This window comes from Peromyscus eremicus, chromosome 17 (genome assembly GCF_949786415.1).
Source record: "Peromyscus eremicus chromosome 17, PerEre_H2_v1, whole genome shotgun sequence".
Taxonomy (NCBI): Eukaryota; Metazoa; Chordata; class Mammalia; order Rodentia; family Cricetidae; genus Peromyscus; species Peromyscus eremicus.
This window is the reverse complement of record NC_081433.1, coordinates 7330124-7401759: the sequence shown is the minus strand read 5'-3', so window position 1 is coordinate 7401759 and position 71636 is coordinate 7330124. Positions and strand designations below refer to the sequence as shown.

The 71636-nt window shown below is 48.6% G+C and overlaps 1 long non-coding RNA gene and 1 pseudogene across 3 annotated transcripts; one reads left to right on the top strand and one right to left on the bottom strand.

Annotated features, from left to right (window-relative positions):
• Positions 1–38561: 38561 nt before the first annotated feature.
• Positions 38562–39601, bottom strand: LOC131894600 (ATP synthase subunit g, mitochondrial-like; annotated as a pseudogene).
• A 1246-nt stretch (positions 39602–40847) lies between these two features.
• On the top strand, positions 40848–58878 carry LOC131894148 (uncharacterized). Of its 3 annotated transcripts, none has more exons than XR_009374852.1 (4): positions 40848–41406; positions 44984–45116; positions 46616–46676; positions 56746–57899. It is a non-coding gene; the product is annotated as an uncharacterized LOC131894148 (long non-coding RNA). The 3 variants fall into 3 exon arrangements; XR_009374853.1 differs by lacking the exon at positions 56746–57899 and adding an exon at positions 50300–50438; XR_009374851.1 differs by lacking the exon at positions 56746–57899 and adding an exon at positions 58584–58878 and having other exon boundaries at positions 40849–41406.
• The last annotated feature ends 12758 nt before the right edge of the window (positions 58879–71636 follow it).

Here is a 71636-nt window from a genome sequence, read left to right as displayed (position 1 = left end):
AAAAAGACTGTGTAAACTGGTCATGATGGTGTAGACTTGTACTATGAGCTCTTGGGAAGCTGAGGCAAGAGGACTGCGGGAAGTTACATCGTGAGGCCGTCTCTAAACAAACAAACAAACAAACAAACAACCAGAAAAAAATCAACAACGAGATGGGTAGCTGCTCAGTCAGTGAAACGCCTACTGCACAAGCATTCTGACCTGAGTCTGGATCCCTGGCACCCGTGTAAGAAGCTGGGTGCTGTGCTGTCCCAGGTCTACAATCTCAGAACTGGGGAGTCAGAGACAGAACAGTTTCTGGAACTCACTGGCCAGGCAGACCAGCTGGATCGGGAGGTCTCGGTTGAGGCCTACACCAAAGCCTTCAGTAATCGCCCTTCTCAATAAATGTAGGGATAAGTGGGAATGAATGGTAGATGCCACCAACCTGGGCTCTGTTTGCTTAGTGTAGACTGATGGTTAAGGAAAGCGATGAAAAATGAAAAGATTATCAAGATTGTTTGTTTGTTTTTGAGACAAGGTCTCACTATGGAGCTCTTGCCTGGCCTGAAACTCACTGTGTCGACTAGACTGGCTCAAAGTCACAGAGATCCTCCTGCCTCTGTCTCCTGAGTGCTGGGATTAAAGGCTATGTCAACACTCCCAGCTAGAAAATTAGCAAAATGTACAACTATTTATATTTAATAATGGAGAATTAAGGTCATAGAGCAAAAGACAATGACATTTCTATTGATAAAAAAAGTGTCATTTTGGGGCTGGAAAGATGTGGCCCAGCAGTTAAGAGCACTGGCTGTTCTTCCAGAGGACCTGAGTTCAATTCCCAGCACCCACATGACAGCTCACAACTGTCTGTTACTCCAGTTCCAGGGGACCCAATACCCTCATACAGACATACATTCAGGCAAAACACCAGTGCATATAAAATAATAAAATTAAAACTCATGCAATTTTTAAGTGTTATTTTCAAGATACCTTTTAAAATAACATAGCAAAATAATGAATTTAGCCGGGCGGTGGTGGCGCACGCCTTTAATCCCAGCACTTGGGAGGCAGAGACAGGCGGATCTCTGTGAGTTCGAGGCCAGCCTGGGCTATGAAGTGAGTTCCAGGAAAAGGCGCAAAGCTACACAGAGAAACCCTGTCTCGAAAATAAAAAAAAAAAAAAAAAAAAAAAAAAATAATGAATTTGTGGGCTTCCAACATGGCTCAGTAGGTAAAGATACTTCCTGCTAGGAATTCGATCCTTTGACTCCCATGGTAGAAGGAGGAATTTGACTTCAGCAAGTCATTCTCTGACTTACACACACACACACACACACACACACACACACACACACACTCACAAAACAAACAAACAAACAAAAAACAAGGGCTGGAGAGATGGCTCAGAGGTTAAGAACACAGGCTGCTCTTCCAGAAGTTCAATTCCCAGGAACCACATGGAGACTCACAACCGTCTATAATGAGATCCGGTGCCCTCTTCTGCCCTGCAGGCAGAACACTGTGTACATAATAAATAAATAAATTAAATAAATAAATACTTAAGAGGTCTTGTTTTGTTTTGTTTTTTAAATGGTGAATTTGTGTAGCAACTATGATATTCACCAGCTGGTCACAGTTTGTTTCTCAGGTACACAGGAGGGTGGTGCATGTCCATCCCTGAACCCAGGTGCAGCCAGGCCATCAGAAGCTTCTAGTGTACAGGTGACATGCAGGTCCGGTTCTCAGCCACCACTGTGATGCTGACAGACCAGCTGCTCACTGGCCAGATCCCAGATGGCAGAGTCAGCAGCATCCACCTCTCTCCCTTAACCAGAAGGAATGAAGGGTAATCTTGTTTTTTTTTTTCAGAACTCTGATGTCTGGCAATTGTTTGTTACTGCAGCAAAATATATTCTTATTCTGACTAGCCTAGAAATTGGTACCAGAAGTGGGGTGCTACAGTTCAAGATGGACCCTAAGCTATTTGACATTATCTGAGCAGTCAGTCAGTGGGAAGAAAGGAAGGAGTTACTGGGGCTGAAGAAGCATGGATCTTCGTTATACTAGATAAAGCTTCAGAAATAGATCTTCTTCTATTGCTGGTGTCTTAATTAGGGTTATTGTTGCTGTGATAAAAGAACATGACCAAAGCAACTTGGGGAGGGAAAGGTGTATCTGGCTTACACTTTCACATTATTGTTCATTATGAAGGAAGTCAGGACAGGCACTCAAAGCAGGAACCTGAAGACTGGAGCTGATGCAGAGGCCATGGGAGGGTGCTGCTTACTGGCTTGCTCCTCATGGCTTGCTCAGCCTGCTTTTTCATAGACCGCAGGACCACCAGCCCAGGGATGGCAACATCCACAGTAGTCTGGGCCGTCCCTTTTCGATCACTAATTAAGGACATGCTCTACAGGCTTGCCGACAGCTCAATCGTTTGGAGGCATTTTCACAACTGAGGTTCCCTTCTCCGAGATGGATGACTACAGTGTGTGTCAAGCTGACATAGAACCCAACCGGCACAACTGGGAAATTAGGTTGTGACTGCCATGTGTCTACAGAGGAACAAGTGCCCAGCAAGACATTTGTACTGGGGGCAGCCATAACAAAATTACCGTAACTGTCACTTGAAGCAACAACAGTTTAATAGTTTGCCCGCTAAGGGTTTTGAAGGCCAGAGGACCAAAGCTCATGTGTGGGCAGCAAAGCTGCCTGGGGGACTTCCTTCTTTGCCCCTGCTAGCTCTCAGTAACCGTTGCCATCACTTGGTTGGTGGCCTCAGCCCTCCTGTGTCTGCCTCCTCTTCTCATGCTGTTTCCCTGTGACCATCTGTGTCTTCCTGTGACCTCTCCCCGCTCGGTGTCTCTGAGTCCCTGCTGACAAGGACTGCCATGGTAGGGTTTAGGACCACTCACCCACAATGAGTGCATTTTAACTAGAGTTCGTCTCAAGACAGTGTTCCTCAAATAGACCACACGGACAGACGTGGAGAATTACAGCGTCCACATTTCCTTTGGAGAAACTTGATCCAGCCTCCACAGTGGGCATTGTCTGTGTCTGCCAAAGCAGCACAAGGAAGAACAGAGTCCAGAAAAATCACTGGCTAATTTGCAAGTGCGAATCAAGGAATAGAAGCAAGCCACCAAATCCAGGCACTTGTCAGACTAGAAAAGACGGTTGCTTCCCCACTCCAGTGAGCAGGAAGCAAACTTGCAAATGCTTCGAACCGCGGCGACAGTTTGGCGCTCAGCCTTCCAGCCATGCCAGTGAAGGATGTAGTCCCGATATGTACTGTTGAAGCCTCTTACTAGACCAGTGTGGAGGGAAATGACGAGGAGACCTCAGTTAGTGGTGCCTTAGAGCAGACCGAGAATTTCCGAAACAGGTGGAGGGATTGATTCTCCAGGATCTCCAGCAGACATGCCAGTGTGGGGAGCACAGGCCAGAAGGTGAAGGAGCAGCAGCCCCTCCAGAAAGGTCAGAGGGTGACTGAGTAGGACTTGGTAGGTTTGGCTTAGAAGGCCAACTGAGTGACAGCTAGGTAAGCTTTTAAACATGTGGCCCGGGAACTGCCCACCTTGGCTTGGAGGAAGGGGGATGCTGGCCCTGATCTTCCTTTTTATTTAACTGGGGACCCTAACCTGTGGGATGGTGTTGTCTATATTCAGGGCAGGGCTCCTTTCAACTATTCTTCCCAGGAAATACCCTTACACACCCCCAAAGGTTTGCCTCACGAGTGCCCTGAAGTTCCTTAATCCTGTTGTGTTGACAACCATGGTAACCATCATGATGGAGTATATAGCGAAGGAAAGGGGACCTCTGAGTTTCATGTCACTGAGTGCTCCTGTGCAGAGGCTATGACAGCATGACCTAGCCTGACTAAACAGAACAGCCCCCAAGACCCAAGAAACACCAATGTAAATAAAATACAGCAGGAAAGGCTCCATGGGCCAGTGGACGCTTGTAGTTACGAAGACTCATGGTCAAAACGAAGGTGATTTTTCTTGAGTAGCTTTGCCAGATGTCAAGAAGAGTGAGTTAGTGGGGGTTCTACCAGGAGCCTTGTGAGATACACGTACCGAAGAATTTGTGAGTTGGTAATTTGGGGAAGAACTGAGAGAGGCTAAGTCCACAGGACAGTCACTGACCAGAGCGCCTGATTCACTCACCAAGTGGGTGATGTTTGAGGCAGCTGTGCCAATCCTGTGTGTTCTATAAGGAAGCCATCCTGTGCCTTTTCTTCTCTAAGTAACACAGTCTGGACCCTGCATGAGGGGTCCTCCCAATCCTGGTTGTAATCTTTCTTATTATGGAGCATCAATTACTCAAGTCCTTGTAACTTCAGGTTGCATAGGGAAGTCAATGCTGTCACGCACAAAACTATTTACTAGTAAACAGACTGGCTGCTTGTGTGCATGGTACCCAGATGCTCCCCCACTGGACGACGATGCCGTTGCTTGTTCATCAGGTGCAAGGGCAATGTGAAGCGCATGGTTAACAAGAAAGTAATGTAAGACAGCATGGCCTCTGAAGTCAAAGACGCTTCCAGAAATCATTGGCCAATGCTGATCTGAGTGAGATGAACTGAATGGGAGAGAATCGATAGGAAGCTGGCCCAAGGACACTTCCAAAGAGATGACTGTAACTCAAAAGCAGAAGGAACTCTGGGAAAACTGAAGAAGCCCTTGTTTTACATTTCTAATCATTTGGCCACCAAGCAAAAGCAAATCAGATATCCAGGTAGTGTACACAGCTGCTTCTTAACTTTGTTGGAAAAAAGTTCACATGCAAGATGTGCATATATACATAGATATACACACACATGCATGTATGTGTGTGTGTGTGTGTGTGTGTGTATATATATATATATATATATATATATATATATATATATATATATATTTAATTGATGTTTCAGCTAAGAACTCATTGATAGGTGCATTTTTATGTCTTATTAAAGTCGGTCTTCTTATAAAATTACATGTCCTTTTACCAAGCCGAGAGTCTTAAATAATGTGCTTTCACAGCTCACCATAAAATTCGAGCCTCTGTCTTTAAAGGGCTGATTGAGATTATCCTTAGCAATGATAATTCTCAGATAATGTGAGGAGCGCCACTTGGCCCTTTATCGGGGATGGAGCCATTCTCTGTACGAAACCCACACTTGAGAGGTATAATGGAGAAGACCCGAGGGTTTGGCTATCAGTGGACAACCCCTCCCTAGAAACAGTGGTGGAAACCCTCTACCATGTCCAGTCCTTCCTAGGTCATAGGCAGAGCTACACTGTGGCCTCAAGGCACAGACAGCACGGGGCTTTTGCAGGCCATGACAGTGCGAGCCTTTGCCTGTCTTTCTTGAAGACATTTACTTCCCATCAAAGGCCAAGTCACTTCCTCCTGCTTTCTGCATGGAAGCATTTCCTGGGCGACATCTTTAAGCTTCCCTTGCAACCATACTCAGGGTGTCTCAGCTTGATCGCTTCTGACGGAAGAGGCAACAGTGACATTATGGGTGATGTTGCTGTCACAAGAGGCTAGTTCAAGCACAAGGAACCCCACGGGGCAGAAAGCAAAGCTGGTTTCGGGACTCAGCTAGCATTGCTGCTGGTGCATGCTTCAGGTGTCTCTGGGCTGGTGCCTTTAGTGACTCTGGGCCAGAAAGGACAACACGTGGAAGGTGCCATTGGCTGGGCTTGTGCATAGCACATGGCTGGAAAGTGTTCACAAAAGAGCAATACAAGCATTTACATTAGTAATTCCGGACACTTCTCACTGAGGCCAAGTCGGGGTCTTTTCTCGTGGAGGTAGTTACTGTTTCAGCACAGCACTCAGGCTCTGTCACAGGAAGGGTGTGGCCAGGGCGTGACCGCAGCCTGGCTTAGGAACAGGGCTCCAGCTGGCCCTACCTGAGTGACAGGTACCGATGACTGATCTGTGATGTGACTGGCTCTAGCCCTTGTTAGCAATCCCTCCAGAATCCCCTCTTCATCTGTCATGGAGCATTTGGTTATTTTGCTGGGTAAGACATCTAGGAAGTTGTTAGCTTGTGATGAGGGTAGGGAGTGGTTCAGAATCAGAGACCCTGGAGCCGGAGGTCTGTCACCAACACATCACATCCCCACGCAGGCCACTCGTGGTGTGATCTACCCATAGGGGCAGGGAGATGTCCTGGCTGCGATATAACCCTGTGCTCTTCCTGTGACCCTGTCCTGACACATTTCATCCCATGGGTCCTGGAAGGACCTCACGCAACTAGACTAAGGTTGCTTCTCTTATGGAAAACAAAGTGGAGTTTTGTCCACTCTGTAGGGGCGCAACAATAAAAATTTTAGCTGGTCCTCCAAGGGCACCTCTGGTCATAACTGTTGAAGTTCTGTTTCAAGAGGTTATCACAGGGACCCAAGTTTCTTCCAAAAGCACTTCAGAGGAGCCAGGTGTGGTGGTACAGACCTATAATCCCAGCTCTTGAGAGTCTGAGGCAGGGGCACTGCTGTGAGTTCAAGGCCAGTCTGGGCTACATAGCAAAGCCCTGTTTTAAAAATAAAGAAAATAAATTAGAAGTCCAGTTGGTTTGGGCCTCCTGTGCAGTCTGATCTCACTAGCTGTGGGAAGCTGCGGGCTGGAGCTTACATGGCTGCTGGCTTTGGGGCTTCGGTCCTGGCATAGAGCTCAGGACCAGCCACGGTATTTATTCACTGGCTTTGTTTGTTTGGTTGGTTTGGTTTGGGTTTTTGGCTTTTGAAACAGGGTTTCTCTGTGTAGCCCTGGCTGTCCTGGAACTCATTTTGTAGACCAGGCTGGCCTCGAACTCACAGAGATCCACCTGCCTCTGCCTCCCGAGTGCTGGGATTAAAGGCGTGCGCCACCACCGCCCGGCTTGTTCACTGCCTTTTTAATTTAACATTTTCTTCCTGATACAGTGGATTAGCTGATGGGACTGTGTTCCCAAGGTTCACACTGCTGACGTGTGTACTACACCTGGCTCAGCTGGGTCACCTCTGCCAAACATCTCTGATGACAGGTTGGCTACACTGTCCCTATACCTCCCTTGGGAGCAAATCTTGTTTTTAAACTACTTTATTTATTTTTATCGTGTGCATGGTGGTGTGGAGGTGTGTGTGTGTGTGTGTGTGTGTGTGTGTGTGTGTGTGAGAGAGAGAGAGAGAGAGAGAGAGAGAGAGAGAGAGAGAGAGAGAGAGAGAGAGTGAAGACCATCTTTGTGGAATCAGTTCTCTCCTTCCACCTTCTTGTGGGATCTGGGGCTCCAACCCAGGTCATCAGGCCTGTGAGGTAAGTTCTTCACCCCCTGAGGCATCTCAACAACCAGGAACAAAACTGACCACTATTTACAAAGGAGGAAATTAGACCTAGAGTTCCTAATGGTGTCACTCAGTCACGAACATATTCAGGTCTAGATCTGAAGGTGAGGTGCCTCAATTGTCTCCTTCTTGACTGAGCTTCAGGGAGAACGTACCACCTCAGCGTCTTTACCCATCCCAGCTCTCAGCAAAAGGCTGGCATGTTCGCTCACCAAGAGTTAAAACCATTCCGAGAGGCGGATGTGTGTTCCCATTTCATGAGTGAATTATGGAGGGTCACATGGTGAGGCGGTCTGAGACCAGTCCTGTGGGATCTGTGTGTACTCCTAAACTCCACTGTGGTACGTCAGAACCACAGGCAGCAACCTCAAGTGTGAGGAGACTAAGTCACAGGCTTGGAAATGAGTGTGCACTTTGAGCATGAGGCAAACAAAATCACACAGACATACACATAAATGCAGGCACACACAGGTACACACATGCACACAGGAATGGACACAGGCACATGTCTATATACACAGATGTACATACGCACATGCAAACAGGCACACACATGCACATGTGAGTGTACATAGTCACAGACACATGCATATGCACACGCATGTACACTGGCATACACACATGTGCAGTGCAATGCATATAAGCGCGCACGCACATACACACACACACACACACACATCCATGCTCACACATGCTTCAGTGAAGGTAGCGAATGTATGCTAATTGCAGGGCCTGCTGACATGAGCATGAGAACATCTAGAACATTCCTCACACTGGCAGAACATGGCCAGCTGTCTTTCCTCAGAGGTCTTGCTGACTATCACAGGCTCATCTCGAGAATGAGGTTTGCCTGCGCCTGCCTCAGAGTCCTAGGATCCCAGGCAAGCAGCACCATGCTCAGCATGGTTGTTAATATTTTTTTCTTTAGAAGTGTGACCAGTGTTCCTGGGACCACCATAAAATAGAGTGACTCCACGTCAGCACAGACAGCGGAGCAAAGGCCGCCCCAGAGTGACCGGGTCTGGAATGAGGAAGAAGCCGCAGCAGCAGCAGCATCTTCACAGACAGCCGCCGCTGCTCCAGCCTCTTGCTGTCCAGGGTCCCCCACCCACCCCCCGCCCCCGCCCGGGGCCGCTCCCCTCAGCCCTCTCCCACTGACGTCCTTTTCTGCAGGGAGAATGGAAGTACAGCTCGCTTCTTGTTTTTCCAGTTGGTCTGAATTTATTTTTAATTACTATCTAGAAAACATTCTTTTCGTTTTACAAATTTTTCGGTATATGGCCTAAATTTGCTAAAGATTGTACAAAAGGAGACATTCTGTCAGGGTTCTCTGAGATAGAAGCTGTAAGATTTGGGGGTGAGACACATTTCCAGTCCTGTGAAAAACCCTGATTCTTCCTTGAATTGATGTCACTTTCTCCTAATCTGTTGTCAGTGCCTCGAGGGGGTTATGAGGCTCCCGTGGAAGCAACCTGCGACTCTAAAGGCTGTGGATCACCAATGTTCAAACCTCACCCAGCACAGGAGAGGTGACACAGGTCAGAGCTGGGGCAAGAAAAGGCAGAATCCTGTCCACACTCCCAAAAAGTCCTTGTGACTTGTACAGGCAACTGTGGACACAGGCTGTACTCTTCTCCAAGCCTTGGACGGAGCTCATAAGCTCAGCTCCATTACCTTCATGGTAGCTGTGGCCCTGAGCCACAGTGACATGGAACCCATGGCACTCTTCAGCAGGATGGCACTGTTTATCCCCGAGCCTGAGCAGGACTTCTGGCCAGTCCTGATTGTCATGGAGTCAGAATTTGACCTGCCTCACCCTGCGTCATGGGGAGAACATCAGAGCTGCAGAGGATGGGCACCCAAAGCGGAGAACACAGAACAGAAGGGGCACAGCAGAGTGGAGGTGAGGGCAACATGCCTTTGCACAGAAATTTCCATCCTGTGCAGCCATCCTCCTGCACAGGCTAGTACAGAGCTGTCTCGGTTCAGTGTGCTGCCTGCAGGGAGCGGTGACCTGTTGCTCTTTGGCAAAGCTGGCCCTAACAGTTAACCACCAAAGGGTGTGAATTCCACCCTAGAGAGGGCTAAGCCAATAGCAGCGGCACTGGGGCAGAGGAAGATGGAGGGGGAGAGGCGGCAAGCACCCTGAACACTCTCCGCATTGGTTGGGAGCACACTCCCTGCTCCCTGCTCCCTGCTCAAGGTTCACACAAACCCGTGCAAATGCAAAAAAAAAAAAAAAAAAAAGCACCAAGAAAACACAGTTCTGCCCAGGTGGTGTGATGTGAGTGCAGGGGTTGGCACACACTACACTGTGCCACACCAAGGAATCCTCACCAAACCAGGCTCACATTGGTCCTCATGGGCAACGTCACTTGGCTTCCAGGAGGGCCAAGCAGACCACTGTCTTCTGGGGACAGTCTCCCTACACCCTGGTTCTCTTTGAGTCTGAGACTCAACAACAGATTTCAGAATCTCCTTGGTGAGTTCGTGAGGCACGCACAGCACAGCTCGTGAGAGCAGGGACAGACACACTATAGGAGATAGGAGCTGGGACCAAGGACAGAGAGTGCCGGGTTACGGACCTTAAAGGACCTGCTCAGGCCAAGCCAGCTGATAAAGGGAGCCAGTCCACCCCTTCGGGGCCGTTCCCACAGACTTCCAGTGTGGGCTCAATCAGCAAGCAGGTGCAGCAGGGCTGAGAAGGACAGCTTGGCCCCCCACGCTTCTGAATAATGAGGTTACAGCTCAGGATGGTGGTGAATCTGACTTTGACATTATGGAATATGAAGCAATGTGTGTGTGTGTGTGTGTGTGTGTGTGTGTGTGTGAGAGAGAGAGAGAGAGAGAGAGAGAGAGAGAGAGAGAGAGAGAGAGAGAGAGAGAGAGCAAAAGTGAGCAATGGTCATTCATATTAATTCCACCACAGAAATGGACAGTTGCGATAAGGAAAATTGAATCCGAAATTAACATTCCAAGCAATGATTAATATTTCAGTCCTTGGGGAAGAAGGGTGCAAAAATACCATGAGCATTTCAGGAGACTATTTTCCTCATATAAAGCTTATTCTTATAATATTACTGCATTTCAAAAAATACAATTTTTGAAAAAAAAAAAATCAACTATAGCTTTTTTCCGTGATAGGCGACAGGTCAGAAAAGCATTTCAGAATAATTTTACACCTTTTAACCTTAAAAAATACTTGGCTGACGATTGAGAGAGGGCCTTAAAAGAAGCGCTGATAGGCAGTCTCACAGCGGGTTGCCGCGTCCCATCACCGAGCCAGAGCTGCTGCATAATGCATCCCATAATAAGGAGTGTACCGCGATCACAAAGGTTGAGTAGCAGTTTTACGAGAGCAATCCTTGGCAAGAGAGGCTATTAGTCACGACACCAAAGGTTTGTTACATAAAACTCTTGGGAAGGCATAAAGGAGGTAAACTGCTTAAAATTTTGATTTTGAGCCGAGAAATAACTTTGTCACAGAATCTCGCCTGTATTTAAAGGGTATATTTAGTATTCTCTGTTTTTCATTTCTGCTCATGCTTGGACAGTTTTGTTAAATGAAAAACTCTAGCCTGTTTAGTTAAATGAATGGTGCTTCCCGGACGGTAATGGTTGGGAACCATTGTAACAGTTACTGGTGATGATTATGAGTGCTAACATGGTGCCTGGGAGTCACAGGTCCCCAGTGGTAGATCCTGTTTGGATTCAGGAGTTCAGTGATATTTCATCGTAACAAAAATTAAAAAAAAAAATCCATCCTGGCAAGAATCCCTCTGAGCTCATGTTTCCACGTAGGTTAGAATCAAGAAGGGTGCTTGAGGAGGGTGGTGGGGGAGGGGGAGCCCCTCAGGGAAGGGAGGAGAAAGAGGAGTTTCTGGTGACTTCATCCCAAAGACTTTCCCCTCTGCTGAGAGGCCTGCAGCCCTGCCCAGGTTCCCCACCCTGGCTGAGGTCCCGGTCATCTAGAACAGAGCTGACTGCTTCAGCAGTGCTCAGGGGTGAGCTGAGGGAATGGTCGTCACTCTTCACCCGCCCTGGGACACAGGGATGTGGCACCTCCCTTCTTCTCTGTCCTCTCCTCTCTTCTTCCCTTTCTCCACCCTCCTTGTCTCCATTTCCGGTTTGGATGGTGGTGACCCTCTGAAGCCATACAGAAGACACTCCGAATTCTCTTCCTCTGCCTCATGGGGGCACCGAGCACTCACCTCTGGAAACTTTGTGTCCTCATAGACACCTTTATAGGCTCTTCCCAAAATGAGTTTGTCTCATGCCCAAATCAGTCATATCAGAAGGGGTTTTAATATTCTCTATTATTAAGTTTTATATATTGTGGCCAGACACGAACATTTGTCTTGGATTGTGAGGTGGTGATATATTGTGTACCCTAATAAATTTGCCTGAGGATCAGAGAACAGAGCCAGCCACTAGATTAGACATAGAGGTCAGGCAGTGGCGGCACACACCTTTAATCCCAGCTCTTGAGATCTCATGCCTTTGCTTAGAAAGTACACACGCCTTTAATACCAGGAAGTAATATGGCAGGGCAGAGAAAGGTATATAAGGCCTGAGGAAACAGGAACTCACTCTCTTTAGGCTGAGGATTTCGTAGAGGTAAGAACTAGTGGCTGGCTGTTCTGTTTCTCTGATCTTTCAGCTTTCACCCTGATATCTGGCTCTGGGTTTTTATTATAAGACCAGCTAAGATTCGAACAACGTTGTGACCCAGGCAGTTAAGTGAGTGGACATTTCTAGCAGTGCTGGCACTATGTCAATACCACCCCTTAGCTCTGGCCCTAAGGTTGGAACAGTAAGTGTCATTCAAATAGCGCTGTCTTCAAATTCAGTGTCACCGTGGCTTAGGAATAATCCCCCTGTTCCACTTGTACTGTTTGGAGACTTACACACATACACACAGGTTTACATAAACATGTGCACATCTGTTCATAGACAGGTACACACAGTTATGCACACACGTGTACCTCCACACATGATGTCCATACACACATGAACACATGTAGTTCTTTCCCCACCACTGTGACAGAAGCCACTTAAGGGAGAGGGGGTTATTTTAGTGTATGGTTTCATGGTGGGAGGGTACTGCAGCTGAAACAGTTCAGTGTGGCTTGTTCACTGGTGGATAGAATGTGGAGAGGGCTATCACAGGCAAGGCCCAACCAGAGTAACCTGCTCTAGCTTGCTGGGCTATAGACCCGAAGGTTCCACAGCTCCTCAAAGCACTGCCCCTAGCTAAAACAGTCTCCAAACACACGAGCCTCTGGGGGACATGGCATAGCAATACCATCTCAGTGCATATAGATACGCACACAAAACCTCAAACACAGGTACACACAGGGGGCGTGTTGTTGTCAGAGGTTCTGTGACTCCCATCAGAGGTGAGTGGGCTGTTGGCAGCAGGCTTCTGGAACAGAAACTGTCTCACACCGGGCAATTCCAGACACCAGAACAGAGACCAATCCTCACAGTCTGCCTCACAAATGACGTGTCCTCGGATGACTCTGTGTTGTTGATGGACGTGGTAGAGATCCGTTGAGGCCAGTCCTCTCTCGGGCTAACCACAGAGCACCAACACACAGACAGACAAAACCAGCTCTGATTCCGTGGCTCTTCTTCCTAAAATAAGTCCCCACCTTACCACACCCCACTCTGGATCCCCCAGGTCCCCATGAGTTAGACTGAGGAAAGTTGATTGGATTCTATTGCTTCTCATAGGGTGGAAGATTTGGGGTACTCTGGGATTTCTGGGATGTTTTATTTGCTGATAGCATGGAACCGTGTCTGCACTGTTTGGCTGAATGGCTGATGTCAGGGAGACTTTCCCAGCAGCACCAGTAGGGTATATTCAGTGTGTGGCCTGTGGTTCCTGTTCATTGCTTCTTCCTTGCCCTTCCTCAGAATGTGTAGGCGCGCGCGCACGCGCACACACACACACACACACACACACACACACACACACGTTGGTGTTTTCCCAAATATTTTTTTAAAGGGCACCTCTTACTTTTCAGTTTCCAGGATTTTTAATTAAAAACAAACCATACCAGGGCTGAGGATGTAGTTTAGTTGGTGGAGTGTTTTCTGGTTTGCACAAAACCCTGGGTTCAGTGCCCAGTACTGTATCAACCAGGTGTGGCAGGGCACACTTATAATCCCTGCACAAGGGGGATGGAGAGGCAGGGGATCCAAAATTAGCTATATTGAGAATTTAATGCCGGCTTGGGCTGTGTGAGTTTTTAGAAAACGGGCCGAAAGTTTTTCCTAAAGGCACTTGTATTCCACAGCCCTGTTGGTGGGAGTCTCAGTTGCTCTCATCCTTGCAGAAGGACCCCTGCTGTTAGACACATCTGCTTTTGGACTTGGATGTCCTCCTCTCAGAGCTCTCTTCCTGGGGAAATCGGAAAGCACAGGATTTGACTGAGGCCTCTCCCTGGTCTTCAGGGTCTGATGCCCCACTGGTGGTCCCTCTGGGATGGGCTTCCATTTCAAAGGCTGTAGCATGAATCTTAAAAAGTTCTTATTAATAAGATCAAACCTGAGGCCAGTTATTGGGGTGAAATGCTGGATGGTCAGAGAACCAGAACAAGCCACAGCTACCTCACCTTGCCGGATCCTCAGCTGGTCTTGTTTCCTCAGACTGGAGGCCTCTGAGTCCTCATCCAGAATGGCTCTTTTGCTGAACTGCTGCTAGAAGCCTGAAAGCTTAACCAGCCAAATGCTTCTAGTTTCTGGTCCTCACGCCTTATATACCTTTCTGCTTTCTGCCATCACTCCCTGGGATTAAAGGCTCGCTTTCTGGGATTAAAGACGTGTGTCACCATGCCTGGCCATTTCCAGTGTGGCCTTGAACTCACAGAGATCCAGAGGGATTTCTACCTCTGGAATGCTAGGATTAAAGGTGTGAGTGCCACCATTTTCTAGCCTTTGTATCTAGTGGCTGTTCTGTCTCTGACCCCAGGTAAGTTTATTAGGGTGCACAATATTTCGGGGAACACAATACCACCACAAAAGGCCTTGCATGTTGATTGGCTGTGTGAGTCCGTGCGGCTGCCTCTTTTAGAGAACCGATCTGTCCCGAGAGCCTGTACACTACCACAGCCCAGCTCTGCGGACACTGGGCTTACCCCCACGCCCCCGGGAAACCTGCCCTTCCTAGATAGTCACTCTGCGCTGCTGGGAGCAGCGTGTCGAGCTGAGGGTGAGGGGTTGGTCGCATGTAAAGTTGGGGACACTATCCGACCCTGACACTCAGGAAGGGGACCTGGTGCCTCTGTGTTTGGGTCTGTAAAGGGAGCACATGCCACTCCTCTCAGGGTAGGATAGATGTGTGGTCCTACAGTGGCTCCTGTCCTCTTCCTCTGGCCTTACCTGGAACCCTGAAGGAAACCTCCAGCAGAAGGCAGGATTGTGCCCCAGCCCCCACAATCTATCTCATGTAACTAAAAATGAAGAGTCCGGGAACTTGTTTATGGAGTGTAGAAGGACCCCTGAGCGTGGCAGCCATTTAACTCAGAAAACACAATGCACCCAATTTAAACACTGTTCAGCATATGCCTAGATCCGTGCATCCATGCTCCAAAGTATGTGCTTAGATCTGTGCATCCGTGATCACATGCAGGTGCAGGCTTTTGGCTCAGTTAATTAAGGCCACACAGGTGGGTATGGAGCAGGCAATTGTAAAGATCTCCAGCACTTCAGTGGGTCTTACTTCTCATCCCCACCTGGGGTGGGAAAGGAATCTAGGTGATGGGGTAGGGGGGTGGCCTTTAAGGAGCCTGGGAGCCCTAGCCTACCCCTTCAGGCCATTCCCTAAAGCCTCCACCCAGGCTCACACAGACTGCTGGTGGAGTGGGTGGTGGGATCATCTTTCCTTCCTGGGGTGGGGGCTGGTGAGGGGAGGAGAGCTCAGACTGCATATACCACGGGGGCGGAGCCATGATTGAGAACCTGTCTGTAGACGCCATTCTAACCCGAGCTGTGTGTGTGTCGCACCAGCTTAACAGGTCCAAGGAAACAAGGCCATGCAGGGTGATGTGCCCTGCACCTGGGCGCTTTGTGGGGGCATTTGATCACGTCATTCATCTGAAATTGTGCTCCAATCAATGCTATTGACACGTACCCCGAGTGCTATTGAGGAAGGTGTCTGCACCTTTCGGGAGAGCGCCTGTGACGAGGTGCTAATTATCAGTGGGGAAATGTCACCCTTTTCAGGCAGCAGAATGAAAGCCTTGAAGGTCTCCCTGTCACAGCCACACAGCTTTGTGTCGCAAGAAAGGGGTTGATGGTGAGGAGCGTCTCCTCATTCCTGAACTTGAGCTCGGCACCATTTACACACCAAGTGTGACTCGCTGAGCTGAGATTTCAGAAGCAGCTATCTGGTTAGAAGCCCTGATCCTCGACCTCCCTAGATTCAGTTCTCTCCACCTACTCACACCGTAGGCAGGAACGGACATCGTGTGCCCATGGGAGCAGCCCTAGGGGAGGACAGACCACGCAACCACAGTGCCAAAGATGTTATCACCATCCCTGGCCTTCCGAATTACACCAAAGAAGGGAATCACTCTCTACGCACTGGGCACTCACCCAACCCAAGGCTTAGGTGTCAAAATTCTCCAGAACCCATTTGAACAGAACGATGGCTTCCTTAGTTGCTCAGGCTACTCAAAGCAGCGCACGGCACAGGGCCACGGGGTTTTCAGAGCCCCTGCTGACTGGGTGCTAAGTAGCATGTCTCAGTTTGTAGCTGGCAGGAGCTATCTTAACTACAACATCAGGATTGAGAGGGGACCACAGGGGCCATTGGAGCATGCACAGTGGGCTGTCCATAGCCTGAACTGAGGTATGGCCACCAGATCCTGCCCATGTGTTGAGATTCATCTGTTAAACAAGTATTTGCTAACATCACGATGCATTCTTTTTTTTTTTTTTTTTAAAGATTTATTTATTTATTTATTACGTATACAGTGCTCTATCTGCATGTATACCTGCAGACAGAAGAGGGCACCAGATCTCATTACAGGTAGTTATGAGCCACCATGTGGTTGCTGGGAATTGAACTCAGGACCTCTAGAAGAACAAGCAGTGCTCTTAACCACTGAGCCATCCCTCCAGCCCTCACGATGCATTCTAATCATCAGGTGAAAACCTGCCAGGTAAGATGTCTCTAAAGATGTGCCAAGGTGTGACCACTAGGGAGCAAAGTGGGTGTGTCTAGGCGACCCACCTCTCTCTGAGTCTGTGCATAGACGTGCTGTGAAGAACTGAGTGGTGTCGCCGTGGGTTATTGACTGTGTGGCTGTCATAGCAAAAAAAACCCAGCAATTAAAGCGAAAGTGAAAAGATTGAACTGCCTGAATCCCCATCATGGGGACGGCCAGGTAAACTAGATTTAGTCACATCAGATGTGGCAGAGAACTGAGCAGTGTGGTCCCTACTGGGGCATGAGCAACATCTCACAATTTGCATAGGAGAAAAGGGGATGCCACAGGTGTGTGAATGTAGGGTTAGAAATGACAATAGCAGGTTGAGACAGTACAGACGAACTTTAAAATCGTCACTTAGAGAGGGAAGGAGGAAATAGGACCGAGGGGTCAAACAGGGATCTGGCGGTCCTCAGACTACCTTGCTGTACAGTCAGGCCTGGGATATTGGGAAGTTTCTAGAAGTTTTCCTCCTGACCTGAAACTGTTGAGTAAGCTCACACACACCTTTGAGGTTCTTCTCCCCAACCCACCACTGGCTCTTGTGTCAGATTCTGACTTTGGAGCTATGTAAATATTGTGCATAATTACACAATGAAACTAAAATTTAGAAATTTCCAAAAACTAGAAAGCAAATGCCCATGTCACTCAGGTTGTAGTCACAAAGCATCTCTGCAGAGTGACTTTGAGGTGAGGTCTTCTGAGGCCAGGGGCGACCGTGCACATTGTAGCACTTGGGCAGTGGGTATGGGAGATCTAGACTATACAGTGACATCTTGTCTCGAAAACAAAACCCTGATCACTGACTGCAGCAATCCCATAGGCTCTATTCTAAGACAAATTGAAGAACAAATGTATTTTTGCTGCTGTTTTGAGACAATGTTTCTCTGTGTGACTCTGGCTGTCCTGGAACTCATTTCATGAACAAGGCTGACCTCGAACTCAGAGATCTTCCTGCCTCTGCTTTCAGAGTGCTGGGATTAAAGGTGTGCACCACCATGTTAAAGCACAACTCAAATGGTTAAACAGCTGTGGTTGCTTACTGAGGATTCCCATCTAGAGACACAGCGTATGATACTGTAGGTGAAACAGTGTAGCGGATGACATCTGTATTTGTTACTTTTGTGCTGCGGTGACCAAAACCCAGACAGAAACAACCTGAGGTAAGGTTAGTTCTGGCTGGCGGTTTCAGAAGGTCACTCCATCCTGGTAAGGAAGGTGTAGGGAGTATGCCGGGTGAGCTCCTTGTCTCAGCGTCTTAGAGAACAGAAAAGCAGAGAGGAGCTGAGCTAAGGTCCATAGACCCTTCAAAGGCCCACCAGAGGCTCCACAGTCTCCTCAAATAGCACAACCAGCCTAGGAACAGGCATTGAGGAAATGAGCTGGTGGGGGGGGCACTTTAGACTCAAAACCCAAGACTCTCCGAAATAATCAGGGAGCATGTGGTGGTTGGAATGACATTGGCTCCCATAGGCTCATATGTTTGAATGCTTGGTCCCCAGTTAGTGGAACTGTTTGGGAAGGATTAGGAGGTGTGACCTTGTTGGAGGAGGTGTGTCACTGGGGGCGGGGTTTTGAGGTTTCAAAAGCCCACACCAGGTCCAATCTCTCTCTCTCTCTCTCTCTCTCTCTCTCTCTCTCTCTCTCTCTCTCTCTCTCTCTGCCTCCATCTTGCATATCAGATGTACGTTCCAGTGCCTTGCCTGGGTGCTGCTGCCATGCTTCCTGCCAGGATGGTCATGAACTCACCCTCATTAGCAAGCCACCAATGAAATGTTTCCTTTTATAAGTTTCCTTGATCACGATGTCTCTTCATAGCCATAGAACAGTAACTAAGACAGAGGATTTGGGGCAAGGTGGGGTGAGTGTTGCTGGCATAAGGGGAAGGCTGCAAGGTGGTGCTTAAGACAGCCACTAAGCTTACAAGATAAAAAACAACTCTTGCCTGTTAAATGAGGGTACACTTGCCTCTTAAGTTGGTTTTTGTTTCAGATAAGGCTTTGCTTCAGATAGTCGCTCACAAGGAACCAGCATCCTTGGTCAATCTGACTTACCTTTTTTAGGTAACATAGAGCAAGTTTTGCTCAATGTAATATCAGTCTCCACAGAGAGGTGTTTTGTCTGCTATGTATGAAGAAGTATGTTGTCAAACAACCTGCTCTAGGGTGCTGCTCTCACACATGACTCAGTCTTTAATGCATGTATGTGCATGAGTTCTCCCAGGTCTGAGAGACAATAACTTTACTGAGGCCACTCTAGCGTGCCACTTTACTGTCCAACCAAGCTCAAGGCATTGGCAGGGCTGGCTCTGAGGGAGACCATTCCAGTCGTCTCCTAGCTTCCCGGGTATGGCTGCCATGCTCAGCTTTCAAGTATGTTGGTCTCATCTCTGCCTTCATCACCAGCTGGGTCTTTCCAGCTCCTCCCTTTCTAGAAGAACCCCAGTCATGCTGGATCAGAGCCTTCTGCTCCACTGTGACCGCATCTCAGCCAGCCACATCTGCCACATGCTGTTCACAATGCAGCCACATCTGCCACACGCTGTTCACAATGCAGCTATACCTTGAACTACTTGGGTTAGAAGCCCAGCAAATGAATTTTGGAGGGACTCGGTTCAACCTGTGAGAGGAGGTTGCTGGTGAAGATGCCCTTGGGGAAACAGTGGAGGTCAAAGATGGAAGGAAGTTCTGCAGGGCTGTGCAGGCTTCCTCTCCCGGAGACATCTCAGATCCTAGGTCATAGACATGTACACATGAGCACACTCCTCCGCGAGTGTAAACAATTCTAAGTATGACCTGCTTAACAAAACTAACTGAACCATGCCATTCCTCAGAGTGTGTTAAAGTATTTTTCTGTCCATTTACCATCATTCTGTCAAAAGCCCCAGGCCCAACGTTAACAGGCATAGGTTTGAATCCAGAGGAGCAGATGTTATGAATTATGCACATGTGGGGAACCCCCAGCTGGCCAGGCCAGGGTATCCCATGCATGAGGGAAAACTTGCTGGCATGCTGGGCAGATGCACACCATGTGGGCATGGTGGTGGCAGCAGCGGTGGCAGTGGCCAGTAATTCACAACCCAGACACTGCATCCACATGGAGAGTTTATTATAATAGAGAGATGAAGAGAAAGATAGGAAAGAGGGGGAGAAGAGAGAAAGAGAGAGAAGGGGAGAGAGAGAGGTCAAGGGGTGAACACCTCGTGAAGTAAGGCAGAAGAGAGAGAGGGGAAGGAAGGGGTGGAGTTTTTCCTTAAAAAGAGGCTTTTATGTCAGGATTCAGAGCAGAGCCAAGGGGTGGGATTTTGAGGGGAAGATCAGAAGATTAACATTCTTCCATTTTGATTATTATAAAAAGAGGTGAGTTATGGGAGCAAGTCGGGGAACAAGGGTCCTGAATTTTTGAGGCTACTTCAAGCTGACAAGGGGCAAAGTGGGGAGGGGGGAACGGGGAGTAGCACACGGCAGAAGATCTCAGGAACGTTCCTTGAGGGAGCTGAGGAGGCAGGTTGCAGCAGTGGTGTGCCAGGAGCTTGGGGGGAAATGGCACACCAAATCAGGAGTATGGAAGCCATGGCATCTGCTGTTTCTCTAGAGGTCAAGTGGGAACAATGAATCTGCAAAATATGCTCGAAAAATAGGTGGGGTCAGAAATGGACCCTGGAGATGGTTAGTTTTCATCAGACCAGATTTCTTGATGCAGTAGCAAAACTTTTCCCTGGTGAACTCTTTGTAGTTAATGTTCTATCAGTTTATCAAAGCTGCATTTTATCAATATTAAAACTTTGAACTTCTGAAGTTATATCTGAAACCAGTCTATCCTGTACCATGAAGTTTGTGAATGAGGCTTACCTTTCTGTAATTGAAGAGCATATATATCTCAGGGCCAAGGGACTTAGAGCCCGAAAGACATGTGGTATCAGCGAGCAAAATGAGATGAATCCTCACTTGTGGGAAAATGACCAGAAGGGAAGGGAGGAATCTTACCCATCTGGTAAGGTGAAGAGTCCCCTGCGGTCCTCCAAGTGGAAAAATGGAGGGTGGTACAGGATCCCAGAGTGCCTCAGACTGCCGCCAGGCAGGAGGAAGCAGTGGGCTTGCCTGGCAACATTGGGCGTCAATGTTATGAATTATGCACATGTGGGGACCCCCCAGCCGGCCAGGCCAGGATAGCCCGTAAGTGAGGGAAAACTTGTTGGCATGCTGGGCAGATGCAGTGGCGAGCTGGGCAGATGTGCGCCATGTGGGCATGCATGGTGGCGGCAGCAGCCAGTAATTCACAACCCAGATGCTGCATCCATGTGGAGAGTTTATTAGAATAGAGAGGTGAAGAGAAAGACAGGAAAGAGAGAGACAGAGAGGAAGAGAGAGAGAGAGAGAGGGGAAGGGGCAGAGTTTTTCCTTAAAAAGAGGCTTTTTCGTCAGGATGCAGGGTGGCACCAAGGGGTGGGATTTCAAGGGTTGGATCAGAATATTAACAGCAGAGACTGGAGTCCCCAGGTTCCTGTGGACCCCACACAATGAACTGTACAGGGACACATGGGAAGTTACAGGGAAAGAGGTAGTTTATTAAAAGACAGATGCCGATGAGCATGGCCATGCTTTTCTTGCGGACAGTCTTCCCTGAAAACCTACCTGAGGGTGCTCCATTGTCATATGAAGCCCAGGAGGAGAAGGCTTCCGGTCGTACCCTGTGGCTGCCTTTCATGAACTTACTCCTCTACCTGACTCCCTAGTCTCATCAGGAGCCCCCACAGGCTGGTCTGTGTCTCCTCTCCCACCTCACCAACTCAAGAGACAAGTGATGGAGAAAATTATTTGAAGGGACCACATAGTCCAGAGACCCCAAGTCCCTCTTCAGGGTAGTGAGGCAAGCTTTAGATTTACATAGGAAAACTACAGCAGCAGCATGATTAAGCAGTCCTGGTCAAGGCTCTCTCCTGTTGATCGGGGCTGAATCATCTTCTCTCTAGTCTGGCCCCTTCGGTCAGGGCCATTCCCTTCTGTGATCCACGAGGTTTTCATCCTCGACTACTTTCTGGGGCAACTGGGCAAACACTGCAGTGTTTGAAGGCTCTGCCCACACAGATAAACATAAAATAAAACAAATTTTCAAAAGCTGATGCAACTCTTAAATTATGTTATCCATCTGAATATGAACACGGGAGAGTCTCTCGGGGTGGTGTTAGAAGCCCCTGAGATGCAATGCTGTACCCGACTCTATCTTTAGTTATTGGTGGATGAGTGGGCATAAAACTAGGCTAGCATGAGGAGAAGCTATGCTTTTCCCAGGCTTTGACAGGCTGGCTCTGAGCTCCAGAGCCGGTGGCCTGTGGGTAGGATCTGGGCCTCCTGTGGGTGGGATCTGGGTCTCTGGGTCTCTCTCTCTCTCTCTCTCTCTCTCTCTCTCTCTCTCTCTCTCTCTCTCTCTCTCAGCAGGACTTAAAACTGGCTTTCAACAACTCCAGTGAAATCTCAATGCTTAGTCACGGGAGCAGTGAGAAGCTAGCTGCCTTTCTCTGGGAAGCAGGAAGGTGTGTAAGGAATAAATCAGCCAATGCCTGCATTTGCATTTGAAAAGGAGAAAAACATATTTGAAAAGGAGAGAAACATGTGTGATTAATAAAAGACTCATCAGGCATGGTGGATCCTTCTGCTTACCTTTATTTTCCTAGTTTTCTTTCTCTGCCTTTTAAAACATGTTTTCTCCTACGCAGTGAACACCCCAGAGCAGTGAAATTCTGACGGGTCCTCTTTACAAAAACATCCAGCACAAAACCCAAGAGAAGCTTTGGCAGCTCCAAACTGGGCTGGAAAGAGTCTGTGGCTTGATCTTCTTAGAGAAGTTGCCTCTGAGAATGCCTCTGGCATTAGAAAAAAATATATAGATTAACTGACTTTATTTTTTTTTTGAGAAGGAGAAGTGTAAACAACCTGCGTGTGAAACCTTACAAAACTGAGTTCTGTTACAGAAGAACACACGCCGTGTTTTACATTTTAAGTTTCCCTGAACACTGAAGTTTTAAAAGATTATTTTCTAGAAAATACGGTAGATAATTGCCTTTATAATTGATCATTTGTGACAAGTTAAAAGTGACTGCACAAAACCTTAAATATTGTCGCTGTTGAAGAAGGATGTTTGGAAGAGAGTGCAGTATAAATCAGAATGACTTTTTAGTTAAAATAAGTTAGAGTCTTCCTTTCTTTTCGTACACAAAATAAAAGTGTGGATTGGAGATCCGTCTGACCTAGATGCTCCCCCGCACACATATGGAAGAAACCACCTTGCTTTTTTGTAACTCAATTTCTGTCCAAATTGTACCCGAAAGCAGGCTGGCATTGTGCTGTTTATTAGCAACACAAAGAACGTCCCTCGCCGAGCAGGCCGGCCCTTGAAGTGCTGCGACTCTCGGTGAGGGGCTTGGGGCCTTACCGTTCCAGGGAAGAGTTGAACACTAATCACTCATTCTCTCCCGGCCGGGCTCCAGGCCTGATTACCCTGCTCAGGAGCCCTGGGCCAGGGCTGGCTGGCTTCTCATCTTTTAAAACAGAGCACAGTATAGTTTTTGTGTTTTCAGGGGAAGAAGGACATGTTGCTGTCGAACACGCAAAAAGCTGTATTAATTAATTCAGGGGTTTTCATGGCTCTGCCCAGACAAATTGCTTTAAAAAACAAACAAAAAAAAAAAAAAACTACTCTTCCCAAATACACGAATACGAACACACGAGTTGCTAGTTGAAGTCCAAATATATGTTCCTGGAAGCGGAATCTTCGCCAAGCAAACGTGTGCCGTGTGGCCGCCCCTTCTTCCCGAAGTCTGTGCGGGACAGGTGCTGCCCCTGTTCCTCCACTTTCAGACCCGAGGCTGCCTGGCTGCCCTGAACTTCCTAAGGGCTAAGGCAGGGCCAGCCCAGGGACTCTGCGTGCTCACACCTTGCAGAGCCAGCCCTGGAAGGAAGGGTTGCCCTGCTTAGCTGTGACAGCGCCCTCTAAAGCTGGGTGGGTCTTTCATGAACGGAGTTTCGTATGCTCATGGAAGAGTATTTTATTACAAATCAAATGAGTCTATGGGACAAATGAAGGCCCCAACTGGACAGTATGCACATCGATTGTGAGATACAAGCCCTTTCAATCCACCTCCACCTTAACGCCAAGCAGGCCTGAGCGCAGCCGGCTCAGTGAAGAGAATTTTCCTTTCCGGCCAAAGGCAAGCTGTAACACCGAAACACTTACTTCTCAAATAAACACAGGCAAGCACCCCCATTCTCTGCTAGGGGTAGCTCTGCCACCAGCCCCATTGTCCTCATTTGCAAAGCGTGCAGGGCTGGAGGGGCTGGAGCAGGGTGGAGGTGTTCGATGATGTCAGAATATCCGCCGCTGAAGAATGTCAACTCTCCCGCGGGCTGGGCCGGCGGGTGGCCCAGCGCAGGGCGGTCACTGGTGCTTTCTAACTCCGCCCCGCATTCTTCTGGTCCGGTTCCCACCGACAGACAGGGCGAGAGAGGTCAGAGTGGCCGGGACAAAAGAGACCCCCTGCTGCCGGGCTTGGCTGGGCTGTCAGCACCGCTAATTCAAGAGTTCACCTTTCATCTTCTGGATCCATTAGGGGTTAAAGAGAGACCCATTTTACAGCTGACAGGCTTGAAGGGGCGGAGGAGGGGGAGGGACGCGAAGCACCCTAAAATTTATAGCGTTCAAGCCATCTGCTAAAAATAGACCCGTACAGGTTCTCTTTTCATCCATCCCCATATAATGGGATATGTATCTGAGACAGCATAATAAACAGGCAATTCTTGGTCTAGGGATATTTTCATATTGTGTGGTGAGAGGAGAGGAAGGAGGGAGGAAACCGGGGGAATGAATGCAAAACAGTGTCTCTTGCTCCTCAGAGGGCGAGCGGGGGGTTCTGCAGCTCACCTGCAAGCCTTCATCAGCCCCGCAGCCACTGCGAACCCTGCCGCTTTACTATCCAGTGTGGGAAAAGATCTGTCTGGTGACATTGGACCAGTCTCCATGAGTGCATGCATGAGACATACGTGTTTGTAGGCAGTGCTGGTGGGAGGGAGCCCGGAACCAGAGAAAGAAGCAGGAAGGCTCGGTTAAGGAATCTTCATGTGTAGCACGGTTTTCCCCAGTGGCTCCCAATCTGTCTTTTTCTGAAACCAGTAAATGATTTAAAATGAATTAATTTAAAGTGTTTTAACTGATGATGGACAATGTGTCTCCCCAAATAATTCAGTCTAATTTCCTTTTAATCAGTATGACCATCACCTTCTGTAAAGAAGGATTTCTAACTACACTTAGGCGGTATTGAAAAGGAGATTAGGAAGCAGGTTTTTTCCCCCTGTGAAGTGATATTCAAAAATCACAGGGTGTCCACAGCTTACACGTAGCTTCTGTGTGCATGTGTTCTCTGCGTGTGCCTACATGTGCTCTGTCTGTGTGCATGCCTCTGCATCTGTGTGTGCTTGTGTGTGAGTTGTGGATGTGTGAACTTGTGCCTGGGAGTGTTTATGTATAAGTATGTGGGTGTTGTGTATATACATATGAGGCTTTGTGTACACGTGTGTATGCAAATACACATGAGGCCCTTGTGAGGGTGTAGTTGTGTGTGTGTAGCTTCGTATACATGTGGTGCCTTGTGGGTAAACATATCTGTTTGCCCTCATGTGTGCACACATGTGCATGTGCTTATGTGTGTTGGAATGGGCAATTCTGCCCAGGGCAGTGTGAAAGGCACAGATACAGACTTGGCTTTACAGTGAGCGTGGGTTGCTATTGGGAGATCTACCTTCTGGGTGCTCTGAGCTGGTATGAGCAAGCCAAAGAAAGCAGCCCAGGGTTTGGGGAGACGCCTCAGTCAGGAAAGGTGAGGCCATGAGGACCTGAGTTTGATTCCCAAGACCCACATTAATAAAAAGCCCAGGCAGGGTGAACACTCGTAAGCCCAGCCCCGGGGAGGCAGAGACAGAATCCCTGGGGCTGGATGGGAAAAGAAGGACTTGGTGAGTTCCAGCCTCGTGGAAGAAAGAAGTTTGAGACCTCGTGAGGAAAGACACTCAACACTGTTCTCTGGTCTCTAGAGGAACATACACATGCACACACAGGCACGTAGAGACCTACCCCTGGAGTCTGGTGTATTTAAATCTCCTTTAAATGATGAGACTTTTTTTCTAAAGCAGGTTGTACTGTCGGGACTGCTGTCCATCATCCCTTGTCCATCCCGGCTCCACCCCCAGAACCTCTGTTCCCTTTTGCAAATGTTTCTTTTAGCCTGGTCAGTGGCTAATTCTTCAGTTTGCCTGGGTTCTGTGAGTACAGAGGTCAGCATTGGCGTCTTCATCTCTTTGGCAGCAAGCACAGGCTATGGAGCCCCAAAGGCTGGGCCTGTTCCCTATGGGCAGTGTCCTCTCAGACCCAGGATCCTTCCTGGGTCCTTTCCCGGGGGCCCGCTCCACAAACTCTCCCATCCCAGCAGACTCAAGCTCATTCAGATCAATTCATTGCAGTCTCTTCCGGAAGCCCCAGCATTTGGACCTGAGTGCCCGTGGGTTTTCCTGTGAGGATGCACACATGTGTTGGAGGTTCTTGGTCAGAAGGAGGTCACAGAAAAGGACTGAAGCGGGGGAGGGAAGTATTCCAGACCAATGCCCTAGCTGCCACACACAGTCCCCAGGTCCAACTCTGACAGCTCTAACTAGGCAGCCCTTCCAGCAGATCCATTGTCCTGAAGTGGAGGGCGTGGGACGATGCACCTTCCCTGGGCTGCCTCTCCTTTTGTGATCAGGAAGTCCTGGGGGTTGCTTAGGGAGGTTATTTTCAGGGGTGAGTGCCCAGGGCACAGATTTGGGAGCCAGAGAATGAAGATCAAAGAAACTCCTGCTGTGGGTATCTCCTACATGAGTCTGGGAGTTAAAATCCCACCTCCACTTCCCTCTCTGCACTGAGTTCTCAGGGCAGCCGAGGGCCAGACTGCTGGAGCCTGAGAGCATTGAGCCACATGCCCACGGAGAAGGCATCAAAGCTGAAGAACTGCTCCCTAGAGCCTCGAAGGCCACACATCCGTGGAGGTGAAGGGCTGCTCACAGATTGGGATGGGACAGGGGGGGCAAAGACAAGAAGGCTGAGGGTCCTCAGTGACCAGAGGAATCCCCTGCCCATGAGCTGGTGCCCAATGAATGCCAGTATACCCTCCCTCTGCCCTTCCTGGAGACTTCTCTTAGCCTTTAAACACCTGTCTTTTGCTTGTGGTGACAACCGACTTCCTAGCCTGGAATCAAGATGGACCCTTGATTTTATAGGTAAAAGGGAATTTGGTTCTAGCACCTCTCTACAGGTGGGTGGGGAAACTGAGGATTAGGGAAATGAAGGGCCTTAACTTCCCAGTCACTGAAAAGAGGGCTCCTGTATCCACAGCTTGCCCCTCCCTCCAAGAGCTCCTTCCCGGAAGAGGGTCAGACAAAAGCCATCAGGAATCTACTCCAAATCGGGCAAGCGGTCTCCCCTGCAACTACAGGAAGACATTTAAACTTCACACCCTTGGTTCTGAGAACACACGGCTCCTTGAACCACGGTGTTACTAAGGAAATGTCCACTGGAACAGAGACGTGGACATGGATATGCCCTATCATCTCCAAAGGTGGCTAAGGAGCAGCCAGGTCTCTGCCAGGGTGTCCATGGCCCTCACTCCTAGCCAACCAGGAGCCTCCCAGTTAGAGGGACACCGAAGGCAGCCCTTGCCTTTGGAAATACCAGAAGCAGCTGGCCCTCTCTAGTGCCATGATCTCAGTGTGTGTCCCCAAATCTAAGAGCAGGTGTAAGAGTACTAAAAGGCAGAGCCTGCAGGGGAAGTGACTGAGTCCTGAAGTTTCTCTGCTGTGTCTCATCAGAGGTTGGTGGACATACCCTCGTCCATCCGCCATTTGAGGACACAGGGATAGGAAGCGGAGACTGGGCCTTCTGGATGCTGCCCCACTGCATTGCTGGTGCCTATACCTCGTCCTCCCCAGATGGGATGCTGTGTCACCGTGTTGAAACAGGAGATTCCTCCTCCCTTGTCCTGACTACCACTGAAAGCTGAGCTGCTCCAAAAGTCAGCCTGCAGGCTGACTGCAGACTCTCCGATCCTGAGCTGTGGCCAGTTCATGTTTATAGCCCCCTCAGCTGGACCCTGCAGGGACTCCTGCCGGTCTCTCCAAGGAAGACAATAAGGGTTTCCTAATGCCCTGGGCTCAAGTAGGTCACTGCATGCTTGGATTTCTTTCTTAGGAAATTCTTGAATGCACTTTCTAAAACCTCTCTCTCTCTCTCTCTCTCTCTCTCTCTCTCTCTCTCTCTCTCTCTCTCTCTCTCTCTCTCCCCTCCTTCTTCTCCTCTCTGCATCTTTCTATTTTCACATACATGTACAAACCACTGTTGGTGAATGCTGGTACCTGCAGCCATTGGGCCTGAACAGGCCTGATAGCCCAGTGGTCCCCGAGTGACATTGGAGGTGGGGCTAGGGCCTCTGAACAACCAGCTGTGGACTCCACCACCAGCTAGGGTGACCAGGTGAGGGCGTCTTTTCGCTGAGAACTTGTGGCCTGGAGTCGGCAGGGAGAGTGTTGGAACTTACCTCCTAAGGGTATGTTGTATTTTGCTGTGCTCCAGGATCGTGAGCCAGGCAGTCTCAGAGCAAATTGTTCAGTTTATTGACATTTCCTTCATCACCTCCCTGACAGGAAAAAGACGACTTGATTCCCATCTGTTTCCCTTGCCAAAATAATGAGGACTGTGATGAATGTTTGTGTTAATCCCACTCCTCCTTTTTCTGAAGGGGAGGAGGGGGTGGGTACCAGTTACCCAAGAATGATGGGGAGGGGCAACCAGGGAACTCCAGGTCCAGGGAGGGAAGGAAGGAGAGAGAAAGAAAGGCGACTAAGAGGAAGTGAGGAAAGAGGGGCAGGAGGGAGGGAGGGAGGGTTTAGGGAGGGAGACAGAGGAGGAACAAAAGGAGAGGGGAGGAAGGAAAGAGGGAGACAGGGAGGAATGAAGGAGGAGAGGGAGGGAAGAGGGACGGAAGGGCTTGGGGGGAGGGAGAGAGGAGTGGAAGGATTTTCCCTTGTCTGCCTTGTCTGCCTTGTATATGAGATGGCACAGGTGTGTGTGGAGGGGCGGTAGGAAGGAAGGAGAAACCCTGAGGAGGGCCGGGCTATGAGTAGCAAGGAGGAGACCTGGAATACATGCAAAGAGCCGAAAATGAGGAGGGGAGAAATAGTCCCGTCCCCTCCCCCTCCCTCCTCCTTAAGTTAAACTCGGGGCGGGGACAGCAGTCAGGCACCCACTTTCATTCGCTGGTGTGGTTTTTCACCTTTGTGTAGTGGGGCACACCGCACCTCACGTACCTAGTTTCCAAGATTTCAGTCTCCACAACACGCACATGGAAACTAGTAATGGGCTTTGATTGGCTTCATGCCCCTTTTACTACTGAAACACACTGTCCAGTTCCATGAGCAGGGACAGAAGTGGATGTGAAGTGTCACAGTCCTCCTCTTGGGGTGCTGATGGTGGGGGAATCAGAACAGGCAGGTCTCTGGCACCAGGATGCTCAGGGTGGGGTACCATTCTTTTCTTTTTTTGCAGGGTTTTAAAAATGTCTTTCAGCACTCGATTGCACAGGAGCTGCCTCTGATTCCTACTGATTCTCCTTCAAGTGAAATAATATCCTCTTAGAAAAAAAGCCAGATGGAAAGCCAAGGACCCCTGCTGGCTACAAGAAGCCTGAATGTGGGCTCTTCAGTCTGAGTCTGCCCTGCTCAGGAGGGGAGGGGCCATGGTCCACCGACAGCCAGGGCCACAAGAGCAAGGGACTAGAGGACTCCAGGGTGAGGGGCATGGTCAGTCAGACAGTGCATTCTCTAGGCATGTCCATCAGCAAGATCCATACTCTCTTTGAAAACAGGGACCGTGTATGGATAGTTATAAATCAGGAAGACACTCTAAGACTGTGGGTTCCAGTTTTTGTGTGTTTGGAGGGGTGTGAAGATACTGATTAACTTCCAACTCTGCTAAAAGAAATATGTATTAGAAAATTCTAGAATAAGCACAGATAGGATTACTAATGCTTAGGAAAGAAATGAATTAACCAGAGGCAGAAAGTGCAACTCACCAACCTGAACAGCTAAGGCTGAACACGCAGGCTTGGTCCTCAGTTGTGGACAGTGCTTTCCAGCTGGACTTGAAAATGAAAACCCAGGGGTGCACACAGGAGGACTGCCACAGAGTGAGGCTGGCCTGGACTACAGAGAGAGAGATCCTGTCTCTAAATAAACAAACTTAATTAAAAACCTGAATACAGGCTCTTTGTGAAAAGCACAAACTGAATATTGACGTCACTGAGGAAAGGGAACTGGGAAGCAGCAGGAACACGTCACTGTGTGAGCTGCGAAGTGTTTCATGGTGTGATTATTTCACAGCTCCTTCACACTCATCTTTCCTGGCTGGTCATGGTGGTAGGTGCCTGTGATATCAGTATTTAGGAGACAGGTGGGTTTCTGGTTCAAAGCCAATTTGGCTTACATATAGAGAATAAGTCACACACACACACACACACACACACACACTAATAAAAACAAACACAGCACACGGGTGCACACACACAACCAACAGACTGCCATGAAGATCTGTGCAAAAGCCTTTGCAGGGGCACAGGTTCCCATTGCGTTATGGTTAGTGTGAATTGTCAGCTTGACAAAATCAAGAATTAGCTGTGAGATGGGCCCCTGAGCATGTCTGTGTGTGCGTGTGTGTGTGTGTGTGTGTGTGTGTGTGTGTGTGTGTGATGGCCATCTTGTAGGCAGCTGTCAGGAGATGAGTCCGAGCTGCTGCTGGCCTGAGACTGTGAGATGGAGCTGGCTGCCAGCCGCCATGAGCTAAGTAGCATGGCTTCGGATTCCCACCGCAGCACACAGAGGAGTCTCCAAGCTGCACAGTGTGGTGCATGGTGGATTTAGCCTTTGCTAGTACAGACAAAAAGAAGAAGAAGAAGAAGAAGAAGAAGAAGAAGAAGAAGAAGAAGAAGAAGAAGAAGAAGAAGAAGAAGAAGAAGAAGAAGAAGAAGTGTTTGTGCTACATGTTGCTGGATGGAAGCGTAGACCCACTGCTTCACAGAGTCAGTGATGAGTGCTGTGGGATGGTCTGTATGTCAAATCTGTTGCTCTGATTGGTCAATAAATAAAACACTGATTGGCCAGTGGTCAGGCAGGAAGTATAGGCAGGACTAACAGAGAGGAGGATTAAGGGAACAGGAAGGGAAAGGGAGACACTGCCAGCCGTCACCATGACAAGCAGCACATGAAGATGCCGGTAAGCCACGAGCCACGTGGCAAGGTATAGATTTATGGAAATGGATTAATTTAAGCTATAAGAACAGTTAGCAAGAAGCCTGCCACGGCCATACAGTTTGTAAGCAATATAAGTCTCTGTGTTTACTTGGTTGGGTCTGAGCGGCAGTGGGACTGGCGGGTGAGAGAGAGTTGTCCTGACTGTGGGCAAGGCAGAAAAACTCTAGCTACAGATGAGCATGGTTCCCCCAGAGCCGGTGGTAAATGTAGTTCAGCCATGTTGGAAAGCTGAAGTGGGCAGAGTCAGCAGCCAAGGCTTCCATTTCAGTCCTAGTCATGCTGCAGTTTAAACCAATAGATTCACAATAAGACAGATTCAAACAGGATAAACCCTAAACAGTTTACAGTGTGTGTAAAAATGTACATAGGCTTGGAAGAGAGAGGAAAAGGAATATAGACAGTTATATAAAGAAATAGAAAGTTTTAAAAAATAAAGTCTTTAAAGAGAAAGTAAAAGTAATATAAAAAAATAAGCCATGTAAAGACAGAAATCACACAGAGACTCTGGATTATATTGTCTTTGGAGAGAGACATTTGATTATAAAGGCTGCTAAGTTAAACCAATATATGTATTTTAAAGGTATCTTGACTTCAAAATTTGGATCTAAGGATATATTGCTTTGGAAAGGAGGCTCTGCTTTTGTTTCCACAGGAAGCAAGAGGCTATGGATTTGTTCCAGGTTAAGATGGGTCAGATTTGATCAAGCCAGACCTCCTGAACCTTAACAGATAGTACCTATCAACAAAAGTTATAGCAGCTCTTCCCAGGATTTTACCAATATCTTGAATTTTCTCAGGATCCCCATAAGACTACCAGCACCCACAATCAGTAGGAAGTAGCCTAGAAAACTATGCCCACATTACCAAAAAAACTGGATTATGGATAGTTGTCTTTGTTTAGGTTGTTGGTTACAAATTGCTATTGGTCATAGTCAATATCTTTCTAAAGAAAAAAGGGGGATAGTATATAGATATGATAGGATGAAAGGGTAGATTATTGAATCTACTTTTAAAGAGCAACAACTTATGTAAAATATTTTACATTTCTATGGATTTTAGTTTATTGATACAAATTTAAAGTTAATTTTGTTATACTATATGTATATTTTTACTCTTGTTCAAGGTATTATGTTTATACAACTCATTTAAAATAGTAATGTATCATTAAGAAATACAGATTAATAGTTAATCATCTATGATAATCAAACTTGTAGTCATGTTAGTTAAGTTTTCTAGATATACATAGATATATTTCAATTAGGTAGGTAATCTTCAAACACTTCAAAGACTGACAGAATATGGCATTTAAAATGTTTTAAGGGCTGGAGAGATGGCTCAGCGGTTAAGAGCACTGACTGCTCTTCCAGAGGTCCTGAGTTCAATTCCCAGCAACCACATGGTGGCTCACAACTATCCATAATGAGATCTGGTGCCCTCTTCTGACCTGCAAGCATACATGTAGGCAGAACACTGTATACATAATAAATAAATACATCTTTAAAAAAATATAATAAAATATTTTAAAAACTTAGACTTTCTGGACAGTGAGACACTTCTGCTCCTGGTAGCACCAATTTACTTCAAAGAAAAAGATGGGCATTGAAGACACTCCACATGGAGTTTATCTTCTTCTTAGCAAAAATAGCCATTTGGGCAAGAAACTGTTCTTGTCTGGACTGCTTGATAAAATGTTGTATCAACTGGACATGCAGGACCCATAGGAAGGTGACCATTGAACTTTGCAAGGCAAAATTGTCCTTCAGGTTCCTGCTTTACAGAGGAGACTGCCATATATTCTACAGTACAGAGAGAGAAGCGACTGAGAGACTCTAGGCCTGTAGGCTGAAGACAGATGCCCCAACATTACAGAGGAATTTGGGGTGACTGTCTAGGCAACTAGCTGTCTGTCATTTCCAGAATTTCTGGAAGTTGCTTACAATGTACTTCCTATTTATTTAGGTAATATTATATCCTTCTAGGGTCTTTGATGTAGTTGAAGACTAGATAGTTATAGTTATAATTTTCCTTGGTTATGATAAAAGATAAGATAGATATGAAACTTTAGACTCACAAATATAGAATAGATAGAATATTTTCTTTAATTTTGCCAAATACAAATAGACTAGATATTGTAACTGTAATTCTTGCTTGATAACTGTTCTATTATATATAATTTTACTATGTTAAAGTTAAAACCTTCCTTTTTGATTAGACAGAAAAGGGGAAGTGCTGTGGGATAATGCTTTTGTACACTGGTTTAATAAAACACTGATTGGCCAGTAGCCAGGCAGGATGTATAGGCAGGACAAGCAGATGAGGAGAATTCTGGGAAGAGGAAGGCTGAGTCAGGCGTTACCAGCCAGACACAGAGGAAGCAAGATGACAAGGCAGAACTGAGAAAAGGTACCAAGCCATGTGGCTAAATATAGATAAGAATTGTAGGTTAATTTAAGTGTGAGAGCTAGTCTGTAATAAGTCTGAGCTAATGGCCAAGCAGTATAATTAATATAAGCTTCTGAGTGATTATTTTATAAGCGGGCCATGGGACTGCAAGGGCCTGGCAGGACCCAGAGAAAACCCTCCGACTACACACCCCTGCTTACACCTCACAACCATTCACACTGCACTGCCATTCACACCCTACCCCTGCTCACACTTCAGCCCGTTCACACCCCACCCTTTTCACGCCACATCTCCATTCACATCAGATCCCCGTTCACACCACATCCTCATTTACAGCATGCCCCATTCACACCCCCACCCAGTCATCCATGAACCAGTCATTCCTTCCCCACCAGCTACCTTCACGCCACCAAAGCTCATGCTTTGAATTCTTAAATCCGTGTGCGGAAACAACAGCCCAGCACATGGGTGCACAAGCGTCTCAGGGAACAGCCTCCTCCCATGGAGTCAGCTGCACTCTCAGGGGTGCTTATCCTTGGCTGTTGGCCCAAAAAGTGATTTATAATCTGATAAAATGAGCAGGACTCAGGAAGAGCGGATGTACTCATCTATCATTGTTGATTCTTGTTCCTTCTGAAAATTCTGAAGAGAGTTGTTCCCTCTACCAAGAACCTGACTTGTTCACAGCTAGGTGTGGAGCCCCCTCTACGGAGACCCTGGCATGCTCACAGATAGGTGTGGAGCCCCCTCTACAGAGACCCTGGCATGCTCACAGATAGGTGTGGAGCCCCCTCTACAGAGACCCTGGCATGCTCACAGATAGGTGTGGAGCCCTTCCCTCTACAGGGAACCTGGCATGCTCACAGATAGGTGTGGAACCCTTCCCTCTACAGGGAACCTGGCATGTTCACAGCTATCAGGGGCCCATTTTATTCACCGTTTCATGGTCTAGCCCAGCACCATGCCTAGGACATAGAGGGCCCTAGCAAGCACTCTCAGAAAGAAACATAAGGAGCAAGCTGACCATGTATGCTTGCCACTGCACTGTGGGGCATGGCAACCTCATACAACTCCCAGGCCTCCCCCAGAGCAGAAGCCTATGCTTGTGAGAACTCCGTGAGAGGCCCCAGGGTCCTGGATTTTGTGAGGGCAGGACTTCTGCCTTCTGTCAACCATATTCACTCACTCACTCACTCACTCACACATTTGTATCCATTCATTTATTCACTCACTCACTCATTTATTTGTGTCCATTTACTCATTCATGCACTCTCCATTCATTTACTCACTCACTCATTTGTATTCACTCATCACTGCTTGCATTCACTAATTCATTCTCATTCTATTCACTCATTCATTCATTCACTCATTCATTCATAATCTTGTTCATTCGCTCATTCCTATCCACTCGCTCATGCATATTAATCCACTCACTCATTTGCTGCTCACCTGTTTATATTGTTATGTATGCTTACTCATTCCCTCATTCCCATGGATTCATTCCCACTGTTCATTACATTCTAGAGGACAGTCAACGCCCTGCAGAGCATGTAGACGGAATGAACGTGTGTATGTAATAACCCGGATGTGCTGCAAGCACAAACCTTGGGAAGACAGTTCATGCAGTCAGAGACGCTCACAGATGGAGTCGGAGCAGCGGCTTCTGACGGTGTGTCCCACTTCCGACACACCACGGTTCACAGAACAGGACGACTGTACAACATGCAGCGTGGGCAGAGGAGGCTGCTCTGGCCCTGAGCTGTCAAAACAGAGATGAGGGAACCCACAGCTGCATCCACCAGAGGCCACCCCTCAGGATGCATGGGAAGGGCCAGTCCCTGTGTGCACAAGGGAAGGCTGGTTCCTGGGACATGGGGATGACTGATTTCTGGTCACCAGGCACTCAGGGATGACTGTTCCCTGGCCATACTTAAGGGTGACTTGTCTCATATGGAGGTTATTAGTCCCTGGGGATATACAGGGTGATAAGTTTCTAAGATATATGGGGGTGACCAGTCTAGTGTGACCTCATATTAATTATATCTGTGACAACATCTGGGCAAACCACCTGTGTCAGTTTCTGTCCCTGTCGCTGTGTAGAATGTAGTTGACTTTCCTCGGACCAATATCTCCCGAATAATGATGTGGAGACTTTTTATTAATTATGGAAGCTCAGCTTTAACTTAGGCTTGTTCCTAACTAGTTCTTTTTTTTTTTTAATTTTTATTTTGCAATACAATTCAGTTCTACATATCAGCCACAGATTCCCTTGTTCTCCCCCCTCCCGCCCCCCTCACCTTCCCCCCAGCCCGCCCCCCATTCCAATCTCCTCCAGGGCAAAGCCTTCCCCACAGACTGAGATCAACCTGGTGGACTCAGTCCAGGTAGGTCCAGTCCCCTCCTCCCAGGCCGAGCCAAGGGACCCTGCATAGGCCCCAGGTTTCAAACAGCCGACTCATGCAATGAGCACAGGACCCGGTGCCACTGCCTGGATGCCTCCCAAACAGATCAGGCCAATCAACTGTCTCACCTATTCAGAGGGCCTGATCCAGTTGGTGACCCCTCAGCCATTGGTTCATAGTTCATGTGTTTCCGTTTGTTTGGCTATTTGTCTCTGTGCTTTATCCGACCTTGGTCTCAACAATTCTCGCTCCTATAAACCCTCCTCATTCTCGCTAATTGGACTCCCAGAGACCCACCTGGGGCCTAGTCATGGATCTCTGCATCCAACTAGTTCTCATAACTTAAATTAACCCATATTTTTAAATCTACATTCTTTAATGTGGCTCAGTTACCTTTACTCTGTACTGTCCATCCTGTTTCCTCATGTCTGGCTGGCATCTCTACCTTTCTTCTTCCCTGAGACCTCTCTGTCCCCAGAAGTCCCCCTCTAACTTCTTCCTGCCTAGCTATTGACCATTTAGCTCTTTATTAAATCAATCACAGTGATACATCTTCACACAGTGTGAAGGAATATTCTGCAAGAATAGAATGCCCTAACAAAAACAACATAGAGGAGACAGGATTTGCTTCTGCTCACAGTTCAAGGTACAGTCCGCCATGGTGGGAAGTCAAGGCAGCTGGAGCTTGAAGTAGTTAGTCACATGACATCTGCAGTCAGTAACATGAAGGCACGCTGCTGCTCATCTCCCTCTCTCTACTTACACAGGCCGGGATCCCAGCCAAGGAACAACACCACCCACAGTGGACAGTCATCCCGCCTAAGTTAAACCACAGTCAAGGTAATTTCCCACAGGCACGCTCGGAGGTCCATCTCCTGTGTGACTCTAGAGTCTGTCAAGTTGACTGCTAACCCTGCCACATCAACTCAATTCATGGAAGACATTATTGTCTTATGATTTCAGAGGTTTGGGTTCAAAACCTCTTGGCTCTATGGTTGGAGGCCTATGAGAAGGCAGCTGGTCACAACAGAAAGGTGTGACAGAGAAAATCTGCCTAGCCTATGGCACAGAAAGTTGGCGGTGTGTGAAGGGATGAGGGACAGGAGAGGCCTGCCCAGAGCATATCACCAGCAGCCAACTCCTTCCAGCCCAGTGCCATGTTCTGGTCTCTGCCCTTTTTAATAGCTCATCACATCATGAACCTGTCGATGGAGTGAGCTGCTGATAAGGTCAGGGGCTTTTGAGCCAATCACTTTCTGAAGGCTATCAGCTCTGAACTAAGTCCTCACTACGCATGTGGCTTCATAGCCAAACCGTAACATCTGCCTTGTGCTCCACACAAGGTCACATCCACTAGCACCGAGAGTTGGGACTTCAGTGAAAAACAGTAAAACAATCCAGTAAGAAAATGGGAAGTGGAGCTGGAGAGGTGGGCTCAGCAGTCCTTGTGCTGGCTAGTTTGATGTTAGCGTGGCACAAGCTAGAGTTGTTTGGGAAGAGAGAAAAAAACTTTTTCCCCTTGAGAAACTGAGAAAATGCTTCCACCAGATTGGCCTTTGGGCAAGTGTGTGGGATGTTTTCTTGATTGATAATTGGTGTGGGAGGGCTCAGCTCACTGTGGGCAGTGTCACCCTTGGTTGATGGTTTTGAGTGCTATAAGACAGCAAGATAATGGGGCTGGAGAGATGGCTCAGCAGTTAAGAGTACTTGTTGCTCTTGCAGAGGACGCAGGTTCAACTCCCAGCACTGGCATGGTGGCTCACAACCATCTGTAACTCTGGTTTCAGGGGTGCCCTCTTCTTACCTCTTCGGGTGTCAGGATTGAATGTGGTACACACATGTGCAGGCAGAACATTCATGTTAGGGACCTGGAGAAGTCCCACAAAAGACCACCATCCACGTATGCAATTAGTAAGAGCATTTGTTTTCTGGCATGCTGGGGCCTGCCATCGCACACAAAGGCAAGGTGGCAAAGACCCGAGAGGAAACTGAGGGCTCTTTTTAAGCCTAAGGGGAGTGTCCAAGGAAGTTAGCTCATCTTAGATATGACTGGTTTATGCGAGTGGCAATCATGTTAGTAACTTCTTATTGGCTAGGGTTAGTTTGGGGTTGGTCAGGGCTATAGTTTTCCATTTTTGAGCAGGCCTGGACAAATCCTAGACTTTGTCCTTATTTGGTTATTACCTTGAGCTGTTAATTATGGGGGCTGGCTCAGTGGCCCAGGGTTATTACGTCCTATTTCCCTTGTCCTTGTGTCAGGGGCACCAGTGATTGATTACCCTTTGTTTGTGGTTCTTCTTTAGAAACTGTTTGTTCAGTTCCAAAAAGCAGGGACTGAGGCCTAGTTCTCAGTGGAGTTATTAGAGCAGGCTGTCGTGATATTTGCCTAGCCCTCTCAATTCACATACTTAAAAATAAATAAAACCTTAAAAAAAAGAAAACAGTCTGAGAAAGTGAAGAGGAATAAGCCTTAAGCAACATCCCTCCATGGCTTCTGCATCAGGTCCTGTCTCCAGGCTCCTGTCCTGTTTGAATTTCAGCCCTGTCTTCTCTCAGTGATGGACTGGAATCTGGTAACTGTAAGCTGAAATAAACCCTTTCCTCCTCAATTATTCTTGGTTATGGTGTTTTGTCACAGCAATAGCAACGTCACCCTCTTACAGAGGACTCAAGTTCAGTTACCATCACACACATTGGGCAGCTCTTAACTATCTATAACTTCAGCTCCAAGGGATACGACGTCTTCTTCTGGAGTCCTTGGGGACCTGTGCTCACATGTGCACACCCTCACACAGAGACGCACGTGGGGGAGTGATTAGAAAATAAAAAATTAAAGTTTGTTTTGCTTGGTTTCATTTTTTTAATTGACAGCTAATATTTTATTCAGATAGCAGTCTCATTACACGTGGTCCAAGAACATTCAAATAGGAACTCAAATAAAATCAGATGTTAAAGATCAGTCTTCAAACATCATAGCCAACGATGCTGTGTTTGCCTATGATCTCTCCTACATAAAACCACATCCACACTTCAGTGGCCACCAAACCATTCAGTATAGCTTCCTTAACTGTAAGCTGTTTGAAGCACCAGTTTTAGCACTTTGGATTATTTTTTTCCACACTCTGAACAGTTGCAGGGAGCTCAGCAGGGGTTGGGGGAACCAGCTCAACCTTGGCATACCGCCAAAATGTGGCCAATGGAGGCTTCAAGTAAGTCACCACAGCGGCTACTAGCCCCGGAGCTTTCTCCGCGAAGTTACGGATAAACTTGGCCATGGTCTAGGATGGAAGGTCTGTCTCTTGGTTTCATTTTTTGAGACAGGGTTTCTCTGTGTAACTGCTCTGATTGTCCTGGAACTCTCTTTGTAGACCAGGCTGGCCTCGAACTCATGGAGATCGGCCTGCCTCTGCCTCCCAAGCGCTGGGGTTAAAGGCGTGTGCCACCACTGCCTGGTGAAAAATTAATTTTTTTAAAGGGAAGGTAAAATTCAGGATGTTGATTCTGTGAAGACTCAAAATGACAGTTTTGAGACTGGGTCTAATACAGCCCAGGTAGACCTGGCTGTGGCGATGGTCCCTACCTCTGGGTGGACGGGATTACATCACAGGCCCCCACAGCTTTTACCACCTCATTTTAGGCAGTGCTGGAATCAAACCCAGGGCCTCTGGTGTGTGAGGCCAGCCCTCTACTCACTGAGCTATAACACTGAATTTAAGTTTTTAAAGCCAATATAGCTGGTAGTGGTGCATACTTTTAATCCCAGCACTCAGGAGGCAGAGGCAGGAGGATCTCTGAGTTTGAGACCAGCCTGGTCTACAGAGTGAAATCCAGGACAGGCTCCAAAGCTACACAGAGAAACCCTGTCTTCAAATACCAGAAGAAGAAAAGAAAAAAGAAAAAAACAAAAAACAAAAAAACAGTCTCCCGCGCTTTGGCTCATGAGCTTCTTTTGTTTGTTTTTGTTTTACATTTGTCTGACTGTTTTTGATTGTTTTGGGGTTTTCTTTTTTTTTTTTTTTTTTTTCACTTTTTTAAAGACAGGAATAGGTTTTAGCTGTTGATCAAACCCAGGGTGCATTGGTGAATCTTTGGGTGGTTTCTAGGATATTGGGGTCAATCGCAGTGACCCTTGGAAGGAAGAGCCAAAGCTGTGGACTCTTTCCCTAGAGTCCTGTCTGTCCATTTCTCCTTCCCTCATATCATCATTTTCTCCTGTCTTCCGCATCCGGAGAGGGGTCACATCCCACATCCAACTAGCTGAAACAGCCCCTGTGGGTGACTTGCGTCTCTGTGGAGCCTGTACTGCTGGTCATGTCTTGTCCCTGACTATAATCAGAGACCCAGTCTGCTTTGGGGAGAATTAACAGGAGGAAGTGGCTCTTTAGCAAATTATGCTGTCCTTGTCCTGGCGGCCATGTTTGCGAGAACCCCTTTCTTCTCAGCGTGAGTGATGGAGAAGTGGTTAATTAAGAGCCCTCCCTGTTCGACCCGATCTGCAGGGTTGGGCCCTCTGTAAAACGCTGGCAGCCTCAGCAGTGCCTCCCCCAAAGGCTGAGATTCATTTCCATTGTAAAGGACACTCTTTCCTGCCACATCTCCACTTTGCAGGCTGGGTGGAGAATGCGGATCCAGCTGTTCTGTTCCCTCCGTGCTGAGCCGGTGGATGCATTTTTGGGCAATTATCTGCCTTGCGTTTTTTGTTTTAACGAGTTCCCGGTAGCTCCTTGGGTATTCTTTTCTCAGTTAATTGCTTGCTTCTCATCTGGTGTATCCAGGACTTAGGGGGTGGTGCGCTCTAGAGCCACCTGTCCGTGGTCCTTGTTGTGAGGACATTCCTTGAGACAGGAGGGGGGCACTGCCTGGCAGCCTTGACTGTTGGTCCCGCCCCTCTGCCCTAAGGGCTGTGAAGTCTTGGCGGCTGGTTCTCCCCAACACCCACCCCTCAGCCAGCCCTTTCCTTCTTCACAAGGGCACAGTGGTGGCTGGAATACCTCAGCCACACTGACCTCGGACGAACCCCAGCGGGGCAGGACGGGGGTGGAGGAGATCGGGCAGTTCTTTGCCACTTACGTAAGGAGCCGGCGGTGTGTGGGTTCTCTCGGGAGTCACGTCACAGATGCACCCTGCACGTCCGCCGGTCCCTTTGCCCTTGAGTTGCCTGGCAGGGGTGGCAGCCTTTCTGGCCATGTGAGCTGGCGGAGCCAGGGCTGTCTCTCTGTGTGGTCCTTTTATTGTCTGTCTGCCCGGGAAATGATCCAAACCTCAACTGTAGCCCAAGATGTCCAAAGTCCAGAACGCTGGCTGATCCAGGCAGCCGAGGAAGTAAACAGTTTTTCATGGGCCTCACAATGGGCCCAAACAAGAGCTCTGCAGCCTGAGCGAGCCTCGGAGAGGGCTCGGGCGAGAGCATCTGCTCTGTAGTCCTGGCAGAGAGAAACTGGGAGCTTTGTCTTCCTTTTGAATAACCCAAAACATTAGCCTCTAAAAAGCAGATTGGACCGTGCCCCGCACCAAAGTGGGCTGAAGTCCTACAACCCCAGCTCCTTCAGTGAGTGACCTTATTTGGTGATGGGGTCACTCACTGCAGATGTAACTGGTCACGCTGAAATGAGGTCACACTGGAGTGGGGGGCTTCATCCACCGTAACCGGGTCCCTAAGAATGAGTGGAGTCCGGATGCAGGCTGGAGCACAGGGATGGAGGTAAAGACGGAAGGAGGGAGGCAGGGAAAAGGGGGGAGAAAAGCAAAGAGACAGAGGAAGGCAGACAGTAGAAGCAAGGGAGGAGAAAGGCAGAGGTCCAGGTTCCACATCTGGACAGGCCTGGGACCGGTCCCCTCAGAGAGAGAGAGAGAGCCCGGGCTGCACCCCGCTTGGGCCTCTTCTGGGGTCCTAAGGCCTTATGGGGTACTGTGCTCAGAGGAGGACAGCTCCAGGTCATGGATCCAAGCAGACTGACTGAGCAAACCACAGGAAGAGGTACTCTCCTTTCTCTCCCGTTTCCTGTGGCTCTGGCTGCATCCACTTACTCACATGGCTGCCGTGAAGGCTCCTCTCCCAAGGGGCCAGCTGGCAACCTTGGGGACAGCAGCCCTCCTTCCTTGTCACCTGCCCATCTGAGTGCTCACTAAGTCTGGTCTACTTTCACTTAGTGTCTCTGGTCTTTCAGGGCCTCCCTGTCTCTGGCCTTGGTGAAAACTTCTTTATGGCAGTACCAGTCTTACTGTCTAAAATCTTAGGCCAGACCATGCTCACCTCCCCCTGTAGTCTGCAATGGCTCCCATCTGCTTTCGGCAGGAGAGTCATTTCTAGACTCAAGTCGCCGCCAGCAGCCTCCCCTTCCGCCTGGGACCCACACACCCCACTTCTCCACCCAGACCCCTTGGCTGCTCTGCTGGGCACTTTCATATCCTGGGCTCTACTCATCCACCCCGCTCTCACCTCGGTCCTCCATCCGGTGAGTGTTACAGACTCTCTGTTCTGTAGAGTTCTTGTCTCTTAAGGATGTAGAGCCAGGGGCACAGAGAGCAAAGAGGAAGACGGGCAAGGATTTATTAAGCAGAGGAAGACGTTCTCAGCATTCTCAGGAAGAGGCTTCATCTAGGGATTTCTGAGTGGGTTTTAAAAGAGGAAATGGGTTTTGACTGGTTCTTAAATATGTTAATTAGGTGAGAAAGTAGGACCAATCAAGATAGAGCCCACCAAACCTGAAAGGTTCTCAATTAAATCTGTGGCTCCACCCCTTGATGATACCGAGGATATGGGCAGGGCAGAATGTGTGTGTGTGTGTGTGTGTGTGTGTGTGTGTGTGTGTGTGTGCGCGCAGTGGGAGAGCTGGTCTCTTTGGGCTTTACCCTAGAGAGACCATATACCTCCTGCCTGTTTTGGAGGCACGGTCCTGACTTCCCTGTAGGTCACATCAACTCCTCTAGCTCCACATACCACCCCGTCTGCTGAAATATTTTCTTCCTCTCTGACAAAGTAAGCATTTACAGCGTCCTGGCTGTCCTGATTGGAACTTTCTAGAAGGAAAGTTACATCACAGGAGCTTGTCCTGAAGGCAGAGCCTGCTCCACGATTTGAGGGACTTTCTTTTCTGGTGATGGAGCGCCTGCTGAGTCTTTACAACTCCTAATTGGCTCCAGCTGCTGCTGGGTGACTGGGAGGGTCTCAGAGAGGATCCCCTTCCACCTTTTGTGCCAACAGAACATGGGAGGGGTCCCCTGCCCTGCCCCCCTGCTCTGCCTGCCCATTTTCTAACTGTCTTTGATCTGCTATGACCACCACGGACACTCAGAAAAGTGAAGGCCTGGCCATGCTGAAGGACTATGGTGTGTTACCGCCTAGAAGGAATATCCCTGGGGGACTTTCTTTCTGTTCTTCTCCGAGGTCACCTAGGCAGCTAGAGTCATGTCAGGGCCTCCATTCTTCAGTGTTTGACTGCCGCAGAGGAATCACTCTGTGAGTCATCAGGCAAGCGCTCTGGAACCCCAGATGCAGGTGGGATTCCCATAGTTCCCTCAGCCGTACTCACAACAACACAACACAGCTGCCCGGACACTGTGGGGGTCAAGGACCCGAGCCTGCACACTCTGGACAGGTGTCATGCTGGGTGTGGCGGCGTTGGAGGTGTGTCTTCCTGTCTGTTCCCTCCCTTCTGCCCCTCTGTACTCCCAGGAGCTCCTTTCGGGTTTCCACTTCCTCAAGCCATACCTCAGCCCTGGGCTTTTTCCAACCTGAGCCTTGCTCTGGGAATCTCATAGGAAGGTTCTGGAACAAAAGGGCATGACTCACAAGACAGCTTCTGGAGGTGGCCTTCTACAGTTCAGGGATTCCCCTGTGGGGGTGGGGTTTATATGCCCTTAGTAAGGCCAGATGATAGCATAGGAGACCCCAGAGTGGAGGCTGTTGTTGGGACAACTTTCTGAGCCTGGGCACTCAAGTCCTTACAGCTCCAGGAAGCCACATATGTTAATCTGGGTAAATATTATCCAAATGGCCCACCCACTTTTTTTTTTAATGTGTGCATATGCATGCACGTACATGTCGAGGACAGAGTGGAAGCCGGGTGTCTTCCTCAGTCACTCTCCACCTCAGTTTTTGAGACAGCGTCTCTCACTGAACCCGAAGTTCACTGATGAAGCTGGGCTGGCTGGCCAGTGAGCTCCAGGAGTCTGCCTGTCTCTACCTCCCCAGTTCTCAGAAAACACGTTCATGCCACCACGTCCAGTTTTTCACGTGGGGGGCCGGGGGTTTGAACTCAGATCCTCCTGCTTGAGCAGCTTAATGATGGAGCCATCTCTTCAGCCCCCAAACATCCACTTTAAAATGAACTTCTAGAGGGAGATAGGAACCGAGAGAAAGGACAATACCAATGAGCTTGGGGTCAAGCCACTAAATTCCAGATGAGCATGCAAGGACCGGAAGATGCCCTGCTAGATGCCAAGAGCTTGAGAAGGTCCGGGGAGTCTGTGGGCCTCAGTTTACCCTGGCTGAAGTGAGGTAATAATGGCGGGCGGACCACAGTTTCGAGGCATAGTAAAAGATGGCATAGATAAGTGCACACAACGACCTTTGCCTCCTCACACGATAGAGGTCAAACTCTGCCACACCCTAAACCCCTAGCCATTTAAAAAAGATGCCAGTGTGAGCCTCCAGGCTTCTTATTTACCTGTTAGCGCAGAAGAAAGGAAGCCCCACGTGCCGAGCACATAGAGGCCTTTTCAGTCAGATCTTGGAGAACTCATTTCAAATAATTATACAAACAGTTCCCACTTCACCTGGCAACTGGGAGAGGTGTTCCCCTCCTCACCCGCTGAACTTTCCATGACCCCCTCCTTGTTTGCACGTTGCGTGGAGAGCTGCTGGTGTGTGAGGCACCTCTGAGCACTTTCTGCATCCACAAGGCTCCAGAGGACTGAACCCTTAGGTAGGCTGGAGACATCCCACAGTTCGTGTGGTCCTTAGGGTGTGCCCAGGTGAACCCAGCTGCGGCTACCCCGCGGCCAGGCTTAGGTAAACCAATCTCTAACTGTCATTGGGAGATGCATCCCAAAGCCCAGATGATGGATGCCTAGACCTGGCAACAGTGTGAACTCCTGGGTAGACTAAGCTTTTCTTATTTGTGTGTCCCCATGCCAAAGTTTAACTTATAAATAGGGAACAAAGGCAGATTAATAATGGCTAATAATAAACCAGGGCGATTGTTAATAACATACTACAGAAAGCTCTCTCGTGTTGTCTCTCTCCATCACCCCCTCTTCCCTGTTTCCTCTCGTAGGACACACCCTACTGCTGCTCTTTGCCACATCTATGTTAACAGCAACCCCGTCTGTGCCAGTGAGATGGGGGTCACCTTGGCAGAAACCCTAGTCAATTAAGACAACTAAGATGGCCACCTGAGTGACCAGCAGGTGGGCGGCATACCCAGCACGAAGATGCTGGACTGAGCAATGGCTCACAGAGAGGGTGGGATGTGGAGAACCACGAGCTCTACCATACCACTCAATGGGAAATTGGGAATTTCTATTTCTAGAATTTTTCTACTTAACGTTTTTAGAAACTGGGAAGGAGACCTCACAGGAGGAGGCTAGAGTATAAGCTAAGACCCCCAAGGTAGAAAAGCCTGGAAGAAAATGTTAGCAGATGTTCCCTGGAGGAGGTCTATCCCTACCCACCATCCACATTTAGCTCCTAGCACCTTCACTAGCCAGCAGAGTTACCGGAGTCCCTCCCTTCCTGGCTGAGATGCCACCCGTTCACCTCCCCAGTGGTCGGACAAAACAAGGCGACTCCTGGGGTACACTCGGAGTGGAGCACACAGAAGCATGGGACGCCTTCCATCACGTCAGTGTAGGTACCTCAACCCTCGCTGTAAGCTTGCTCTCTGGAGCCATCTCCAGCTCTAGGATGAACACTGGCCAGACCTCTGCAAAGTAGCCTGATCTCACAAAGGACCGAAAGAGAAACAGGCCAAGAGACAAAACAGAGAGAAAGCAGATTTTGCTCCAACCCTTCGACTTGGCTCTGCGGTCTGCACCTCGAGCTGGAAATCCAGCAGATCTCCCAGCCCACGTTCACAGCTATGTTCACAGTGCTGCAAGGCCCTTTCAGCTAAACGAACTAGTGACACGTGAAATCTAATTAAAGGGCAATTTATACATTTGCAGCTTTTCACATTCTGTGCGAACAATGATCGTCCACAAGCCCCACAGTTAACTACAGTTTGCATTAAAGTCCCCCCCACTTGGGGGACATGTGACTAATTATTGTAATCACTTCCGTTAATATGCATGCCTAGCCTTTTGTGTCATGCAAATGTGACACCAAGCCAGCATGAGGAAGTTACCGGAAATCACTGACAGACAAAGACAAGCCATTGTGATCACATTTCATTTTGAGCATAAAGACCCTCAACTTTTGAGACTGTGCTGTGCCCCCAAAGTCTGCTGGGCTGCTTTCCCTGGAAAGGCTCAGAGCATTCGCTGGGAGGTTTGTTCTAGAAAACGAGGCTCTGGTGGGTAGCAGGGCTGGAAGGCTGTGAACAGCTCCTCTGACGGGAGACTTCTGCAAGCACGGTGTGTTTATGGGGTCTCTGCAGGACTTCTCTCTCTTCCTCCAAGCAGCTGTTTTAGCCCATCTTTTCTCCTTGTTTGAACATTTTTTTCCCCACAGTAAGAACTATCTTTCATTACTTTGAGCTAGGTGCAAAGTGAGTCATTATTTGAGCTGTCTTCTCTCCAGCAGGAAAACACCATTATTATCCCCATTTTTCAGATAATAAAAAATGGAACATGGTAAAATAAAACATGGAAAGAAAAAGCTGGGGAATTTAATGCAATATTTGTCTCTAGTTCAAATACACAATTGTTGCTCTGTCTTCTTCTTCTTCTTTTTTTTTTTTTCTCATAAGTCTTCTTAAATCCAGGCGGAGGCTTTCAGCAGTGAGAGGGCTTCCAGCTCTGCTGTCTGAGGTGAGTTTATTTTCCTTGGGTTTAAAGGTTGAAGGCCCTGGTTCAACACCCCGAGGTTGTAGAGAGTCCACAGTGTATGGTGAGTTCCACACTGCGTGTCCAAACCCTGTTCCCGATGACTCTTCCAATGTGGGGAACGTTCAGGATTGCATGCCAGGCCTTCTAATGGTCATGTCTCTATCTTTGGCTTCTGTTGACACTGATGCCACACTGAGTGGTCTGCCAGGTCCACTTACTGGTTGGCCTCACGAAGCCAGCCTAGAGCCTATCTTGAAAAGCAATCATTCAGTCAAAGGCTACTTGCATCATCCCAGGGCAAAATGTGCTTCTCTCGAAACTTCAGTTGTTTACAAGTCAGACACGATTTTTGAAATGATTCCTTAGTCAAGTATTTAGTGTGAGTCAAAAATCACACACTCCTGAAGAGGCGCTACTCCGCATGCTTGGTGCTGGGTGGGACTGAGGGCTGCCACTTGGGGGTTTTATACAGAAGCCCAGAACTGATGGAGAGTTTACCAGCCACATTTGCCTGCACGCTATGCCCTAGCAGCCTGGTAAAGCAACAGTCCACAAAGCATCATCAGCATAGCATGTAGCTTTCTGTTCTGACCTAGAGCTGTTGTCTGCCTGTGGTTTGTATCTGTGCCTTCTCGGTTGAGGCCCTTCCTGCTGGGGGGCCTCTTGGTTGCTTTCTATGTTTTGTTGTGAATAACTAGGCCCATCCCGCTTCCTCTGTGGAGTATCTGGGGTCAGAACATACATAGCCCAGCCCAGGCCAGGGGCAGGACAGAGAGAGCACGGAAGCTTTTGTGAATCAAAGTGGGATATAGGACAATAAATAGATAGGGGAGTCTCATCTGGGGTGCCACATGGGACCAGAGGAATTGGGAGTTCTTGGTCTCATTAATAAAAGAATTTAAGAATGGACTCAGAAGTGGACATGAGGGAAAGTTTATTTGAGTTTTAAAGAAAAACCAAAGGGCAGACAGTCTCTGAGAATGGAGAAAAGAGAGGAAAAACCACAGCAGAAGCAGCCACGTGGTAAAAGAAGATGGAGACAGGGGCTATCTTCTTAGAAAAAGAGAGAGCTCGAGGTGTTTGGAAAAGCATACCCAGGCTTTGGCAGACATCCAAAATAATGAAAAAGAGATAAAAAGGAGAGAAAGCAAAACGTTATACTTTTCTAAGTAATTTGGAAAAGTGATCAGGTTTAAGCCACACCAACATGGCTGCAACTCCATAAATCACTGCACAGAGAGCAGGGATCCTGGAAAGAAAGGTACATGATCTCATGAAGGGTATAATTATTCCTCCCATCTCTTTAGCATGATTTAAGGTGAATCCTCCTTCCCGGGGAGTGGTCCCTTGGCCAGGTAATTGACTTGCCCAACGGGGTTAACTCTTTAGTGACATGGCAACAGCTCACACGTGTCCATCCAGAGGTACAGTCACCACTTCTTCCTTTAGGGGCCTTTGATGCTACTGTGGGACTGCCTTCCTCCTCATCTCCTGTGTCTTTAAGCCTGAGACCCAGCTTCTCCTTGTAAGAGACTTGGACTAGGAGAACTTACAAGGTCTAGGGAAGAGGGGACAAAAAATACTCAGCTCAGAACAAGAAGGGAGACTCACTAAGACGCTTCTTGGAGGGGCAGGTCACCTCAGTGTGGCCAGCTTCTTACAAAAGGGGGGAAGGACTTAGCCTTGGCCCCTCCCAGTCCTGAAAATCATGATGTAAGTGTACTGCAGATGCCTCTCTGACAAACCAGGTATTCCTGGTCATAGGTCCATCCTGCTGCTGAGTCCTGGCTGGAAACTCTGTGTGTGTGTGTGTGTGTGTGTGTGTGTGTGTGTGAGAGAGAGAGAGAGAGAGAGAGAGAGAGAGAGAGAGAGAGAGAGAGAGAGAGGCACACACTTGCAGCTTGAGATTCAAAAGCTGCAGGTCAGATGCACAGTCTGGGGGTCAGAGCCCAGCTTCTCTGTCTCCTGTGCTGCTTGTGAGTAAATCCAAATCTCAAGTCTCATTTCTTCTTTTCCTTCCCCATATCTCTGTATTATATATGACCACCCCTCCCCACACCCACCCACATTCATGCCCCTTCCTAACTGAAAGGTATACACACACACACACACACACACACACACACACACACACATTCATGCCCCTTACTAACTGAAAGGTATACACACACACACACACACACACACACAAATTTCTTCTTGTTATTTTGCCCCTTGGTCATTTTTGTTCTTTTTTAAAAAGAAGCTTTTTATTTAAATAAGAGTTGAACTTTTCTTTAAAAAAAAAAAAAAGGTTGGTACACAAACTGAATTATAAAACTAAGTATTGTCATTTTTTTTTTTTTTTGGAGTGTTTTCTTCCTCCTCCTCTTCTTCTTTTTATAGCAAATGACATTGGTACAGGTGGGAACACCTCCTCATATGTAACACTGGTGTGAAACTCTCCTCTAAGTCTTTGTTTTTGGGGGAAGGGGGCAAACACGTACGTCTTAAATCAGCGTATGAAAACTTGACATCCCGGGAACTTGTTTCCCAAATATGTCTGAAACCTGTCATGTCTGCTTCCCTGGGACAATACAGAAGTGGTCCTTGGCCCTGCATCGCTATCCATTTCCAGATAAAGGTTATCTGATTATAGTCAATATAGAATTTTCAAATTTCGAAACATTTTATTATTACAATAGTGGCTATTACCGTTTCTTACAGACACCCTATCAGAAGGTTTAAAAAATGTATGCTTTGGTTCATGGGGTGGGAGGGGGGGGGAGAAAGGTCAAAACTTTTAAAATGTCACTTCTTCTGCAGTTTTTGCATAGAAAATACACGGGAGCGGTGGGGGGCCTGCCTGCCCATAGAAACGGCGGCAGGAAAGAATGTCTCCCTGCAGCTGAGTTTCCACTTTCGCCGCAGCTGCGGGCTGCGCAGAAAAGCACGGTGGGAGCCCATTGTTGCCCAGCTGGGTAACAGTTTTCTTATTTTACAGTCAGTATCCGAGGGGGGGTTGGGTGTCTCCTAAAGGGCCTGAAAAATAATCTATCTGCTGCAAATAGATCGCGTTCTCCCTCCCCTCCCGGAGGAGCGGGGAATCTATAAATTGCGTCCTTCATTTGGACCTCGGCGTGTAATTAAACATGGCAAGCAAAAGCCACCCCAAATGCGAGGCGCAGATTCCGCGTGCTTTCCTAGCCGACCTGGGATTTCGGAACGGCGTTTGCAGGCCCCCCCCCTCCGGAGCTTGGTGGCAACAATTGCGTACTCCGCCTACCGTCAGCCAACTGTTCCTTACTTGAAGGTCACCTGCCATAAGGCTGAAGAACGACAAACTAAAAATTTAATTTCAAGGGTTTGCAGCAGGCAGCGGTTCCCCCGGCATCTGAATCCAGCCATTGTTTCCTGTGCCCAGTTTGTGCAAACCCATAGTCGGCGAGGCAGCGCGCCCATGGCTCAGGAGAGCGCACGCCCGGCCTCTGGCTTGTTTTCTTTTGTTGTTTTGTTTTGAACTGTGAATTGTCCATCAGGTTTTTGTTACCATGGAAACTCACTTGTTAAAGGTGAAGAGTCAGAGACCTTTGGCCACTCGACGGTAGGAATTCACTCTCTGGCAGGTGAAGCCGTGGCGTCTCCACGTGACTCTAATCTCCAGGCTGGAAGGCACAAGAGGGATGGGCGCACTCTGTAAAACCAAGTCATCCTCGCATTGGCTGTAGAGACCGAAAGAAGTGGTGCTGGCGTCAGATCCAAGGTTATCTTACCCTCCTGGGGGTGGCCTGACTGTGAGATGCTCGCTGGGAATCTGGAAGTGGATCCCAGGGACGCCAGTGGTGAGCGACCCAGTGGTGAGCTGGCAGGTGTGAGCCTCCTTATCCAGGAGACCCATCTGGGGTGGTTTCTGATCGTAGGGAGTAAACGTGTCCGGGGTGTGGCTCAGCGGCATGATTCTTGCCTGATGTTTAGGAGGCTCTGGGTTCCATCCTGCGCAGAGGAAGCAAGTGGATAAACAGCTGATATCCAGCGCTTAGTCTCCTCGGGACTAAGAGCAGGACCCGGTGCTCATCTTCAGAGATCTGTCTCCAAAGTCCCCATCTGGGAACACACCAAGCTGGACAGAACAGCTGCTCTCCACTGAAGAGGAACCTATTGCACGTGCTACAGTGGAAGCTTGGGGACACTTGAGTGACCGTCTTAGTTGGGGTTTCTATTGCTGTGATGAAACACCATGACCAAAAGCAACCTGGGGTGGAAAGGGTTTGTTTGGCTCACACTTCCACCAAAGGAAGTCAGGACAGGAACTCAAACTGGGCAGGAACCGGAGGCAGGAATTGATGGCAGAGGCCATGGAGGGGTGCTGCTTACTGACTTGCTCCTCAAGGCTCACTCAGCTTTTCTTATAGAATCCAGGACCACCTGCCTGGTGTGGCCCCGCCCACAACGGGCTGCCTCCCTCATCAATCACTAATTAAGAAAATGCCGTACAGCTGGATTTTAAGGAGGCATTTTCTTAATTGAGGTTCCCTCCTTTCAGATGACTGTAGCTTGTGTCCAGTTGACATAGAACTAGGCAGGACTCTGTCTCTTGCTTGTGCTTTTCATTCTCAGACTGTTTCTGTGATTGCTTGGCAATGTTGATCCAAAGAAAGACTTTCTTTTCTTTTCTTTCTTTTTTTTTTTTTTTTTTTTTGAGCCAGCATCTCATATATTCCAGGTTGGTCTCAAATGTAGCCAAGTTTGACCTTCAGAAACTCCTGATCCTCCTGTCTCCACTTCCTGAGCGCTGGGATTACAGGGATGCTCCGTTATGCTGTTTGTGGTTCTGAGGATGGAACCCAGGGCCTTTCCATGCTAGGTAAGCATGCTACGACCTGAATTATGTGCCCAGCCTGAGAAAAAGATTCTTAACGCGAGAACCTGGCTACGTGAAGGACAGACGCTGCAAAGCCAAAGTGAGTGTGAGCAAGCCCTGAGGTTCCGTTTTTCTGGAATGTGTGACAGGCCTTGGAATGACCAAGAGACTGGACTTGTTCCAAGCAAAGCATGGAAGAGGAGAGCAGCCTCTACCAGCCACCGGTGTTTCGGGGGGTCGAGCTGTGAGCTGGGATTCTCCCCACCCTCCTGGGATGGTGGAAGTAAAGCCAACATGCTTTTCTATATTGACCTTGTCCTGGATTTGTGGCTTTCTGGGCACAAGCCTGGATGCAAATGGTGAGGTGCCTGCTGCTAGCTGCCTGTACCCTGAGGCATGGGGCTTCAGTGCCCAGTGTGGCTCAGGAAAGAGCAGGGACACGGCCCAGGATGAGGGCAGAGAGCAAGGCAGCACTTACCTGTGGAGGTTCTTACATCCGGGTTCCTGTGACAGCCTGCCTCTGGCCCTGCTCAGAAATGCTTGGTGAATGCGTGATGCCCACGAAGAATCTAATCAAGGCTTTCACTCCACCCCAGGACCTTTGGGAGACGGAGAGAAGAAACTCTGGGGACCCCTTTCCCAGCCCCTCTTCCATATCCCACCATGCTGCTCTTCTCCCCACCCCACCCCTACTCACTAGCAGTTACTAAAGACAGAGGCCATGAGAGATGACCCTCAGCTCTGAAGAAATCATCCCGAGAAACTGAGAAAAGAATGAGCAATTTCAAAGAAACTTGGTGTTCTTTTCCCACTCACTGGGTTTACATCTGTTTCCCTAGAAGCAACATCTGCATGTCATTCTCCTGCGTGCTCATATCAGGATGGTGGCCTCTTGCACTGACAAATTGAGAGACTTGGTCACCCAGGAAACATCAGGAGCCCGAGGTGAACACAGGAGACTGGACCATGCCTCCCTGCACTCAGGGTGTTTGCTGTCCCTGACTCGTAGCTACCATGGCTACTGGGCTCATCTGTCCCAATTTCCCAGCATTGCCTGAGTTAGTCTCTAGGTTTCTAGGACTACGTGGCAGCCTAGGGGAGACAGAGGCCTTCACATCAGCCTAAGTCTGACAAGGCAGGTCACCTAAACTTAAAAGCATAATTAGCAGAGGGACAGACCATGGCCTTAAGAAGTTTGTCTCAAGGACTAGGAACAAGAATCTGGTGATAAACCCTGGCACAGTGCAAGGTCGGGCAAAGCCAGCACAGACTCAGACACAGACCTTTGGATGAAAGGACACCCCCTGGGATACAGTGGGCTGGATGGACTCCAGGGATCCTTCTCACAATGTCTCTAGTTGGTCAGATGCAACGGTGTTGTTTTATCTCATCTTTATTATGAAATTGCACTCACATCTCGGCTTAAAGAATAAGGATGAAATAACCCTGAATGTCAATCCTCCACCTGTTGCCAACTTCAAAGAAGAGATATGGATATCAGTGAGCTGTGTGACACTGGGTTCACTCCAAATTAAAAATAATGAAGTTGGGATTTTGCAGCAAGGGGAACATGCCGTGTGCCAGTGGGAAATCTCATCAGTCCCCTGAGCTGGGAATGTGGAGGGATTTTAGCATGCCTGGGAGTTAAAGGAGAGCGTGGCGGAGCCACAGGGTGCTTGCTTTGCAGGAGAGGAAGGCTGAGGGAGAAGGCACCTGGCTCCCTGGCTTCATTTAGTGATTAAATGTCTGTGGCTGGTGTGAGGCACGGAGCATGGTCACTAGTTAGATGGAAAAGTGTGGAAATGCAAACCGAACAGAGAAAAAAATGGAAATAAATGCCAAGGAGCTCAAACTATCCAGAGAAGAAAGGAAAGGCTACAATGTATCGGATAATAACCATAGGGTAAGATAGTTATTATATCAGTTATTACACTAAACGTGAAGAAAATAGATTTCCCAAGTGAACTTTGAGAGGTGGTTAGACTGAGTTTTAAAAAAATGCACACGCATGCTCACATTTTAAATATCCTTCTAACTGTGCTGGGAAAAGCAGCCAACAGATGTGAGCAAATGAAAACAGGAACATAGTGATGCTCCTACCAGAGACCTTAGGGGCCATGGCTCCCAACAGCATTCGAGCACACAGCACTGTTGTGAAACTCAGTTTGCCAAGATGGGTCAGTGACCAAGGGCAGATGGATGCCGTGACAAAGTAGAAAAAAAAAAATACTAGGGTGCAGGATGGCAGTTCCACAGCAGAAGCTAAAATAGCCCCAGTGCGTGAAGCACCGTGCAGTTTGTAGGTTTGTAACGATGGATGAGAAACTGAAACACCCCCGGCACATGAAGCTTTGTAATGGTAGGGATGGGCTTCACCACGGAACTAACTAGAACTTCGTGAAATGTTCCTCCCATCCATGTGTCAACGAGACCATCTTGGACTTCTCAGTTACCATGGAAAGTACCCAATAATAATACATTCTGCAAGAGGCCCATTTGCTGGCTGACGTGCTCAAGGTTAAGTCAGAGAGCCACTGTGTTGAAATCCTGAGGGAGGGGTCCCTAAACCTTAGGGCAATTTCTCCTGCTTCTGAGAGAAAGGGCCATTGCTCGCTGTGTTCTTAAATAAGTGGGGAGCTCTTTGTCTCTGTAGACATTACATGCCTTCATGCATAGTCATGTTTGTGAGTTTTATGTAAATTGAATCCCATTTTCCAGTTGACTAGCTGGCCATTTCTATTTGTTTTTCCTGTTTTGATTGATTCTCTGTCGACAGTGGTGCTTACACTCCAGCTCCGTCTCTCCCTAGCCTCTCTACTGAAGCATTAACTATCACTAAACAGGTGATTAGCTCCACTTGGAGACAGCGGCTTAAAGCAACTTCAGTGAGTCCTGTGACACGCCCTTTGTTAAGTGAAGGCTGCTTCGCTGTTAGCGGTAACCTGCAATTTACCTGCTGGGGCACTATGACTCTGTTCTCTTCTGGAAAGTACTGTCTCTTTCACGCCCAGCCCTGTGTTCTGAGAGCTCATTCCAGACTCCGCCCAGGAGACCGAGGCAGTGACAGGAGAGCAATGGGTGGCACCAAGGACCCCAGCAGCTGAGAGCCTGGGACACTCCTCCAGGGCCAGGTCGATGTCCAAGCCTGACCTTCCCTTCTGGGAAGAACATGCTGCTTACCGCACCATATGTGTGCTGCAACAAACCCTGGGGGAATCAGTGTGTGCACACATCACACTTCCAATTAAGCATAGGGTCTTGGAAGCTGCAGGTGAGTCATGTGCCAGGTCCCCAAGGCCAGCAATTTCCAAAGTTTGATGCCTCTCTGCAGATGGTGCCTCATGAACAGGAAATCCATCATGATGCTCCTTCACCCTATGCCCACCTTGGGAAAGTGCCCTCTCCCTAGGGAGAACCCTCAAGCCAGCAGACTCTCAGGGGTTCAGTTCTGGGTTGCTAACTGGATAATAGGCAGTAGCCTCTCTGCTTCCTCTTCTGACCAAACTTGTCCTCAGAGTGCGTCATTGGCCTCCATCTGGGGGCAAGTTACATGTCCCTGGGAATGTTCTTTTGTTTGAGACCAAAAAGAGTTCCATCAGAGGTTTTGGTCCAATAAGCCCAAGATGGGACCTTTGAATCAGAGGTTTTAAACTCTCCAGGTGAGTCTGATGGCCAGCTATGTCTGAGAGCCCCTGGATTCAGGAGAGACCCTGGTGGGTCTCCCAGGAGTTAAACCTTCTTCAATTCTCTCCGAATCTACTTTTATAGTCACATCTCCAGCAATTATATCAGTTTGTCTTCTGGTTACTGTGAAATATGCCTGACGGAAGTAACTCGGGAAAGGAAGGATCGATTTTGGTTTGTGATGACAGTTCTGTGTGCTGGAGCTGTCATGGTGGTGGGAGCAGAGACAGCTGGTCACATTGAGTCCACAGTCAAGAAGCAGACGACGGCTTAGTACTGATCTGGCTTCCTCCCTTTTTCCTGTTTACTCAGTCTAAGATATCAGCCTATAGGATGGTACCGTCCAACTTCTCAGTGGGTTTTTCCTCCTCCAGAGAATTGTCTCCTAGGTGATTCCAAACCTAATCGAACTGATGGAGAAGGTTGATCCTTAGAGCAATGCTTTTCTACGTATTCACAGGCCATCTGTGTGTGAGGCAGTTTGTGACACACAAGAGAACTCCTTGGAGAGGACCCAGCGCCACTGGTGACACCTGCACAGAAAGGCCACAGTAGGGGCACATGCCAGGCACAGAAGCCGAGAAGAGAGGGAGACTCTGCTGCTGCGGGGCAGAGCTGGAGTGCACAGGGCATACTGAGCCACACTAGAACAGGCCAGCCGTTAGCAAGTGAAGGGCCAGCTTCAAGGAGCAGAGATGGCCTGAGGTTGGAGAGATTTGTAGGTCCTGTGATGGCTGTGGCTAGCATGGAATTGACCCTGTGAGGGTGGGGAGAGCCCTGCACGGGGTGCTCAGGAAGACACGCACTTCATCTTCTAAGTGTGACTTCACGCAGCCCACTTATCTGGAAACATACAGAACCTCAGAGAAAGCAACCAAGCTCTCCCCCTTCTGCCATGTTAGACATCTCTGCTCCTCCTTTCCCAAGGATGCTAGCCTTCCTGATGGTTCAAGGGTGGGGCTCCCTTAATGGTCCCTTGGCATATCTTGGTGACATACATACCTTGGTAAGCTTTGGTGTCCTTTAGTGACCATTGGCATACCTAAGTGACTCTTGGTGTCCTTGGTCAACTTTTGGCACTTTGGTGGTATCCATTGGTGACTGGTGGTGTCCCTTGGTGACACTTATGTCCACTGGAGACCTTTGGCATCCCTTGGTGACCTTTAGTGTCCTTAAGCAATCTTTGGTGTCTCTTGGAGTCCCCTGGTAGCCTTTGGCAACTCTTGGTGCCCTTCGGCATCCCTTGCCTTCCCTCGGTGACCCTGGGTGGCTCTTGGAAACCCCTGGCTGTCATACTTCTCTCTGCTTGTGTTACTGCACGGGATTTTCTTTTTGTGTGTCTCTTCTTATTGTCTACCTTGGACCAGAGTCCCTCCTCCACATCAACCACAAACCCACTTCCAAATAAGGCTGCAGAGAGAAGTGCAGTGGTCTGGACTTCACATCTTGTTGGAGAGACACAGTTGAGACCTTAGCATTCTGGAAGTCTGAGGTGTCAGTGAGTAGCTGATGGGCCTCTTCTTTCAGATCTGGCATCTGCCATAAAGCTTCCCAGTTGCTGCATCCGGAAGGAGAATCCAGAGGATGAAATGTACTGCCTGCCTGGCTGAGGTTGCCAGTACCAGCTCCTACCACCAGAGGCTGAGATGACTCTGAACATCCTCCCTGCATTCTCTGTTCCGAGGACACCCATATGACCAATGCCCAGAAAGAGAAACATTTGGACATTGTTCCAAGGAATTCGAGGGCCAATGAAGAGTGGAGGCAAAGTGCTAGACCCAAGGGCTTTGCATTTTCTTGTCTAGCACCACTGAGTGTGATGGCCAGACAGTGCAGGGGCGGGGGGAGGGGGGAGGAGGGCAGCAGGGACTTAAGAGATAGTTCCAGCTCTTCTGTGACCTTGATGGTGACCTTGTGAAAACCCCCACCCCACCCCAACTGATCTCATCTTCATCTTTAAAGTGCAGGTGGTTGTCACACGTACTTGTTTGCTCAGGTCTGGTTTTGTAAATTTCACCTCGACTGAAAAGTGCCACACAGCTGTGGAGCATTGTCTTATTAATAACCTCACTTTAGCACATGCTCACCCACGTCTCATACCTCATATTAATATTCTACTGACGGAAACATGTACTGTCACAGTGTGTCTGACCTCCTCTGACTTCCCTGTGGGAAGCTGACCAAGTGGTCACATTGTCCCCAGGCAGCCTGGGATTTCCTCCTTCCCGGTCAGAGACTGAGCCCGACTGTGATTCATACGGAAGCATCTCTGCCCGTTGTCATGGTCCGCTTAGGGCTGAGGGATCACGTCACAGGCGTTTATTCCCACAGTTCCCCGGGTTGAAAGTCTAAGATCAGACCATTCAGTTCCCGCTAAGGACCCTCTTTTTGGCCAATGGATGGCCACCTTCTGACTGTGTCCATGTGCAGAGACGGTGCCAGAGGGACAGGAGACAAACGGCAACCCCTGTGTTGTCTCTTCTTACCACGGCGGTGGGCTCCATCAGGACCCCACACTCACGTGACCTCATCTCAGCCTCGTCATCTTACAAAGGCCTTGTCATCAAGGCCATTCCTTGGAAGCTGGGCTTCCCAATGGGCAGACTTCGGGGGGAAACAGGCATCCAGTCAGTGATCCATTTCCCAAGCACAGGATTGCTTTGTGCTCATGGCGTCTCCCCTGCCAGGCAAGTATATAGGTATAGGATTGCTTCGTAGCAACCTGCTTTTTTTAAAAAGCGCTTCTACCTCCCGTTGGTGGTGTGCTGGGGTCTCTGGAGCAGATCTAGAGACATCAAGGTGACAGCCCCTTTGTCACCTCTGTGTCCCTGGGGGTGGACACCTGGTGTGGACACAGTGCAGAGCTTTGGAGTGCAGTCCTGAGCAGTGAAAGGGATGTGGTAGGGGCTAGGCCTCTCTGTGGAGAGTTCTCAAGTCACCTGGTGCCGTGACGGGTCCTGGCTAGGTGGACAAAAGGCCCTGGGCCTCAGTTACTCCAAGTTAGAGCGGGGGATCTTGGACTCCACCTTGTCTGATGAGACCCCAGCACGAGCAGGGCTCCGGAGGTAGCCCAGCACTCTCCCTTACATCAACATCTTTGTCTTACTCATGTTCCCCACACAGCTTCCTTGCCATCTTGGGAGAAAACAAAAGCATCTTGCAGCAAGGCCAAACTTGTTCACTGTATCCCAGAACCCAGACAGCATACCTTGTGTCCGTGTGCGGACAGCAGCCTCGGGACTCAGGCTCGTCACAAAGTCCGTGTCCCGTAGCTCCCGATGGTACCTGGTACCAGCTTCACATACTGCTAACCTACATCATGCAGACAGTTTGACTTCTCACACCCTGTGCTTCCCACTTTCCAGGGGCGAAAGCACCGTGCGCCGGCACACTCTGGAGAACCCTCCTAGACAAAAAGCAAACCTCTGTCAACTGTCTACGGCTGTCAGACTCGCAGCTACACAGTTACACGGCCTGCCCGTTGTGAGAAAGCCTGTAGCTGCTCCAGGTCCTGCCCTTCCACCCTTCAAGTCCGACAGCATTTTGTGCTGGAAGTTGGATCTTTTGGACAAGACCAAATGCAACAGAGTTGCAAGGAAAATCTGATGTCTCGGGAACTTTTCCTAATGGAAGCATTCCCCCCAATAAAACTCAGTCAATGTCACCCAGCCTTCTCCAGCATGTTCCACAGCCCTTACAGAACATTAAATGGTGCTTGGTGCTGATGTATTCTAGATTATGAGGAGGCCAGCTTTGCACCCCAGAAGGTGTAGAGCAGCCCTGGAAAGCCTTATCTCTGAGGGATGGAGCTCCTCCATCACGCATCCCAGCGATAGAGAAGAGGGTGGCTTTTTAAGTGTGATGTTCTCAGGGAAGGGGCTCAAGGGTTAATTTGGTGCTTGACCCATTGAAACTGTTGAGTGCAAGGAAAACCCGGTGCTGATCAGATGATTATTCTCGCAAGAGCAGCGGCTGAAAGCCGATCTGGCCCACCAGGTAATCAGGGGAAGCCGGTGCCTCGAAGAGCAGAACGGCTCCACGAGATTCTATTACTTGTCGTCTTTCAAGCATTATAATGAGATTATAGTAACCCTAAACTGACTGAAAACAGAAATCTGGCTGGCTGTCAAGTCCATTGTGTGTGGCTTTGTCACAATTCAGATCCAGTTCCCCTGAACCTGCGGCAGCGATGTGGGAAGAAGGTTTCAAAGAACGCTCGCCAACCTCTGGGTCGAGCTCTCGAACGCACCCTTGCTTCTGACCACCGCGGCCCTGCTCACTCGGGGAAAACTTGCGAGGCTCATTCCTTGTCACATGCGATTTAGAACCTCGTAACATGGTGTTGCCATGGTTTTCCCACCCCGTCAGCAGCAGGCTTTCCATGCATCCAGGAAGCACACGGTACACTCTGAGATGGTGACTCTCGCGGCACTAGTTCATGCCTGCACCCTGAACGTGAGAGGAACAATCTGGGGGAAGCCTTAGCTCCAAATGGTGACATACAAAACTCTCTTGATCCTTTTTGTAGGTTTTTTATTATTATTATTTTTAGTTATCTGTGGACAGGGGTCTGTATGTGGGTATGTGCATGTGAGTGCAGGCACCTGTGGAGACCAGAGAGGCATTGGATCCCCTGGGGCTGGAGTCACAGATGGTTGTGAGCTGTCCAATGGTGGGCACTGAAACAGAACTCAGGTCCTCTGCAAGAGCAGCCAGTGCTCTTAACCACTGGGCCATCTCTTCAGCCCCTTCATTACTCTTTAAGAAGTCGCTTGTCCCATGGAAAAGGTGGCTTTTTTCTTGTTCCAGTTGGGCCACTTGTCTGCATAGTTACAATGTGGCTGGTGTATGTGTGAGATGCTCCTTCACCTACATCTCCCGCTGTCTACTGAGCACATACCGGGGCTGCTTCTATGATTTTCTCTAGCATCTATCTCGATGGCTTCCATGAAAGCATGTACCCCCCAGGACTACTCTAGAGACTGGAAAACAAAAAGGCTCCCCAAATTCCTATGGTCAGCAGGGACTCTGGGGCTTGCCTCAGAGTCACAGGTGGCTCTGAGCATGTCTCTGCTCCACACTGTGTCAGCTGAGTCTCATTCTGGAGCGACTGCTCTCTTCAGCAAACAGGAATGGGTGGCTAACCCAGTCCTGACATCCCTTTGCTCTTTAGAAACTAACTTTGTATAACCTTTGACCTTGGCTCTTTGACCTCTCCTATGAGGACCATCTAACATCTTCAAGTCTTTTTAGCTCAGAGGTTGTTTATTTACTTACACTCATGAGGCATGTTGGCTGCCTCCAGTACAGGTGTCAAAGGGATTGCAACCTCCTGATGTAGAAACCTGTGCTGTGGCCTCAGTCCCCGGAGGGACAGAGAGACTCCATGAGCCTGAAGAGTGCTGCTGGGAGGCCACCTGGGTCTGGATGGCAGCAAACCTCTCCTTCAGAAGAGGGGCTCTGTCACTCAAACTGCCAGATCCCAGGAAGAGGTGAGCTGAGACGTCTAAGACTGTGGCGACCTTTCTAGAACTTTCCCTCTGGCAAAGACTTGTTCTACAGCCTGCATCTTGTGTGCTGTCTGTGAAATATGAACAGGCCTGACTGTCTCATCATATCCCCTGGTTCTTGTAATCTTGCTGGATTACAAGGGAGACAGTGCTGAAGGAGCCACTCTGCCTGGACACACAGGACAGCAGCAGGACACGTGCCCAGTGACCTCCTTGGAGCAGAGTTTGTAGCTGAACTGGAGGGATTCCAGGTCCAGAGAAGGTGTCCACACCCACTCCTTGAAGGCCGGTGACTCTTGAAGTGGGAGGATGCAGCTGGCTTGGGAGGGGACAGCAGGGACTCTCCACAGCTTCCTGCCTAGGCAGGGTGGGGGAGGGGAGGGGCTGGGTAGGGCAGGGCAAGGTGTGATGTCTGATTAGGTCTGCCTCCACCCCCTTTGTCCTTCAGGAAAGGCCATCCAATAGGTCAGATGATGGGCTCTGCTTTCCCTGCCCAGCTTTCTTTGGCGCTGTATCTGAAGAGCTGAATCACTTTAACTGGCATCTGGTGTCCATTCTCCACCATTGGGGTGCAGTGAGCAGAAGCCTCAGGGTGTCCCCCTCAATGTCCAAAGGAGTAGGGTCTTGAGAGGGGTAGGGTCCCCTCTGCCACTGGCTGTTTTCCCGACTCAGCTGTGCGGATCACCTCTGGGCCCTGAAGACGTCCTGGTTTTACTGACTCCATTTACACCTCCAGTGTGGTGATATTTTATTTGTGCTCTAACAAATAAAGCTTGCCTGGAGATCAGAGGAAAAAGCCAGTCACTATATTAAACATAGAAGTCAGGCAGCACATGCCTTTAATCCTATCAGTCGGGAGGCAGAAATCCATCTGGATCTCTGTGAGTTCAAGGCCACACTGAGAACAGAGCCAGGCTGTGGTGGCACACACCTTTAATCCCAGCACTAGTTAACCATAGAGTTCTTGAGGTCTGCACAGACATTCAGAAGGTGATAGAGCTGGGCAGAAAGAGGAAATGATGTAGCTGGGCGGAGAGAGGAAGTAAGATAGCAGGGCACAGAAAGATATGTAGGCCTGAGTATACAGGAAGTAGCTCTCTCTTGGGCTGAGGGTTTCCTAGCAGTAAGAACTCGTGGCTTGGCTTGTTCTATTCCTCTGATCTCTCAGTTTTCACCTCAATATCTGGCTCCGGGTTTTTTTTTTTTTTTTTAATTAATAAGACTGTTTAGCAATTCATGTTACACTCCAGTGGATGTCTGTTGCCCAGGGCCCAGCCATAGTGAAGTGAGGTGTGGCCTCTCCCCCAGCCCCACAGAAGCCCGGTGCTCCCCACTTCCTATATAATAAATGCCCTGTTACCACTACCCAGAGCAGCAACAGCAATTTCACGTCTCTGCCCATCCCCTAGCAGTATGACAGTGACTCTGTCCCCTGTGAGGAGCACAGAGCACCTCACAGATGCAGCACTGTGGAATCAGCCACCCAGCTGTTAGCAGTGGAAATCCAGTGATAGTCACCCGGTTCCCTTCCCACTCAGGACTGTGTCTTGTAGCAGAGGACATGGCTGAACCAAGTACAGGCGCCTTGGTCACCCAGAAGAAGCCGGAGGAGAGCCCCATGGTGCATGGTCAGAGTTGGGCAGCTCCGCTCTCTCCACAGCCGAGGGTAATCATGTCCCAGTGGGATCTCACTCATCCCCACAGTGTGTGCGGTGTTGTGACCTGCAGCAGACATCAAGTGCCCACAAATCCTCAGGGTGGAACACAGCGTGACCCGTCCCCCCAGCCGTGGGGAGGAGCCTCAAGGAGTATGAGCAGGGGTGGGGGATGGGGTCATTGTGAGAGAAGCCTCTCAGAACTCTGGGTGTCCCCGGACAGGATGGGCACCCACAGATGTAGGATGTGAGCTTTGTGGAGGGAGGCTGGACAGTGTGTGAAGCCACTGCAAGATGGGCTGGGCGGCTCAGGGGTCTGTTCTCTGGGGAGCAAATCCACAGAGCCCCCGAGGGATACGGGAGGGTAGACGGTGGTCATAAGGCTGCTTGGAGAACCAAGAGTAAACTTTCAAAACGGCCCTCTGAGGAGCTGGCCTGGCCTGTGTGGCCAGTTGTTGCCTGTCTGGCCTGCATGGCCTGCCTTTCTTTTTTTCTCCGTCCCATTGATTAACTCCACGAGTTGGCAGGCGTCATTCGGAAGCAGCAGCCCAGCAGCCCAGCAGCCATGAGCTCCCTCTTCTTGTAGACAGCATCCACCCTCTGGACTTCCTTCCCAAGGGACTTCACTCACTCTGGCAGGAAGTTTTCAGTTCCCGTGACCCAAGGCAGAACACCGATGGGAAAGATTGCCCTCGACTCAAAAGGTTTTGGGTATCTAAACATCAAAACTCAGCGCTTGGACATGGTGTCTGGGTCATTACAATCCTGTGCCCTTAAGTTAGTGACAGAAACATGCTAGATGAGGTCATTTTACTCCATTGGCAGCACATCCAACTGACTGTAGGCTCTGTTGCATGGATTGTGAAGGGACTCACTACTCAGATGCTGAAACCAGCATCCTCATGGTGGATGCTGCTTTGTGTTGGCTTTCTACTGGAGTCCTAACACATGAAGGTAACTACAGATCCTGGGCCAGACAGCCATGTCAGGCAGGACTCAGTCCTTGGAGAAGCAGCACTTGGAGGCTGGAGGTGGACAAGCAGGGCATGTCTGTCCCACCCACCCATGGCGACGGGCAGACATGATCAAGCTTCTGATGGCCAGGAGCAGACAATTTGATCATCCATATTGCTGCAGCGATTGCGGCCCAACGCATATGTTTAAATCCATGAGTTCTTAATTAAACTGGAAAATAATTGGCGCCGGTGGAGGATGCTAATGAATGATTCATTATCCTAACAACTAGTAAATAAGGAGAAGGTACCAAATACTCATCCCGCCTCCCCAATATAAACTGCACAACTCATAACTAGACTTACAATATCAGGAAACAATTCTTCTTAGAGCTGTGTCCAACTGGTTAGTGGAGGAGAGAGGGTGGTGGCCTCAGGGTCTGGCCTTCCTGAAACCCGGGAGGTCACCATGTGTCTTGGGATGCTGAGCATAAGGGCATTCGCAGTACAAAAGGGATCGGGGTGTCTCAGAACTGTCAGGAACTCATCCTACCCTCTCCACCCAAATAGACTCTGTCTACCCCCTCCCCATGTAATTACAGTTCAAAGGCAGCAGAGGAGGTTGGAGGCAACTAGGAGAAGTGAGCTGTGGGCTCCTCACCTTGAGGGTGGCTGATGAATGGGGGGCTGCTTCCCAGCAGTACTAATAAGGAGAGAGGGAGAGAGAGCCAAGGAACGGAGAGCGAGACCTGCAACTTCGAAGTCAGGAAACATTTGGAATCACAGTCCTGCGAGTCTTATTTTTAATCTTGGCTCGAGTTAAAAGGCAACTCGAAAGAAAAAAAAAAGTATTATCAGCTACATGACAGTTTAACTGAGAAACAAACCATGCTGATTCGATATTTTGTGGTGTTAACAAATTACTGTTAATTTTCACATAATCTTAATTTAAAAAGAGAATCCTTCTTTGAAGATTCATTCTTAAATCTTTACATATAGCCTTATACATTTGCGATTTGCTGGGGATCAGGGATAGAATCAGCAAGACTCTAAGAACTGCTAGTTGACCCTGGGCAGTGGGTGCAAGACCGCTCACCAGAGTTCTCTTCACTGTCGCAGGTTTGACATGAGTTTTAAAATGAAACACACACACACACACACACCACACACACACACACACACACACATGCCTGTGTGCTCGGACATATGCACATGTGTGCACACACACTTACAGACTCACAGGCTCAGACGACAGATTGCTTCCACAGGGAGGTTTTTTTTTTCCTATATGTGTAGCTTTCTTGAGTGCACACATGCTCAACATAAACACACCCAGATACACAGTCCCGCTCATGTCCTTAAGCATACACATTCAGATAGTGAGACCCATGACATAATTGCTTTCCCTGGTGGAGATAACACACACGGGAGCCGGTGAGTAAAAAACATGAACCGTGAAGTTATGCTGCAAAGTTTAGGAAACTTTCGGAGGTTACATTTTGACATGCTCGGATCTTGCCTTTAACAATGACAGAGTGCTACACAAAAACACGGCGCTTCCTCCGGTATTGGGTCTTTATCTTGTCTTGACAGATTATTGCTGGTTAAATTGTAGAGCTGACTTAAAGGCAGGACTCTTCAACGGAGTCAGAAATTAAGGCTTCACCAAATGGTAATAAAGCCATTAAAAATGCAAACAGCAAACAGCTACCCTGTGCAGGTTAGACAGCTGATCCAAACTAGCAGTTTAAAAAGCAGAGCAATTACACTTTTATTTAAATGCAAGGAATATGAGCAAGAATAGAATGAGGAGCCTTGTTTAAATGCATTCTTTTGAATATTTATTAGAAATAATACATGTAGTTAAGCCACTTATCTGATTTCAGCGAACAAGTAAAATGCAAAAGATCAATTTTCATAATTATAGCAAAGAAGTCTGTCTTTCATAAAAATCTCATTAATAACACCATTATTACTGAAAAAATATCTCGGTATTATTATTGTTATTCTAATTATCAGCAAAATGCTACTGATAATGTTGTCATAAAATTTCCTTTTAGTATCCTATTAAGAGAGACCCACTAAGTACTGGTTTAAGTTCAATCTAGACCCTAAGTGGCAGCATAAAGATGTTCTTTGTGTGTTTGGGAAATACATTCTGCGTATAATTACAGAAATCACTATGAGTTTGGCAAACAGGGCCTTATGAAGATATATACGTCCGGGCATGGTCGCGTGGCCAAACAAGTGTGCAGATGCACACATCCAGAGTGCCGTGCAGGACAGTAGTGAGCGTTGTGGGGTCCCTGCCATCATCCTTTAACCAGATATTGCTGCTAATGGTGGAGAGTGGAAGCTGCCTGTAAAGTTAGTGCTTGTGAGAGCTTTAGCTTCACTGTTAGGTCACGCTTGTGCTCTGCTGACACACTTTCGGGGAATTGTTCCCTGATAGTGCACAGAAACTTCTACTGCAGGCTGGGAGCATCACCTTCCGCCCAGGGTTTCCTCGCAGAGTCCCTCTGGAGGAGGCTGCACTCACTCCTTGATTCCTGACAGTTGAGCAGAAGTGAGGCAGTGGCCAGCCCAGACCTTGGCAAACATTGCTTTAACAACACAAAATACAGCAGGAAGAAGATTCTGAGACTTCTGTGTGCAGGGTGAGAACTATTACAGGGGGGAGGGTTCGAAGCAAAATTAACTACACAGTTATTGCCGAGACTGTTCTCAGTCCCCATAAAAAAACGTGATGCCACGAACTGCAAACTCCAGAGGCTTTGTTTTTTCCCACCCGGGCTCTCCTCTCGGTGTATGGGCAGGGGGCAGAATGGTGCACAGTCCTGCCTCTTGACAGGAGCTGCATTCTTCCTGTCTGGAGACCTACAAAGAAGCTGGTGATGCCTTGTGTGCTCGCCAGCACTGGGGGATGATACAGATGACTGATTAAACAAACAAAAAGTAAAGCACTTAATTTAATACCTGTGTGTGAGCATATTTAAATATCACTGTGCTGGCATGAATAAAGGCTTATGAATACGTAAAGCAGCCAAATGCTGAGCCTTGTTTAGAGTCACAGCTAAAGGACTGCTTTGAATTGGAACAAATAATAATTTTTGACAATGTAAAGGAGTGGAAATAGCCACAGTGAAGTAAAAGCTTTATTTTTAACTTTGCTTATTTATGTGTCAGCTCACAGCTGAATATATTAAAAAAAAAAATTCTGGAAGGAAGAGGTCACCTTGGATTCCCCAGTGGTCTGTCATGGCCACTCCGAATGGAGTGGGAAGGAGGCACCAGAGAGCTCCACCTTTGCGGGGGATGTGTGCACTTCCAGGGTGTAGATTGACTGTGGCTGCAGGGGGTGCATTCTTCTTTAGAGGAAGGCAGCTCATCTCAGAAGCTTCTAGAACTGCCCTTACTAATACAGGCAGAAGGGGCCTCAGTGGGTGAGGCAAGGGCTCTCCTTATTCCTGGGACAATAAAACCTGTGGGCAGCCTTCCACCCTGTCAAGCAGTTCCCTGCACAGCCCAGCTGTAAGGAGCCCCTGGCCTGAGAAGGCACCTTGGGCAGGTGAAGGATAGGCTAAAGATCTCCTTGATCCCGAGTGGAAGCCGGTGCCCCCATGTACACCTAGTGGCCCTAGACCAATCAGCCAGTCCCCCAGAACTACCCGAATCCAGGACTCATGACCTCTGAACACACAGCTCTTTGGGCCCTCCCTGCTCTACCAGCAAAGCTCTTGTCTCTGCTAGGAGGATGGAGAGATGTAGATGCTGTAAACAGTGCAGGAGACTGTATTGCCCCAGGATCAGCTCTGGGCTGGGGGATCCTGGGTGGATGGATACAACCAGAAGGAGGGTGTAGGGGTCAGCTAAGACCTGAGGGATGGGGACTCAGTCAGATTTGGGGAGAGGGAGCCTAAGGCTGCTGGGAAGTCTGTTTCTCTGGAAAACATGTGACATGACTGAGGCACACAGGGGAGGCAGCCCAGGAGGAACCTGGTGACCAGGAGGTGTGAAGGTTGTAGAAATTGGGCCGAGGAAGAATGGCTGGTGTGAGCATCCCGCAGGCTGAGACTGGGGTGGGGGAAGCTGGAGTTGAGCCTCGCTGTGGCCATGTTCAGAACGCAGTTTGATGGCACTAACACACCGGCCACACAGTGAGCGAAACAGCCTAGGGAGGCTTACGGAGGAGGAGCTCAGCTTCCCTCTTAACATATGTTCAGTGAAAACAACTCCACATCCTCACACCTGGCACCGGGCGGGCACCTTTGTAGACCAAACTCAGCTTCTGAGGCCATGGCGGGGAGGGAAAGATGGCCTTCTGATGGCTCTCTGCCACACACACCAGATGGCCACAGGTCTTTGTGACAGTTTCTAGTTAGTCCCATATGGTGGTATCCAAGAGGGCTGCACAGTGTTGGGGAAAGGGCCTGAGCTTTCCATGGTACCTTGAAGGAATGTTATCTAAGCAAGGACAGGAATACTAGAGGTGGAAAAGGTGCCTTCTGCTCTGGAATGGACCTGAAGGAGCCTGTATGTTGAAGGGTTCAGGCCTCAGGTACCGTTACTGGCAGTTGATAGAGCCTTTAAGAGGTGTGGTTCAGTACGGACCGTAAGTCACTGGGAGTGTGTTTTCAAGGGGATGTTAGAAACCCAGCTTTCTTCTTTCAGCTTCCTGGCCTCCATGAGGTGAGCATCCTTGTTCCACTGTGTGTTCTACTCTGACCACGATGGTTTTTGCTTTGCCAGAAGCCTAAAGCAACAGACGGACCGACCACAGGTCAGTACCTCTGAAACTGTGGGCCAGAATATATCCTGTATGTTGATTTTCCCCAGTACTCTGTAGCAATACTTGGATACGGAAAGGTAACCAACATGTTTCTCCTATTTGCTTTTAAAAATAGCTTAAAAATAGTTTTTGATCAGTGCTGTTGAGCCGGTGCTGGGGCAGGGGAAAACAGATTTACTAAAAGAAAGGGAAAGTAATCCAAGCTTGGCTGTCTTTGCCAGGAGAGTTGGCATATACAGTATATATTTATTATTATTTCCTTGAGAACTTGCTATAGACACCCGGACTTCTCAGTGTCCAAGTCTGCCTGTTTCCTCGTGTGGGGTTCTTCAGTCTGAGAACAGGCTAGCCGTGAGGTAGATAGGAGCCAGGTGGAGCCTGGTGGCAGCTGGGATACATTCTGCCTGGCATCCAGTCAGGCTATGAATACGCTTAGGGTTCCTTTCTGCTTCCTCTCACCCAGCGTCCCCAGGACTGGGCAGGACACTGTGATGATGCCTTCATTTACATCATGACACCAAGGCACCACTGCGCATTTTCTTCTTAGGGAGCATTGTTCTTCACACACAGTTACATTCAGAATATAGAGAGAATACAGTTGTTTTTTGAAATTAAAGAAATACTCTCCTTGGGTCAGAGGGACTTAGGCTTCCCACCTTGACCAATGGCTCCAGAGTCCGACCAAGTGTGACTCCCTTGGGATTAAATCAACATTTCATCTGTTCCTGGTCAGTCACACTGGTAAACACCAGTGGCATTTTTATCGAGAGGGGTGGCTGATATTCTTTTGTCTTGCTTTGTAACTTGGGCTGGCCTCAGACTCTCTGTGTAACCCGGCAATCTTCCTGTCTCTGCCTCATAGCGTGCAGATGGGAGGCCACGATACCTGCTGCCGGTGGAGCTTTGTGAAGGTCTGATGCATGAAGCTATGGGCTAGTTAATGTCAGTAGGGAGCAGCCTCAGGTGGGCATGATCGTGCAGTCATCCCAGAGGAAGAAGCTGACCACGCAGTCCCTGCTCTGGGCAGGTATTGTTTTCAGCTAAAGGCCAACCATTCGTTAACATCCACACTAGGAATAGGGGAAGGCCCTGCTATTCCCATGCGTCTGAAGCACTGGTGTCCTTGACATGGCCGAGCTCATGTCAGTGACACACGTTCACTCAGGTCTTCATCTGCTCCCCACAACACCTCCTCATCAAGATAAGGCACTTGACAGTCTGGCTCCTTGACTTGCATGTATGATGTACATACATACCACTCTCCAAGCAAAGCACCTAGCAACCTTGGACACCTGCTCCCCACACACACTTATGATGGTTACTTGTGCACCCCTTTTGAACAATAGTAAGAGTTTATTCTTTCCTAGTAACCATCAAACTTGGTGTGTATTCAAATACATTCTCAATGTATTCAGGTATGAAGAGTGGAAAGGTCAGTTCATCCTGAGCTGGTCTTGGCTATATGTGCAGAAAGACAAACTGTCCTCAAAGTGAACTTAATAATCCGCTATTCATCATCTTATGAATCAGATGCATTATGGGAAAGGTCATATAAGGAGAACAAAGGTCTGTATGATCTAAACTTGTCAATCAGAATGAAGAACTCGGATCTTAGCGGATCTCAGCAGGTAAGTATTTACTACCGAGTCTGATGACTTGGTTTGGATCCTTGGATCCCAATGGTAGAAGGAGAGAACTGACTCCTGCAAGTTGTCCTTTGACCTCCACATCCTCGTGGTGACACACACGAACCCCAACGTACAAACACACTCAAGCACACTCAAAATAAATAAATGCAAAAAAAATTATCTTAAAAATCGACTCCTTCTCTTGATCCCCACAAAAGGGAACCCCAAACAATGATCAGGGCCCTTGAATGCCTTCACTCAGATGCCCACTTTCTTTTTTCTTTTTCTTTTCTTTTTTTTTCTTTTTTCTTTTCTGGACAGGGTTTCTCTGTGTAGCCCTGGCTGTCCTAGAACTTACTCCGTAGACCAAGCTGGCCTCAAACTCACAGAGTTCTGCCTGTCTCTGCCTCCCGAGTGCTGGGATTAAAGGTGTGTGCTACCTCCACCCAACTGGTTCAGAAGTTTTTTTTGTGGCTTTGCTCTAAATAAAATTCCCTTCTACTTTTGCAAATCCATGTTAGTCTTTATTTGGATTCTTGGAGAAAGAGGCCGAGAACTTGGAAATACCTGGAACAGCGATAACCAAAGAGAGGCCTTTGAAAACTCTCACATCCGATTTTAAGCAGGCTTTGCTGTATTTCTTCTGGGTTCATGCACAGAGACGTCTCCAGTGTCTCCTGGCCCACTAGCAGGATCTTCCACCAAGACCTTGAAGAAACACTTCTAAGGGTAGCTTGGGACCTCTTGTAGGACAGAAGCTCTCTAGCTGCTATTGCTCGCTCCAGTTGCCTCTGCTTTCTTCCCCCCTCCTCCTCCCTCCTCCCCCCTTTTCTCCCTCCTCCCCCCTCTTCCCCCCTCCTCTGTCCTCTTATTCTCCCCACTACCCCCGCTGTTTCAGGGCCCCACTGAGCTGCAGCCCCGTCACATTGGTGCTTGAAAGCTGGTTCCTGCACACCCCACCTTCCCCAGTTCAGCGTGTTTATTGGTGTGGCCATGTGCTCGAGCAATGGACTTTCTTTGCACAGGAAAGACATAGAGACAATGTCTTGCGTTGAGACAGGGGACCACGGTGGTTTTGCTGGCTTAACTGAGCAGCCTTGCTGACCATGGAAAGACCAATGCTGCAGACAGCCTGTGTGTCCATGGTAACAAGCGGTTCAACATTAACTTTTCAGGATCTAAAGGAGGTAATTACTTTCTTCTCTACGTTTGTGTAGTTCATAATAGCAATAATACTGTCCCACCCCTAGGCCAGACAACTCCTGGTGACTAATGAGCAAGTGGCCATTTTCATTTATGTGTTTTTTTCTTAAGGGCCTTTGATTTCACCCCAGGATTTTAAACTCGCCTGGCCACTTGCTAACTGCCAGAAAAATGTCCCTGTAGGTCGTGACTGCCTCCACACTCGGGGTTTTAAAACAAAGAGCGTCCTGCTGTGTGGCCCAGGCCTGCTCCGGGTGTTTATGAGAACTGGCGCTAAGCACCTCTGGGAGAGAGCATGTGATGTAACCGATCATAACAAAGGAACAAGTCCTGTCAACTACCACATTGCTCAGCCTTGCAGAGTTGTCTGGCCCTCAGGTTCCACAAACGAAACCGGGAACACCTCCTCGGGGCTCATCCACCGCCCATGACGCACGCGGTAATTCAGACTCTCTTAGCACGTGCACCACCATCAGATGCATGCCAAGCGGGGAGGCAGCCGTAGGGATGCGTTCCTTCATCAAGAAGGCCGTGTACCGTACTGAGGCACACACTCCATTGCTAGACTCAGTGCCTGGGACACGCTTGCAATCTGTTGAAGGAGACCACCAGAACGGCAGGGAATGGAGAACCCTGTTACAGAGCCTGCATAATCCTTCAGAATGTTGCCCGTACAGGCA